Raw genomic sequence first — 72,089 nt, 5'->3', positions numbered from 1 at the left:
GGTGGGCTGGGCTTTCAGTCGTCTGAAGGAGCTGTTCACCAATGCGCCCGTGTTGGCGCATCCGGTTCCCTCTATAGCGTTCATAGTGGAGGTGGATGCGTCTGAGGCTGGGGTTGGAGCCGTGCTGTCCCAACGCTCGGGCGTGCCATCCAAACTCCGCCCCTGTGCTTTCTTTTCGAGCAAACTCAGCCCAGCGGAGCGAAACTATGATGTGGGGGACTGGGAGTTGTTAGCTGTAGTCAAGGCTCTGAAGGTGTGGAGACATTGGCTTGAGGGGGCTAAATACCCTTTTCTCATCTGGACTGACCATCGTAATCTCGAGTACATCCGGGAAGCTAAGAGACTAAATCCACGTCAGGCTAGATGGGCCATGTTTTTTACTAGGTTCCAGTTTACCCTCACATATCACGGTCAGTAGAGCCAACTCCCATCATTCCACCGTCATGTCTTGTGGCACCGGTGGTATGGAAGGTAGATGCTGAGATAGAGAGGGCCTCACGGTCAGAGCCGGGTCCTCCTAACTGTCCAGTAGGGACCAAGTATGTGCCGAGGGTGGTCCGGGACAAGCTGATTAGGTGGGCTCATACTCTTCCCTCCTCGGGTCATCCTGGTATCAAGAGGACAGTGCAGAGTCTGAGAGGGAAATACTGGTGGCCCACACTGGCTAAAGACGTGAGATTTTATGTCTCCTCCTGCTCAGTGTGTGCTCAGAGCAAGGCTCCTCGGCACCTACCTAGAGGGAAATTACAACCCCTCCCCGTTCCACAACGGCCGTGGACACATTTATCCGTGGATTTTCTTACCGACCTTCCCCCGTCCCAGGGAAGTACTACGATCCTGGTCGTTGTGGATCGGTTTTCTAAGTCCTGTCGTCTTATTCCGTTGCCCGGTCTTCCTACGGCCCTGCAGACTGCTGAGGCTTTGTTTACCCATGTCTTCCGGCACTATGGGGTGCCTGAGGACATCGTCTCTGATCGGGGTCCCCAATTCACATCCAGAGTGTGGAGGGCGTTTATGGAGAGACTGGGGGTCTCGGTTAGCTTAACCTCAGGTTTTCACCCCGAGAGTAATGGGCAGGTGGAGCACGTTAACCAGGATGTGGGCAGGTTTCTGCCGTCCTACTGTCGGGACCGGCCTGGTGAGTGGGCAAGGTATGTTCCATGGGCCGAACTAGCCCAGAACTCCTTACGCCACTCCTCTACTAACTTGTCTCCTTTTGAGTGTGTGTTAGGTTACCAGCCGGTCCTGGCTCCATGGCATCAGGGTCAGACCGAGGCTCCTGCAGTGGAGGAATGGGTACAGCGCTCCAAGGACACCTGGAAAGCCGTTCAGGACTTATTACGGTTAGCGGGAGAACGGCAGAAGAGGAGCGCTGACCAGCACCACAGTGAGACCCCCGTGTTTGCACCGGGGGACAGGGTCTGGCTCTCGACCCGAAACCTGTCCCTCCGCCTGCCCTGCCGGAAGCTGGGGCCGCAGTGTGTGGGGCCGTTCAAAGTCCTGAGGAGAATAAACAAGGTGTGTTATAGGTTACAACTTCCTAGGTATTACTGTATTAACCCCTCATTTCATGTGTCTCTCCTCAGGCCGGTGGTGGCTGGTCCCCTGCAAGAAGGTGAGGTGTCTGAGGTCCCTCCACCCCCTCTGGACATCGATGGGCCCCCGCGTATACTGTTTGAGGCATTCTGGATTCTAGACGCCGGGTGGGGGGCCTACAGTACCTCGAGGACTGGGAGGGGTACGGCCCGGAGGAGAGATGCTGGGTTCCGGTGAGGGACATTTTGGGCCCTTCTCTCCTGATAGAATTCCACCGCCTCCACCCGGATCGCCCAGCACCTCGTCCTCCGGGTCGTCCTCGAGGACGGTGGTGGCGCGCTGAGGGAGCCGCGCGTCGGGGGGAAGGGGGGTACTGTCACGACTTCCGCCGAGGTTGGCTCTCCTGCCCGTTCGGGCTGTGCTCGGCAGTCGTCGTCACCGTCCTATTAGCCACTACCGATCCCTTTTCGGTTATCTGTTGGTTTTGTCTGATTGTTTTCACCTGTGTGTTAGTTAATTAGTATCTGTATATAATGTAGGTTGTCCCGCCCTTGTTTTGTGCGGGATTGTTTTTTTTGTCATTTCGTTTCAGCTGTTGGTGTTTTTGTGTTTTCTCCGGTTGGTCTGTTATTTCCTGTTTTGGATATTTTTCACCCTGTTTGTATTTTGGTTTGTCCGTGTTTATTGTTCACCGGAGAATAAACCTCTATTCATTATTTGCTCTCTGCGCCTGATTCCACCCACCTTGACTAGTCGTGACAGAATTAGAGAGAGCCCAATATTATCATAATCTCAAATGCAACACTCTAAAAAATGCTGGGTTAAAAACAATCCAATTCGGGTTCTTTGGTTACCCAGCACTGGGTAAATATTGGACAGAACACAAGCTGATTCATTTTGACCCAGCCAGTGGGGTTGCATGAATAACCCAACATGTTGGGTGGTTGGGATTACCCAAACATGGTTTTATTTAACCTTCAGTTTGGTATTTTTTACTTTCATGCTGGGTTGACCCATCAGCTGGGTCTTTTTGAATGTAATCCTTAGGGTTATTTTCAGGAGACGTGGCTTATTAGGGAATGGCTTTCAGATAGATCTTATTGGACACCCGTGAGAGTAAATGTCATTCCTGTTCATGTTAAGTTTACATACTGCACATTTCATCTTAGTTTTTTGCATGTTACACATTCTTCTAGAATATTAATTCATTATTTATTAGATATTATAATAAGGTGGTATCCATCCCAACAATGGGATTTGCAGAGGCTTTTAAGGAACTCATACACTTATGTAAGCCTCAATGAAGTCAGTGTTCAACCTTAACACGTGATAACTATACAACAGAACAGATTGACAGGAATGATATTTACTCTCACGGGTGTCTAAAATGAACTATCTGAAAGCCACTCTCTTATTAAACTATGCCTTCAGTCTCAATTACCCAGAACAAATAACCCAGCATCAACAACCCAAACAACCCAGAATATGTTCGTGTATGACGGCAATGCAGTTTTCAATAGAGTTCACTTTACTTGCCAAATTATAGTTGTTACAGTTTATTCAACAATTAAGGAGACAGCATTAATGATGCACATAGATCAACTTCCTGTTATTGAACAGTCTGTGTCATTATTTGACCTGTGCTTTTCCACAGAACCAACAACACAACTGGTGAGAATCAGTATCCAAGCACTGGAATTCTGATCTATTTTGTCCGGAAACAAAGCACATCCATGTCCTTTTTATATTAGGTGTACCCAATCAGTTAAAGCTGTAAACATATCATTTTTACTTCACTTTATTCACTCTAACTAAGCAGAGGGAAGCACAAAGGCTATATATGATTTGATCTTCTATGTAATTTCTTCTACAATCCAGCAAGTGTCAGTAATGGGGAACAGCCAACACTCCGTTCCTTTCTTCATCCTTTTTGACCAACTTCACACTGCACAAAGCAGATAGTGGTCATATAACCATGTGCTTTGACTGAAAATATAATTTCCTCTCTGTGGACTTTATCCTTCCCATATCCAGGTCAGGTTACTCAGGATACCCCACACTTAACAATTTCATACTTGTCTAATCCTAATTCAATCAATCCTTTGTCAACAACCTGTGGATAATAGCCACTGATTTAATTTAGGTACAGGTAGGCTACACTATCCATTTCACCTTAAGTAGTCCCATGTTACACAGAAATAGCACTACAGTGCGTTGAGCCACGGGAATAATCTCCGAGCTGCAGAGTCATGTTTGGCTATTGCTATAGGACTCCTTCAAGGAGGCTAACGTCGCACACAACACCCTGAGCCAGAGCTACTCAAGGATCATAACTTTACCATGTGTCTGTAATATCATGTTATTACATGGTAGTTACATAGGCAAGTAAAGTGTAATTACAGTGTAGGGAGGTTGAAATACTAGTAAGATGCCCATTGAAACCATTCAATGTGAGAGAACTGGTAGGTCTTCAACTGTTTTCAACTAAACAAAGAAAAGGTAGAGTGTAGGTTTGGAACATATAGCGGTGTGTTGTCAACGTTTCACTAAAATATCTTGCACAGTTGCACACACAGTTTCCACCCATCACCCACTTCCTCCTCTCTCACTTGACTTGACTCTGAGGTTTAGGTTGTCTTGACCACATCGGGCATATCTCACTTAAACGTCATCTCACGTGTTTCAGTTGCGCCTATTGCATATAGCACTTCTTCTGTTGCTGTAAACTGGATAGAGGTATGGGTTCCTGTCTGTTAGCAAAGTGCATTAGAAGACAAGAGAACAAGCAACAGTGTAACCTATCCTATCAAATCTTTTAATGCAATGAAGCTGATATCTGCACAAAACAGGTTATGAATTAGTTATAGCATGTCTGAGAAACGCTCATAAGACAGTTCTTTTACCTATACTTCACCCCTTTAATAGTGGATATATTCTATTATAAGCCGAAAACATCCTAAGCTGTTTTTAAAAAATAGATATTTTTAACCTTTATTTAACTAGGCAAGTCAGTTAAGAACAAATTCTTATTTTCAATGACGGCCAAGGAACAGTGGGTTAACTGCCTGTTCAGGGGTAGAACGACAGATTTGTACCTTGTCAGCTCGGGGGTTTGAACTTGCAACCTTCCAGTTCCTAGTCCAACACTCTAACCACTAGGCTATCCTTCCACCCTGTTGATCTCTCCTCTAGACTATAGTCAACATAGACACCACGTAAGTATGTTAAATCCATTTGAAAAGGGATCAATAAAATATGTATCAATTTCACAATATCTAAGTAGCTCATTTTTAATAGTTGATGTTATCGTCTGTTTGCATGTCCTTGAAAGGGGGAGACCACTGCCACTGCCTGTATCCCAAATGGTACCCTATTCCCTATATAGTGTACTACTTTTGGCCAGAGCACGATGGTATCTGTTCAAAAGTATTGCAATATAAAGGGAAAAGGGTGAAATATGGGACACATTCTCTGTCAGTAGTGAAGATGTCTGTCTATGTGGGCCGTATGGGCGTAGATTGGTTGGTGTATCTCAGAGACAGAAGGAGGTATCGCTGTAGAGAGACTGTTGAACCTCTTCCTGTGGTTTACACCACGTGACTACGAGGCTTAATAAGAACACCACTGTTAGTTGACACTCTGTTTCTGCTGGGATAGAGGAGAGAAAGATGGTAAGACCGTGTGATATACTGATTGATGTAGCTTAATATATTCATTGAATATAATTTTGTATAAAATGAGGAGAGTTTTACTGTATGGTGGCAGTAAAGACAATGTATTACAAAAATATTGTAATATTTTACTGGTTCTACTGGTTGAGATGATTTTAGTACACTTTTATAAATGATTAGATCATTTTGTTACACATCCGCAATGTATTACAAAAAACATGACTGTTTTTGTGACGATTTAGTTAATTCTTACCTGAATTGAATTTGCTCTGCTGATTGGACTGAGGAGGGGTTCTGAGCAGCACCAAACATGAAGCTGCCACAGCAACAAGAAGATACTGATGTACAGTGCAGTCATCCATAAAGTAGAGAGTACTACTAAACTCCTCTGCACAGTGTAGTGTTTCCTACTTTATGGATGAGTGTACTGTTGGCTACGGAGAAAAATACTACAGGGACTACAGGGACTCCAGTGATCAATGAAAGATTCTGAAAAGCTTGGAGACCTTGGTCTATGTTTAAGTTGTATTTAATTTATGTACTAGAAATGCAGTCCTCTGAATAAATCTTCCCGTTAAGTATTCAATCATGTTTCTCAAATAAAAGTAGATTTGATTGCAATATTGTACTTATGAAAATAAATAAATAGTGTTTCTTCAATGGTTTGCTTTCAATGGTTTATGGTCATTCAACAATTGTAGATTTTTGTATAACAGTCTGTCACGCCCTGACCTTAGTATTCTTTGTTTTCTTTATTATTTTGGTTAGGTCAGGGTGTAACATGGGTGATGTATGTGTTTTTGTACTGTCTAGGGGTTTAGTATGTTTATGGGGGTGTATACTATCTAGGTGTTTAAATATGTCTATGGTTGCCTAGATTGGTTCTCAAATAGAGGCAGCTGTTTATCGTTGTCTCTGATTGGGAACCATATTAAGGCAGCCATCTTCTTTGGGCATTTTGTGGGTTATTGTCTACGTCTAGTTGCATGTGTGTGCACATTTATAGTATAGCGGCATGTTCGTTTTGTTATTTTGTATTGTTTGTTTAAGTGTTCATCATCTTATTAAAGAAGATGTATTCATATCACGCTGCGCCTTGGTCTCCTCTTTACGACGAACGTGACATAATAACCCACCATAAAAGGACCAAGCAGCGTGATAAGGAGGAACAGCGCTTTGTGGAATCTAGGACTTGGGACTAAATACTGGACGGTAAAACATCCTGGACCTGGGAGGAGGTAATGGCAGGGGACAAGACCCTGCCATGGAAGCAGGTGGAGAGAGCACAGGAGGAACGGCGACAATATCTGGGTACAAGGCTAGCACGGAAGCCCGAGAGGCAGCCCCAATACATTTTTTTGGGGGAGGCACACAAGGAGTTTGGCTAAGTCAGGTAGGAGACCTAAGCCAACTCCTCATGCTTACCGTGCATCCCAGCTCCCCGCATCTGCCAAGCTAGGTTGAGGATCCAGCCAGGGCGGATGGTGCCAGCCCTTCTCTCCAGACAACCAGTGTGTCTCCTCGTGCCAGGATATCCTGCGCCGGCGCTGCGCACTTTGTCTCCCGTATGTCTGCACAGCCCAGTGCGTCCTGTGCCTGCGCCCCGCATGTGCCGGGCTAGAGTCACCATCCAGCCAGGACGGGTTGTGCAGGCCATTAGCTTAACTCGCCCTGAGGTGCGTGTCTCCAGCCCGGTACCACCAGTGCTGGCACCAAGCACCAGGCCACCAGTGCGCCTCCAGGGTCCAGTACTCCCTGTTCCTCCTCCCCGCACTCGCCCTGAGGTGCGTGTCCTCGGCCCAGTACCACCAGTACCGGCACCATGCACCAGGCCTGCAGTGCGCCTCACCAGTCCAGAGCGTCCGGCAACAGCACCCAGTCCAGAGCGTCCGGCAACAGTCTACAGACCGGAACCTACCAGTCCGGCTCCGCCAGAGTCTCCCTACCAGTCCGGCTCCGCCAGAGTCTCCCTACCAGTCCGGCTCCGCCAGAGTCTCCCTACCAGTCCGGCTCCGCCAGAGTCTCCCTACCAGTCCGGCTCCGCCAGAGTCTCCCTCCAGACTCTCCCTCTACCATCAGTCCAGTGGCGTCCTCTAATCTGTGGTCGGCGGTGAGGGTTCCCGCTCCAGAGACATTAAGTGTGACGAGTCCACGTCCTGAGGCAGAACCGCCACCTCGGAGTCATGCCCACCCAGACCCTTCCATATAGGTTTAGGTGTGCGAGCCCGGGAGTCCACATCTTTGGGGGGGGGGGTGTACTGTCATGCCCTGACCTTAGTATTCTTTGTTTTCTTTATTGTTTTGGTTAGGTCAGGGTGTGACATGGGTGATGTATGTGTTTTTGTACTGTCTAGGGGTTTTGTAGGTTTATGAGGTAGTAGGCTCCGGTAAATTCTGGCTGGCTGGCGGAACTGGAAGATTCAGGTTGACAAGCAGATCTGGAAGAGACTGGTTGTCTGTCAGATCTGGAAGAGACTGGTTGTCTGGCAGATCTGGAAGAGACTGGTTGTCTGGCAGATCTGGAAGAGACTGGTTGTCTGGCAGCGCTGGGCTGACTGGCGGCACTGGCGGCGCTGGGCAGACTGGGAGCACTGGCGGCGCTGGGCAGACTGGGAGCACTGGCGGCGCTGGGCAGACTGGGAGCACTTGCGGCGCTGGGCAGACTGGGAGCACTTGCGGCGCTGGGCAGACTGGGAGCACTGGCGGTGCTGGGCAGACTGGGAGCACTGGCGGCGCTGGGCAGACGGGAGACTCCGGCAGCGCAGGAGAGGAGAAAAGCTCTGGTTGCGCTAAACAGGCGGGAGACTCCGACAGCGCAGGAGAGGAGAAAAGCGCTGGCTGCGCTGAACAGGCGAGGCGCACTGGAGGCCTGGTGCGTGGTGCTGGAACTGGTGGTACTGGATCGAGGACACGCACAGGAAGCCTGGTGCGGGGAGCTGCTACCGGAGGACTGGTGTGTGGAGGTGGCTCTGGATAGACCGGACCGTGCAGGCGCACTGGAGCTCTTGAGCACCGAGCCTGCCTAAGCTTACCTGGCTCGATGCCCACTCTAGCTCGGCCAATAGGAAGGGCTGGTATGTGCCGCACCTGGCTCTGCACCCGCACTGGAAACACAGTGCGCTCCATAGCATAACACGGTGCCTGCGCGGTCTCTCTAGCCCAACGGTGAGCACAGGGAGTTTGCGCAGGTCTCCTACCTGGCATAACCATACTCCCTTCTAGCCACCCCCCAATAATTTTTTTGGGCTGCTTTTCCGGCTTCCAACCGCGGCGCCGTGCTGCCTCCTCATACCAGCGCCTCTCCGCTTTAGGCGCTTCTATTTATTCCTTGGGACGGCGATATTCTCCAGGCTGAGCCCAGGGTCCTTTACCGTCTAATTCCTTCTCCCATGTCCAATTCTTCAAGTGGTGCAGCCTCTCCCACTGCAACTGCTCTTCACGATTAACAGGGAGAGTTGGCTCAGGTCTGAACCATGACTCAGCCACTCTCTCTCTGCGCCCTCCCCCAATAAATAATTGGGGGTTACTTTTGGTTTTCGCTCTGCGTCGCTGTGTTTTCCTCTTTGACTCCATTCGCCTGTAGCCCTCTTCGCACTGCTGAAGCGAATCCCAGGCGGGCGCCTGCACTCTCTCTGGGTCGGCCGCCCACCTGTCGATTTCTTCCCACGTCGTATAATCCATGCCTCTACCGTCCATAACGTCCTCCTTTAGCTCCTGCCAGTTTACACACTGCTCGGTCCGTGAGTGGTGGGTGATTCTGTAACGGCGTTCGTCTGTTGAAAGAAGAGAGTCGGACCGAAATGCAGCGTGTTGGTTACTCATGACTTTAATGAATGAAAAACGCGGTACATGAAATAACTGAAACTAAATACAAAAACAACAGAACGGAACGTGAAAATAATTACAGCCTATCTGGTGACTACAACACAGAGACAGGTACAATCACCCACGAAATACAAAGCGAAACTCAGGCTGTCTAAATACGGTTCCCAATCAGAGACAACGATAAGCACCTGACTCTAATTGAGAATCGCCTCAGGCAGCCAAGCCTAACAACACCCCTAATCAGCCGCTATCCCAAATAATACAAACCCCAATGCGAAACACAACATATAAACCCATGTCACACCCTGGCCTACCCAAACATATAACAAAACCACAAAATACAATGACCAAGGCGTGACACAACGTCAACTCATCAACATTACGACCAGGAATACGACTTTCCCGAAGCGGATCCTCTCATTTGGTCATCACCCATGACAATGGATCGGATCCCAGCCGGCGACCCAAAACAACGGCGCCGCAGAAGGGGCAGACAGAGCGGTCTTCTGGTCAGGCGCCGTAGACGGGCACATCGCGCACCGCTCCCAAGCATACTACTCGCCAATGTTCAGTCTCTTAACAACAAGGTAAACGAAATCCGAGCAAGGGTTGCCTTCCAGAGAGACATCAGAAATTGTAACGTTCTTTGTTTCACGGAAACATGGCTCACTCGGGATACGTCATCAGAGTCGGTACAGCCACCTGGCTTCTTCACGCATCGCGCCGACAGAAATAAACATCTCTCTGGTAAAAAGAAGGGCGGGGGTGTATGCCTTATGATTAACGAGACGTGACATGATCAAAACAATATACAGGAACTCAAGTCCATTTGTTCACCTGACCTAGAATTCTTTACAATCAAATGCCGACCACATTATCTACCAAGAGAATTCTCTTTGATCATAATCACAGTCGTGTATATCGACGGCCCTGAAAGAACTTCATTTGACTCAATGCAAATTGGAAACCACATATCCTGAGGCTGCATTTACTGTATCTGGGAATTTTAACAAGGCTAATCTGAAAACAAGGCTCCCTAAATTTTATCAGCATATCAAATGCGCGACCCGGGCTGGCAAAACCTTGGATCATTGTTATTTTAAAGTCCGCGATGCATATAAAGCCCTTCCCCGCCCTCCTTCCGGAAAATCTGACCACGACTCCATTTTGTTGCTCCCAGCCTATAGTCAGAAACGAAAACAGGTAGTGCCCGTGCTCAGGTCTGTTCAACGCTGGTCCGACCAATCGGATTCCACGCTTCAAGATTACTTCGATCACGTGGACTGGGATATGTTCCGCATAGCGTCAGACAATAACATTGATGACACAGTGTCTATTAAAACATTCCCCAACCAGAAACCGTGGATTGATGCAGCATTTGCGCAAAACTGAAAGCGCGAACCACTGCTTTTAATCATGGCAAGGTGACCGGAAACATGACCGAATACAAACAGTGTAGCTATTCCCTCCATTAGGCAATCAAACAAGCTCAGCGTCAGTATAGAGACAAAGTAGAGTCGCAAATTCAATGGCTCAGACACGAGAGGTATGTGGCAGGGTCTACATTCAATCACGGACTACAAAAGGAAAACCAGCCCCGTCGCGGACCACGATGTCTTGCTCCCAGGCAAACTAAACAACTTCTTTGCTCGCTTTGAGGACAACACAGTGCCACTGACATGGCCCGCTACCGAAACCTGCGGGCTCTCCTTCACTGCAGCCAACACGAGTAAAACATTTAAACATGTTAACCCTCGCAAGCCTGTCGGCCCAGACGGCATCCCCAGCCACGTCCTCAGAGCATGCACAGACCGGCTTTCCTTTCTGCTTACTTAAAACCCACAATCCAGTCCTCCCCAACCGAGCTGGAATGGTATTTATTATGTTTAATTACCCACTGTTTCATCTACACAATCCCTTCCTTATGAATTAATTTTATTAATCAGATATAATAAAACAGAGTAGAGCGTAATTAGTTATAGTTCTATTTAAAATGTAGATATTGTTTAGTTATTATTCATAAAATTCCTAACAACTAAGGAGGTTCCTCGATGAACCCCACCTCCTATAGGGTTCTTGGAAGAACCTTTTGGGGGGCATTTTCAGTGCCCCCTAAGGTTCATCAAAGAACTTTGAGGATCTTAGAAGAATCGTTGTTGAACCCCTATTTAGAGTGTAAGCCAAACTTCTTTTCAGTATTTGTTTGCATGCATAAATAACTAAGCTACTACTTTTAGCTTTTGCATTATTTTGTTAAAACAGCTGTGTGTATGTGTGCATTCACATAGGGTAATTCACATATTAAAAACAGCCTATCTTGTAGCCTATTTTTATTTATTGTTTTATTTGACCTTTATTTAACCAGGTAGGCTAGTTGAGAACAAGTTCTCATTTGCAACTGCGACCTGGCCAAGATAAAGCATAGCAGTGTGAACAGACAACACAGAGTTACACATGGAGTAAACAATGAACAAGTCAATAACACAGTAGAAAAAAGGGGAGTCTATATACATTGTGTGCAAAAGGCATGAGGAGGTAGGGAGGAGGTAGGCGAATAATTACAATGTTGAGTGATAAATGATCAGATGGTCATGTACAGGTAGAGATATTGGTGTGCAAAAGAGCAGAAAAGTAAATAAATAAAAACTGTGGGGATGAGGTAGATGAAAATGGGTGGGCTATTTACCAATAGACTATGTACAGCTGCAGCGATCGGTTAGCTGCTCAGATAGCAGATGTTTGAAGTTGGTGAGGGAGATAAAAGTCCCCAACTTCAGCGATTTTTGCAATTCGTTCCAGTCACAGGCAGCAGAGAACTGGAACGAAAGGCGGCCAAATGAGGTGTTGGCTTTAGGGATGATCAGTGAGATACACCTGCTGGAGCGCGTGCTACGGATGGGTGTTGCCATCGTGACCAGTGAACTGAGATAAGGCGGAGCTTTACCAAGCATGGACTTGTAGATGACCTGGAGCCAGTGGGTCTGGCGACGAATATGTAGCGAGGGCCAGCCGACTAGAGCATACAAGTCGCAGTGGTGGGTGGTATAAGGTGCTTTAGTGACAAAACGGATGGCACTGTGATAAACTGCATCCAGTTTGCTGAGTAGAGTGTTAGAAGCAATTTTGTAGATGACATCGCCGAAGTCGAGGATCGGTAGGATAGTCAGTTTTACTAGGGTAAGTTTGGCGGCGTGAGTGAAGGAGGCTTTGTTGCGGAATAGAAAGCCGACTCTTGATTTGATTTTCGATTGGAGATGTTTGATATGAGTCTGGAAGGAGAGTTTACAGTCTAGCCAGACACCTAGGTACTTATAGATGTCCACATATTCAAGGTCGGAACCATCCAGGGTGGTGATGCTGGTCAGGCGTGCGGGTGGAGGCAGCGAACGGTTGAAAAGCATGCATTTGGTTTTACTAGCGTTTAAGAGCAGTTGGAGGCCACGGAAGGAGTGTTGTATGGCATTGAAGCTCGTTTGGAGGTTAGATAGCACAGTGTCCAAGGACGGGCCGGAAGTATATAGAATGGTGTCGTCTGTGTAGAGGTGGATCAGGGAATCGCCTGCAGCAAGAGCAACATCATTGATATATACAGAGAAAAGAGTCGGCCCGAGAATTGAACCCTGTGGCACCCCCATAGAGACTGCCAGAGGATCGGACAGCATGCCCTCCGATTTGACACACTGAACTCTGTCTGCAAAGTAATTGGTGAACCAGGCAAGGCAGTCGTCCGAAAAACCGAGGCTACTGAGTCTGCCGATAAGAATATGGTGATTGACAGAATCGAAAGCCTTGGCAAGGTCGATGAAGACGGCTGCATTACCAAAACGGCCCCATGTCGCAAGGATTTCTACATAATTCCTGGAAGCTGAAAATGCCCCAGTTCTTCCATGGCTTTCATACTCACCAGATATGTCACCCATTGAGCATGTTTGGGATGCTCTGGTTTGACGTGTACGACAGCGTCTTCCAGTTCCTACAAAATCCAGAAAATCTTCACAGCCATTGAAGAGGAGTGGGACAACATTCCACAGGCCACAATCAACTGCCTGATCAACTCTATGCGAAGGAGAGCGTCTGCTAAATGACTTAAATGTAAATGAGAGGCATGAGGCAAATAGTGGTCACACCAGATACTGACTGGTTTTCTGATCCATGCTCCTACCTTTTTTAAGGTATCTGTAACCAACAGATGCATATCTGTATTCCCAGTCATGTGAAATCCATGGATTAGGGCCTAATGAATTCCATTCAATTGACTCATGTCCTTATATGAACTGTAACTCACTAATATCCTTTAAATTGTTTCATGTTGCATTTATGTTTTTTTTGTTGTATTTGATTTTGAATTTTATCCCTTTAAGTATAAAAAAATCTATAGACAGAAATTATTTGATGAAACATTGAATTTGGCTTTACTGCTATTAGCCCATAGAAGGGAAAGAAAATGGAAAGGGAAACCTTAGAGGGGTCATATACACAGCCCATGCAAATAAACAGATATGTCTATCTTAAACAGACATGTTTTTATGGGGATTATTTTATTATGCTAATTCTGCAGAATGCATGTTCGCCATTCTCCCCAGAAACTTTTCACAGCCATTGAAGAGGAGTGGGACAACATTCCACAGGCCACAATCAACTGCCTGATCAACATCTATGCGAAGGAGAGGCAGGAGGCATATGGTGGTCACACCAGATACTGACTGGTTTTCTGATCCATGCTCATACCTTTTTCATGCTCCTATCTCTAAGAAGAAAGCAGGACTGCCTTCCAGCTAATATTGAGACTTGCGTGACTGACAAACACATACTACCTGCACCTACAGTGCTCTGAAACGATGTCAAAATGCATAATGTTTGGGGGTGAATACTAAACTTCCACTTAGGTTGAATTTTTCACTTAGTCATGCATTAATGTCAATGGGAAGTTAGGATTCACCCCTTAGTGATTCTCAAATGCAATGAGTTAGCACAGGCTGTGATGATTCATCCATCCTTTGCACTGAGTCATGATGTAATTCCATGCTGTATCAGCAGAGGGGGTTCTGAATGACTCATTGGATTGGTGCTACTGGACTAAATGTACAGAAAACAGTAGGTCCCTCTTCTCCATCACTCCATCTCCCTGCAGAAACGTGATTTTAATGCACTGACATTGTGTGTGATATAGTGCACTACTTGGTGTCCAAAACTGACCACTATATAGGGAAATAGGTCCCATTTGGGACTTCCAATACCCATTGAATGTGAATAAGGATATCTGACCTTTCAAAAATGTTTGGCAAGACTTCCAGTTGGGTTGCAAGGATAGAATCTGATTTTATCAGAGGAAACAGGCAGCACAATCAAGTTGTGGAACTAGCATATGATAAATAGTTGTATTAAGCTTATCTTGCCAGGAGAGGTCACCCTTTGCGTTGGTAACTGTGATTGGTTAGTTCAGTGACAGGTGTCAGGTAGAGGTAAGGTTGAGCTGGGGTGTGGACATGAAGTTAAGGTTAGGCTTAGGGTTATGGGTTAGGGTAAGGGTTAGGTTTAGAGTCACTAAGGATACATATTGGACTCATTTTCCCACATAGCCATTGCTTGCCTAGTGGGAATGAAACAGGAAATCTGATTCGCTCTCATCCCACATATGCAGGACCTCTGGATTCCCATATAAGGACTGTTTCATCAGTAGCAAGACACCCACCTTTCTGAGTGATGACGCAGTCCGGGGAAAGTGTGAGGAACGAGAAAGGGTGTCCCGTCCGCACTAGCACAGACTGCACTGAACAGCTGCAGCCTAGGTTCACATAGAGTTTCACAGCATTGCGAGTAGTACACATATAATTTCATCCCAAAACCTATAGAATAACGTTCACACTAACCAAATATTAAAATGGTTGATCGCGAGCAGCTGGTGCAGAAAGCCAGGCTGGCTGAACAGGCTGAAAGGTATGATGATATGGCAGCTGCCATGAAATCGGTAAGTCTCTCCTTCAAAATCATTGCATGTGAATTGACTACTGTATGAATAAGGTATGTGATATGGTGTTCAATGAAACATTGAATTCTCTCAATGAAATTCTAATAAATATGAATTCTCTATTTAGATATTTGATTGCATTCCTGGAGATTTTTCACGGATGTAATGTGTATAGATATACACCAATACTAGCCTAGACCATTCAGAATATCACGTCTGTTTCATAGGGCTCGATCACTGTTTATTTATAACGAATGAAATAGCCAAAATTTGGAGCTCAAACATTCAAGAAATGCAATCAATATTTGCTATCGAATGCTCCTTGGGCAGTGCTTGGGCGGTGCCTGTCTCGTGCCTTTACAAGAAATACAGTGGAGTAATATTACCACGAAATGTATTCGGAGGCACCAAAGAACATTGATTTCTCTGTCAAACATGTCCTCACATTACAACATTTGATAAATGTTCTATGCCACTGGGCACAGACGTCGATTCAACGTCTATTCCACGTTGGTTTTAACATAATTTCATAGAAATTACGTAGAAACAACTTTGATTCAACCAGTGTATGCCCAGTGGGATTTAATATCCCAATGTGATTTATTACATTCAGATCGTTTACAATTTGGTCTTTAGGATATTGCCACGTGAGGTTGCTCAACTATTGATTGATTCTTCCTGTAATATATAGATTTAATTAAATAATAGCCTAGTAATAATAGTCATATTTTAAAAATATTTTTGTAAATTAAATGTGTCCTCTATTGATTCATATACTTACATGCATACATGCATACATACATGCATACATGCATACATGCATACATACATACATACATACATACATACATACATACATACATACATACATACATACATACATACATACATACATACATACATACATACATACATACAGTACCAGTCAAAATTTTGGATACACCTACTCATTCCAGGGTTTTTCTTTATTTTTACTATTTTCTACATGGAATCATGTAGTAACCAAAAAAGTGTTAAACAAATGCATATATTTGAGATTATTCAAAGTAGCCACCCTTTGCCTTGATGACAGCTTTGCACACTCTTGGCATTCTCTCAACCAGCTTCATGAGGTAGTCACTTGGAATACATTTCAATGAACAGGTGTGCCTTGTTAAAAGGTCATTTGTGGAATTTCTTTCCTTCTTAATGTGTTTGAACCAATCAGTTGTGTTGTGACAAGGTAGGGGTGGTATACAGAAGATTTGCTAAAAGACCAAGTCCATATTATGGCAAAAACCACTCAAATAAGCAAAGAGAAACGACAGTCTATCATTACTTTAAGAAATGAAGGTCAGTCAATCCGGAATATTTCAGGAGCTTTGAAAGTTTCTTCAAGTGCAGTCGCAAAAACCATCAAGCGGTATGATGAAACTGGCTGTCATGAGGACCGCCACAGGAATGGAGGACCCAGAGTTACCTCTGCTGCAGAGGATACGTTCATTAGAGTTACCAGCCTCAGAAATTTCAGCACAAATAAATGCTTCACAGAGTTCACGTAACACACATCTCAACATCAACTGTTCAGAGGAGACTGTGTGAATCAGTCAGTCCTTCATGGTCCAATTGCTGCAAAGAAACCACTACTAAAGGAGATCACTAAGAAGAAGAGACTTGCTTGAGCCAATAAACACAAGCAATGGACATTACACCAGTGGAAATCTGTCATTTGGTCTGATGAGTCCAAATTTGAGATTTTTGGTTCCAACCGCCGTGTCTTTGTGAGACGCAGAGTAGGTGAACGGATGATCTCCGCATGTGGTTCCAACTGTGAAGCATGGAGGTGTGGGGGTGCTTTGCTGGTGATTTATTAAGAATTCAAGGCACACTTAACCAGCATGGCTACCACAGCATTCTGCAGCGATACACCATCCCATCTGGTTTGCACTTAGTCCCACTATCATTTGCATTTGCTTTTCAACAGAACAATGACCCAAAACACACCTCCAGGCTGTGAAAGAAGGAGAGTTATGGAGTGCTGCATCAGATTACCTGGCCTCCATAATCACCTGACCTCAACCCAATTGAGATGGCTTGGGATGAGTTGGACTGCGGAGTGAAGGAAAAGCAGCCAATAAGTAGTAAAAATACAGAAAACCCCTTAAATAAGTAGGTGTGTCCAAACTTTTGACTGGTACTGTATATCTGTTCATATAGGCTACAGATGTTCTCTGGATGAGAATCTATTCCTGCATACATGGTATTCAGTTTCCAGCTCTTTACACAAAACAAATGTAGGAGGCAGCATAATTCATCCTAGAATGTTCTGTATTTTGTCATATTGCAGTGATTGGATATTGATCATTTTGCGTTCAGTTGTCGAGCCACATTATCATTCTGCAATGCACCTGTCACATTGTGTGTCAATGTCAACGTGTGCAGTAGCCTCTAGACATACTGTATGTCTGGATATGGTTTTGCTGTGTGTTCTTTTAAAGCAATTTTAATGAAATGTAGGTTATTGTTTGGTTTATTGATACTGATCTCACTCTGTGAAAATGCATTGTCATTAGGCCCTAAACCTATATGCCCAGTCTCCTCCAATCATTATGTAGCCTAGTGCTTTAGTGTTAAACTGCTACTCAACAACTTTTTCTCATTGTAATGAAATTAAATCTTAACCATTTATTACTTTCTAGTAATACTTTGTCTCATCGCCTGCATAATTTAGATATCTTTCCCCTGCAGATTTCTTGTTGCAAGCGATAGCATTTTAGTGATGTCTGCCTGTAGGATTCCTTTCCCTTTAAGCAATCTGCTGGGTCAGAACTGGGCCTTTTGCAGTATAGTGGTGTGTACTCGTTCCCCTCTCCAATGGGAAATCCCCTGCCACTGCAGCCAGGGTTCTCTTGATGGCAGGAACAAGCAATGAGAAGTATACTTTTATGTTCAGATCTCACCTTGTACAGTACAATATTATCCTGCATACATGTTTGCATTGGTTCCTTAATGCATCAATGCAGTAAAGGCAACTATAAGCAGTGCTGCTTTGTCAGTGAATGCGTTGAATGCCATTGAAGACATTTCTTTATTTTTATTATGTCATGTATTTACAGTAGCATAATGTGTTCAGGATAGTCGTGACAGATTTTTACCCTGCCCATCAATAATTGTTCAGCTTGGCAATTAGGTATTCAGATCAGTATGGTAGGCTGCCTCTCTTCAGTTATATTCACTGACATCAGCATTTTGGTACAATGATGATTCACTGACAAGAAATGCATACGATGGGCTTTTCCAACATCACTTGTGGTCTTTTGCACTCTCTGTCCATTAGGTTTCTTACGGATCCATTACAATCAGATGGACTAACAATTAGTCATTTAACATTTGCTTAGTAATGCCATGGCATTTGAGCTGTGAATTGTATGTTCTTGCATTTCAAGCTGGGAAGGAAAAAGGCCTGTTTAGAAATATTCTGTCATCCATGCACACGATGGCTGTGATGTCACCTATTAGCCGCAATTCTTTATGCTCCTCTATCAGGCTGGGAGGGTAATGTCACATCAGCTCACCAGAAAGGAGCAACGTTAGCTTCTCAATGAGAGAGAGCACTTAGCTAGAATGGGCCACCCATTAAGCTACATTTCCTCTGTAGCCTTTTGCTGTCAGCATCTTCCCTCTCTATAGTTCTAATCTAGATAATCTAATTCTTTTTGCAGATATTGATTTACGTGGCTATAAATACGTGTGTTTTATCAATGTAAGGTTATCTGGAAGTGATATTGATTGTCTCCGGTCTTTTCAGTTGCGCTTAATGTGATTCAACACACATATGTGGGTTGTTCCATAACGTGTTTCTTTTGAATCCCTTTGATATTTTAATTATGAATGTTGCGCAAATATTGCATTTTAAAAGCAAGTTATATTAAATGAAATGCCCTTTTAATATAGACCACATGAATAATTCAATGAATCCGATTTTTAAGATGAATAAAGATTCAGCATTGTGACATGTCCCTCTGTGCACTGTCTGTGATTTTCAGGAATACTTGAACCTACTTAACCCCAGAATTGAATCGTTATTGTAAAGCCCTAGTTGTTTTGTTGTTTTGAAAATATCATTTCTGAATATTATTCTTTATTTCATGTGATTATTGATTCCTTTTAAGGTAAAAACAACATACTGCCCTTCATTTTAAGGTCTACCCTATTCCTTAAAAAACAATGTGATCAAAACAAACAAATATTGTTTGTCACATTCTTCATAGACAACATATGTAGACTAACAGTGAAATGCTTACTTAAGGGTCCTTTTCCAATAATGCAGAGTTAAATAGATTATAAAAAATAAACATTGAACATCTAATAGTCAAATCATAGTATAAAAGCAGATAAGCTGGTTCTACTCTTTTTGGCCATTTTCAGGTGTTTTGTGGTAAACTGAGTGGGTTGAGCGTAACACGACAACAGTGTTGCCCATAGACTGACTAGAAATGTTTTAACAATTTAATTTACTTTTTTGAACCTTTCATTCAATTGACCCTTCCTGTTGCACACAAACATCCATTTCCCCCTGTCAAAAGGGAATTTATGGCTGATTTAAGATGTCAGCTGTGTTACGGTCAACCCTGTTACTTTATTTGACTTTTTTATTTAGCCTCTTGAGATTTTAAAACATGTTTATTTTATTATGTTAAACATGTGATCTTTGACAATGTTAAAAGTAGGTGAAATCAAACCTTTTTTTCCCACCAAGTTACACGTCTCAAAAGGCACCGAATTGTTAGAATGACCCAGGTAAGATATTGTATATGTGACATTTGTGTGTGGGTTCATTATAATAAGTCTTGAGAATATTTATTGTTACTTATTGTAATTTGCTACGCAATGCCTTTAAGTCAGTAGGTTAGAACGAAGTGAAGCATTTAGACCAAGTCGTCAGGATATACAACGTTAAAAGTTCAAAGGTTACTGATCAGTTGTACTTTTTACTGTACACTATTTGACATTCCCAGGATTAACACATTACCTCCCACCTTGTACGTATAGAGTCAAGTAGTAGGTTCAAAGCATGTCCAGGGTGACAGCATTACATAGGGTTTTAGACAGGTGAAAAGGTCCGTTTAAAGCAGAGGAGAAGGTCAGGGAGACACGTGAACTGCCTGTGCGATGATCGACTGACCGTCTACACTTACACTGCAGCTGCCCCTGGATTCCTTGTGGGAACATAGCTACCTCCAACCCCTGCCCTCTCTCCAGTCCCAACCCCCACCCCCACTCTCTCACTATCTTCAATCTGGTTCTCCACTTGCGAGCATTAGCTGTCCACGTGGCAGTTTGATCTACTGGTGAGCTGATTGCCATGGAAACTAATTGAATCTTGCTAATTTCCAATGCAGTGCTGTATGTGCATCCAGTTTGAATTCTAACAGATCATACTGTACAGTAGATATGATAGGTGTGATACTATATAGGGTTGTGACATGTTCTGATATGATTTCATTTAAAACCATACCTTCTGTACGTGATATTGTTGAAAAATAACTGTTTACATTCATGAATGCATAAACTAGGGGGTTATTGGCTGTCTTACACAGTGCATTTATGACCACTGCTCTGTCCCCTCCCCAGGTAACAGAGCTGAATGAGGCGCTATCTAATGAGGAGAGGAACCTCCTGTCTGTGGCCTATAAGAATGTGGTCGGGGCCCGTCGTTCCTCTTGGAGGGTGATCTCTAGCATCGAGCAGAAGACTTCTTCAGATGGAAATGAAAAAAAGATTGAGATGGTTCGGGCCTACAGAGAGAAGATTGAGAAGGAGCTAGAGACTGTGTGTCAGGACGTGCTCAACCTGCTGGATAACTACCTGATCAAGAACTGCAACGAGACGCAGCACGAGAGCAAGGTGTTTTACCTGAAGATGAAAGGCGACTACTACCGCTACCTGGCTGAGGTGGCCACGGGCGAGAAGAGGGCCACCGTCATTGAGTCATCAGAGAAGGCTTACAACGAGGCCCATGAGATCAGCAAAGAGCACATGCAGCCCACCCACCCCATCCGCCTCGGCTTGGCTCTCAACTACTCTGTGTTTTACTACGAGATCCAGAATGCCCCTGAGCAGGCCTGTCATCTGGCCAAGACCGCCTTCGATGACGCTATTGCTGAGCTGGACACCCTGAACGAGGACTCCTACAAAGACTCAACTCTCATCATGCAGCTGCTCCGAGACAACTTAACACTGTGGACAAGTGACCAGCAGGATGATGAAGGAGGGGAGGGCAACAAAGATTAATAAACCACACTTAGAAAAAATATATAATGAAGGGCCGGTGTGCTTTGGCAGGCGCTTTTGCTGATGATCGTACCGCAGCAGCACTTCTTTATTTTTCCATGTGTTAAAAGAAAAGAATCAAAAGAAAGGGGAGGGGAGGTTACATCCTAGGCTAATATATATAGATATATATATATATGGTTGAATGGGCCTCCGTCTTCTTGATGTTTATCTTTGACATTTGCCAAAACCACTGAAATGTCAGTCAATCCTGAAGTGGTTGTTGTTGGATTGGTTTGGCAGGACTGGTGTCGTACCAAGGGAAGCTGCTTAGTTAGGTTTATGCATGATAGAGATGCAGACACTTGAGGAAGGGGGGAAGTTTGCAGATAGTTTGCAATGGTTCCAGTACTAGCAACTCAGCCACTTTTCAACCTCATATTCATTATCTCAGCACCAAACCAGTGTCTACTTATGTGAAAACATCGCGTTTCTATGATCTGTGGTTAAAAAGATAAGAAGAAAGGTCCTAAAAGGACAGCGGAGTCATTCACCACCTTCCGGAGACACCTGAAACCCCACCTCTTTAAGGAATACTTAGGATAGGATAAAGTAATCCTTCTCACCCCCCCTTCCCCCCTTAAAATATTTAGATGCACTATTGTAAAGTGGCTGTTCCACTGGATGTCATAAGGTGAATGCACCAATTTGTAAGTCGCTCTGGATAAGAGCGTCTGCTAAATGACTTAAATGTAAATGTAAATGTAAAAAATGATTCTGTGACATCACAGAATTTCTAGCCAGAGATGGGTTCTTGCTCCCCACATCACCGGAAATCTCAGTGTTTGAAAATCACTTTTTTTTATGTGAATTTGATCATGAATTATGCCCATATTTAAGATTGCTCTATTTTTTGTTGTTGTACCTAATGATCAATGAAAACTTGCTCGGTAGGTCTGTCCTCATTGTGGTTTTACAGACGTGTTTAATACGTCTTAATAACACACTTCATTCGAATATTTATGAAATGCGTATTTGGTAGCACTTATTTGTTTTTCCTTCACCTCCAACCCCTTTCGATGCGTGAAACGGATGTGGGTGGGGCCAGGTCTACATAAAGGTGCTAGTTTAAAAAACCTCCCAAAAGCTCTGACGAAGGCCGTGAGGCCGACACGTAAGCTTATTAAAGATCAGTGATACCATCAAGAGCAGTGTTTCCTTTTTCATTCAAAATCACTGTTTTTAAAATGTTGACACTTTTGATGTCATCGGGTGGAACATTAAATTTAAGTCAACAAAACATACAAATGCGCCATTTTCACATATGTAAACATTGGTTTAGTGCTGGAGATAATGAATATGAGGTTTGAAAAGTTGCGGAGTTGCCCTTTAAGATGTATCACTCACTCTTGAAGGGAGTGCAGGACAGCCAAGAAAATGCAAATGGTATTAATCTGACCAAATCAACTAGAAAAAGTCAAATGCAGATGTTTTGTTAAAATTTTGGATGTTTATTGTAAAGGATAATATACTGTTATCAATTTACTCTTTCACATGACTTCTAGTTTTAGGTATATTTGGCATTAAATCCAATGTGACTGTCCTCTGACAGCTCTAAATATGATACTGGAACCATGGCTTCAACTCCAATAGAGTCTATCTAAAGGCAGAGACAGTTTAAAACAGAAACATGATCTTAAAGCAGCTGCAGAGTTTGGTTTACTTCTGTGTTTGTTTTATGAAATGCACTTGCCTACTATACTGTTTCTTCAGTGTAAGATGATTACTACAATAATATCAATTATTCAGTATTGTGCATGCTGGTGAAGTATTTAAACATACAGTAGCTTGACTTTAACTTATACTGTGGGTGTTAAGTATTCAAATGATTGAGAAAACATAGGCTTTGTCTGATTATTTCTTATTTATAACTTATTCATATTTTGTTTTTATTTGCTATATCAAAATGTTGATCGTAAAAATGGACATGTTATGAGCATTGCTATAGTGTCATGCAATATGTATTTAATTTGTTAATGGCAGGGGGAAAAACACACCAGTGATTTGCTTCATCTTACCAACTGGTGTTTGTCATGTTAAATTATAATAATGGCTTTGTCACATTAAATTATAATAATGGCTTTGTCACATTAAATTATAATAATGGCATTGTAAAACAAATACTTTTCTTTGAACTATTTGATTACTTATTTTGTCATGTTATTAACCAGCTTGAACAATGGTGAAGTTTTCAGAATCTGTTTCTGTTATGAATTCACAACATGGACCACAATATATTTCTGACAGTATACATTTTTTTGGTTTGTTTTTATACCTTTTAGCTGTTTGAGTGACGAATATCTTGAATGTGAGTCCTTATGTAGCAGTTGCACAAGAAACGAGAACTATGATGCTAATTTTAAAAAACTATATGACAATTCTAAATGCACCATTTCCATGGCAGTCTGGTGTATTGTTGTGATGTCACTAAGTCGACGTGTGTTTTGTTGTAACCTCTTGTGTGCTGCTAGTATGCTATTCTTGAAATAGTTGATTCAGTATACTCCATAGGCATCCTCCATAACCATATATGGAAAAAGAGAATTATAACAACACAGTAAAAACCCACTTATGCTTTTAGATCTACACAAACTTGCATGACTCAGTGCAGTGAATGCACATTTATGCTCATGTAATATAATGCAAAAGCTAGTCAAATAATAGCTGGCTATTAGGACTTCAGGTTGAAGCAAACAGGGAGAGTCATTTGTCATACACTGTTAACATTATTTACCACCGAGGGCTGAATGTTCCAACTGAATGATTCCCACGAGGACAAAAGAACAGATCTAAATGATCTAGGACTTTAACAGTGTCAAAAAATGCCACCCTCTTCCCTATATAGTGCACTACTTTTGACCAGAGCCCTATGGGCTCTTGGCCAAAAGTAGTGCACTATAGGCAATAGAGTGCCATTTGGGACGCCATTTATTCTTTAACTCATTGTACATCTCTCATCCTCTGAGCTAACCATGTATCCGAATAGATATTTCTGAGGATGTTGTTTTCCATTTTGCTGCTATGTTCTAGATTTGATTAGATTTATAATCTTGATCATAATTGGCCAAAACTCAGCAATTTATTGATTTTTTTTATTTTATTTTATTTATTTTTTGGTCTACGACATTATCTGGCCATTATCTGCCCTGGACACACCTCAAGGTGTTTGGGTTTGCCGATTTAGATATTTATATTCATAAACCTAGGGTGTTACGTTATGCCATTCATCTAGTGCCATCAACAGAAAGACTGTGTTATACCTTCCATTTTTGCCATGCTAATCTAAGAACGGTTAACACATGTCATTTAGTAAGTACAGTTAACACATGTAATTGAACCTGGTACTTCATGCATTTACAGTCCCTTCTGGTATACAAGGCCACTTTGGAACCCTGTATGTTACTTTTCCCTCTGTATGTCAACAGATGGCGAGAGTTAACAATTCAGATTGCTTTTCCTCTGAAAGAAACTTTAAACTATCATTTGCTTGGTGTAGATTTTTGGACACATCAGAAGGGATGGTTCATTCATTAAGTACATGTTTGGTTTGTTTTATTTATTTTATTTTCAATTTGTTCACTCAGATCCTTGTCTGTAAGTTCAGGCAGAACACCACTGTAACATGTATGCTCTCTTTTCTCTGAAATTAAATTAAACTTCCATTGAATCAAGTAAAGGCCTGGGACCATGGCTATACAACAGAAAAAAATGTAGACTGTAGGCACATAATCTTGTCAACAAATCGACTACCATTAAAATGGAGGATGTTATTAAGAAACTTTGTTGCTATCTGTTGCTCATTCAAGTTAGTAGTTTGTCAGTATATAGATTTAATGTATTTATTAGTGTCATTACTAACCAGCTCATTCACCATACATCATCCTATGAGTCCAGTGCTACACTATTCCCTGTCCTTTCCAGTATTTTACTCAGTGCTACAATATTTCCTGTCCTTTCCAGTATTTTACTCAGTGCTACAATATTGCCTGTCCTCTCCAGTATTTTACTCAGTGCTACAATATTCCCTGTCCTTTCCAGTATTTTTCTCAGCTGTAACAGCGTTCGTCTGTAGAGAGTCGGACCAAAATGCGGCGTGGTGGTTACTCATGTTCTTTAATGAAATTGAACGATACATGAAATAACAAATAGCAAAACAAACGAAACACAACCTATACAGCCTATCTTGTGACAACAAACACAGAGACAGGAACAATCACCCACAAAACACACAGTGAAACCTATGCTACCTAAATATGGTTCCCAATCAGAGACAACGAGAATCACCTGACTTTGATTAAGAACCGCCTCAGGCAGCCAAGCCTATGCTAGACACCCCTACTCAGCCCCAATACAAAACACACCACAATAACCCATGTCACACCCTGGCCTGACCAAATAAATAAAGAAAACACAAAATACTAAGACCAAGGCGTGACATCAGCGCTACAATATTTCCTGTCCTTTCCAGTATTTTTCTCAGCGCTACAATGTTTCCTGTCCTCTCCAGTATTTTACTCAGTGCTACAATGTTCCCTGTCCTCTCCAGTATTTTACTCATAGACATTTAGAGAGTGTAGTGCACCATAGACATTTAAAAAAGAGTTTAGTGCACCATAGACAGTGTGACAGAGAAACTCATTTGGGACACTGTGCTCTTATTTGAAACATTCATGTGCTGTTCATGTTCTGGGTCAAAGATGCTGGGTCAGAGATTAAAGTTCAAACATGTTTGTAGGTGTCGGTAGAAACTGTGTATGTGTGCATGTGTGTGTGTGTGTGTGAGAGAGAGATAAGGTGCTTTGCTCATCATCTACAACATCACAGTATGGATCAAAGCATACTTCTAGGCTATAACAATAGAGACCACGTATACTGTACTCTTCCTATGGGTGAAATATAGTATTCTTTACTCAACACCTACATTTAATTTACATGACAATAAATCTCTGTCATGTGGATGCTATAAACCAATACTATTTGCCATTCCCTGACAGTAGTTTCTCTCTCACACACACACAGCAATTATTCATGCACATCTGTTTATTCCAATACGGAAACAGCACCCCAAACTGACTGATAAACTGAAGTGGCAAGTTGTTCGATCCCCCAATGCTATACTGCAGTCTTACTGCAGCCTGCTGTACTGAAGCTTTCATGAGATTAATTTCTGTGCTTGGAACTGTCTCCCTTGCCAGCCAATAACTGATAGGCTCACCCTGCGCAGCCACCAATCCCGTTCCTGTTGCTAGGGCTATAACAAGCCTCCCGTTATTAGCCCCAGTTCCTTGCTGCACTGTTCAGACACCTATAGCATCCTGCAAAAAAAAGATGAAAGCTCAAGCAGCAGAGGAAGCATTAGAATTCAGCAGCACCAACCTGTTCCCCAAGCGGCGTTGTACTGCACTACATTATCTGCACCAAGGATGACAAAACCAGCATTCATACAGTGAGTGGCCAAGAGATTGTGAAAGTATCCATGAAACTATCAAGGAAACACATTGTTGCAAAAATGATTTATCTGTTGATTATCTGATGATTTCCTGGATTGAGGCAACAGACTAGACAGCATAGTCAATTACAATACTAAAGTATAATCAAATTAACCAGGTAAGTTCTCTATGTACAAATCACTGATAAATCATGTCAAACCAATACCTATTCTATGAGCTCTATTTACATGGTAACACTTTCAAGGGTTTATATTGCATTTACAAATGATTAAATAACCGATAACATGCCATGCTTCCTCTGGAACACGACCCCACCAAGGCGCACTGCTTCTTGACACATTGCAACTGTTTGGCCATAATGACCATCGTTATGTTTGGAGGAAAAAGGGGGAGGGTGGCAGCATCATGTTGTGGGGGTGCTTTGTTGCAGGAGGGACTGGTGCACTTCACAAAATAGATGACATCACGGGGAAGGAAAAAGATGAGATGATGCTTCAATATACCCACAAGACATGAGTCAAGTTAAAGCTTGATCGCAAATGGGGTCTTCCAAATGGACAATGACCCCAAGCATACCTCCAAAGTTGTGGCAAAATGGCTTAAGGACAACAAAGTCAAGGTATTGGAGTGGCCATCACAAAGCCCTGACCTCAACCCTATCGAAAATTTGTGGGCAGAACTGAATAAGTGTGTGCGAGCAAGGAGGCCTACAAACCTGACTCAGTTACACCAGCTCCGTCAGGAGTTTGACCCAAGTTAAACAATTTAAATGCAATGCTACCAAATACCAATTGAGTGTATGTAAACCTCTGACCCACTGGGAATGTGATGAAGGAAACAAAAGCTGAAATAAATCATTCTCTCTATTATTCGGACATTTCACATTCTTTAAAAAAATGTGGTCCTAACTGACCTAAGACAGGGAATTTTTACTAGGATTAAATGGCAGGAATTGTGAAAAACGGAGTATAAATGTATTTGGCTAAGGTGTATGTAAACTTCCGACTTCAACTGTATAAACTTCATTCAAGACAATACATGTTTTGTGTTTTCATTCATTCCTGACAAAAGCTGTGTACAGTATATAGAGAGGAAACCTCATGGGCACCATCTGAACCGTACACTACATGTGTTAATAGTCTTTGACAGAATAAACTATGCTATTGTATTCTATTCTTACAGTAATGTTATTACATCATTTGCCTGCTATGTCCACTTTGGAATCTGAAGCTAGCCTGCTGTGCTACAAAGTATTTATTTACAGTGTAAATTACTATCATAACGTAGAGGGAGGTGCTGTGCTAAATTTGGCTCAGAGATTTTTGCTTGTTATACAATAGTATGTTGGTTTCTGATGGACTGACGACACAGTAGTCGTCTCTGTGGTGGACTGTCACATTGATGTACCCAGTCTACTCAGTGTCTACTGGGGAGTTTACTTATTGCTGATGGCCATAGAGCGGCCTTCTTCCTGTATGGATGGCAAGGGCAGTGGGGCCTCGGCGCTGAGCACACCCTCTGCAGAGAGAGAGGAGGTCACCTTCTCAGAGTCCACACCTGGGAGAAGGCTGCAGCCAGGAGACTGAAAATATTTGTATCAGAGGAGAGTACTCTCATGTAGCAGAAGTTATTGTCCATATCGGCATTCCAAATTGCACCCTATTCCTTCTATACTGTAGTGTACTTCTTTTGACCAAGGCCTAAAGGGCTCTGGTCAAAAGTTGTGCACCATATAAGGAATAGTGTGCCATTCAGGACATATCATTGCAATCATCACCCAAGAGATGTTAATTTAGATTTACAGTTTGATAACTATCCAAATGTTCTGCTTTGTACTCATGTCATTTTCCTGGTGAAGTGTCTTGGCACGTAACCATGTTCATTTCTTCTCTCCTTGTCAGGGTTTTCCTGTGGTGAAGTAGAGGAGGACCAAAACGCAGCGTGGTTATATAGACTCATGTTTAATAAAAACAGATAAACATGAACACTACAAAACAATAAACGTGGAAAACCGAAACCAGCCCTATCTGGTGCAAAACACAGAGACAGGAACAATCACCCACAAACACACAGTGAAACCCAGGCTACCTAAGTATGATTCTCAATCAGAGACAACTAATGACACCTGCCTCTGATTGAGAACCATACTAGGCCGAAACATAGAAATACCCAAAACCTAGAAAAACAAACATATACTGCCCACCCAACTCACGCCCTGACCATACTAAATAATGACAAAACAAAGGAAATAAAGGTCAGAACGTGACACTCCTCGTGCTTTCCTGTTGTTATGACAGACACATTGGGGTTTGAAGTGTATCTTCAGTGTGTACAGTATGTGTATGACTGTCGGTGCCCACATTGAGTTCCGTCTACAGTATATGCTTTAGAGTGCACCTGGCTGTAGTATATTGTATGTGTATTGGGCTGCTATATTAAAAGGCTTGTCTCCCTCCTGCAGCTGCTCTGGGATACCTTTTCCAACAAAGATTGACCCTTAACTATAGGCTGCAGTACTGTACATGACTAAGAAATGTAGCATATCTTCTAGCTTTGTCTGTCCAGTAGTTTTATGGGTTTTATGGGCTTTCAAAAACCATACATACAAAAACATGTATTGTACCAAACACTGAAAAATTGACAAGTAGCAGGACCATGGACGTTAGAGGTAATCTCCCTATGCTGGGTGTGACATGCTGTGGGCCCACACAGCAGGAACGTAAATAATACACAGTACCTACTGCACAGACCTCATGGTACAAAAGCAACAACAAACACACCCAAAGGATTACACTGTAAAACGCACTAGTAGCAACAAAGGCTTGGCTTGAGCATTGCAAATAGTCATTTTATTTCCTGTTGTTGCACTTTTTGATCATGTAAATCATGACCTTTTTGATTGAAACGTATAATTGTGCATTTCCTGTTTTGGTTTATAGTTGGTCTGAGGGAGAGACAGAGAGCAGACCCAACAGAGACAGTATACAGCAGTGGAGATTTGTCAAGACCTTGTAAATGAATACAAATACTTTGAGAAGACTGTATGTGTGATAAGCAATTATTTGCATTGAGTTTCAAAAACAATTCCATGAAACGTTTTGTTATTAAGAATCATGAACAGAAGGACTGTGAAAACAGTCTACCAAGGAGTATAGCCGAGAGATGAGCTCTCTGGCACATTGGCTGGTCTGAAAGTGATTGTTTAATTTGTGTGTTTAGGACTTGATAGCATGTCAGTGACACCAGCAGTGTCTTTGTGTGAAATTCAACTGGGACCTTAGTGTGTTTAGGCTGGGTTTTGCAAACCAGTCAGTTATATGAAGCTCAGAGAGAAAGAGACATGGGCAACATGACTGCTAGCATGTTGGAGTTGCGAGTGACTTGAAACAGACTGACAGAGTTGGGGATGCGAAATGGACTCTGAGAAACCCAAGCCCATGATGGAGCTGACTTGGGTTGTAACAGCTGTAATGGGTTTAGCTGGGCCGGGGGAGTCCCACTTGGCCTCTGCATTGGCCTGGCTGGCTCAGCCTGTTTCTGAGGCTGTCATGGCAGATGTCACTGGCAAGGGAGCTGAGTGTGATCAGCTATACACCATACAGTTCTCCCAAAGAAGACAGGCTGTGCTGAAGGTTTGGTGGTCTCCTGAGCACACAGGGGAGGTGTAACATAACAATCAATTATCAACTCAATTGTACCTCTATCAGTAGACCAATGGATTTTGATGTTTAATGTGGAGAAACAAGTCAGTTTTATGCATTCTATTATTAAGGTGTGGTCCGATCAAAAACAGAGAAACTATTGTGGTGTTGCTTGGCAACTGTTTCCACAGTAACCCTTGCTCAGAAACATTCCACTGTGGTTTTCGAGGAGTGCCATGTATAGCAATGGGAAAATAAACTGATCACAAAAATGGAACGAATGTAAAGAATGATTAAATATGGTCCAAAGTGATGGGCATGTTTCAATACATGAATGGACATATAATGAACATGCCTTTTTTATATGGTTACAGCTCACATGGAGGCTGTGCAGCATGTACCCCTGACACCTGTGCAGGAAGTCACACACTTCAGTATAGGGAAACTTAACTCCTGGAGTGGTTCTTTTAGATAAAGGGACTGTGTGTCATGCCAAATCCCCTGCCATAACACATATGACTAGTATGACAGCCCCTTGAGATAAATGGCCCATTAGTACTCAATCACAGGATAAACATACCTATTTGTACCTCTTCCTGCTGAGGAGTGCATGACAGAGACATAAGGACTTCATCTGCACACCTCTTATCAAGAGTGGGCACACCTTTACATGCATTGTGTTCCCTGACTGTTGACAGAAAAAAAGAATGGGACAAATGGCATGATGTTTCACTGTGGTCATTGGCAAGTGGTATTAGATCATTCTACAGAAGGAAGTTGGTGTCAAATACATTATGACATGTCTGTCTGAAGCAAGCCAAACATAGCCTCTGTATGAAGAACAATGAAGAAGAAAAAACTGACCCGAGACACAATAGATGATACAGTCAGACACAAGGTGCCATCTAGTGGTATATTTACAAAGAAACAGGGACATTGAACATAGGGACATTGAACATAAGGCCAATGACTATTTGTCTGTCAATTTTGAATAAAGAAACACTGATAATCAAAGTAAACACCAACCTTAGAGCAATTTACCACACCACAAATATTTATTAAAAACAACATTGTTCTCAAAATTGTTCTCAGACACATTTTCCACCAACTTCAAGTACAAAATCTCTTACCTAAACAAGTCACAGGGGCGCTTTGATACGTTTGATCTGTCCCATCCTAATTAAGGTAAGGTTCATACCCTGCCACAATAATACAAGTGTTATTCCAGTTAGTTTTTTTTCCAAAAGCATGTGGATGGTGTCAGAGAAACATACTTGAATAGCCTACTGGGCAGTGACATGAGGGAATATCAATATGAACTATTGAACAAATGGTGGTCATATTGTTGAAAATGATGTGGTATACTTCAGCATTTCAGAAATACCAATTTAAAAAAGTCTGACCGAAAACAAAAACAGGTGGATTTTTTTTATTCAAGTGTTTACATTATGATATTATATTACTTTCATGTCAGCTGAGATGATTCAGAATAAGCTGCACATTTTGTATCGACGTAACTTGTTTTTCCCTCTTAAATCCTAAAACCTATTCTGACACGTTCCAGAAGTCCATTTGACATCTAGATGTGATATCACTCACTTCAATTTGTAAAACAGTAAAAAAATATATATATATTAAAAATAAAGCCTTTAGTCCTACTCTTTCTTTTGAAACGGCCCCAGATGAAAGATTGCTTGCACTATAGGACATTAATAACACCTGCGTACAAGAGCCAGCACATCATGCTAGAGAGAGCCATCCAGAGAAAAAACAAGAATATTAATTTGCTACCTTTAATTATCTTCGACATCAACTGTATGCAAAAATGACTTCTTGAGAATGGTACATATTTACATTGTAACAACCACATTTCAGTTCAATACATAGGTGTAATATTTGGAAAACACAGAGCTAATAGTACAAAAGGCATTCAGACCATTATGAGTAATATAGTACAGTACATCATGAACAGACAATGAAACCCTATGTTAACAGCCGACACAAACATCACGCAGATGGAATAAGACAAAAGTTAAAAACCTAATACATGGTTTGTACTGTAGTTATCACAAATCTTTCTAAAAGACTGTAAGGGTGAGCTCTTTCATTTGGATCTCTCTTCAAATATATTACATTAATATTACATATTATATAAAGATACAGCAAAGAGTTTGCTTTGAACAGGTCTGTCCCCTAATTTAAACAGGTCGATCAGAAAAAAGGGTTTACCAGCAGCCCTCTGCAAGTGCACCATCATCTTCAGTAAGGTCCTCCAACTCTCCTTCTCCGTTTCCATCCAATTCTCCTTCTCTGCTTGATTTCCTGCGGGCAACACATGTTTTATTGTCCCCCAACACAGATTGGCCCAAGGGAGGCGCTATTGTAATCAACACAAATTCCAACATTTTAACAAGCATATCTCCTGTACCGTTTGAGCTACAGTCATGAGATTTTGTACATACAATGTCTTGCAAAAGTATTCAGATCCCTTTGGATTTCGTCACATTTTATTATGTTACAAAATGGGATAACAAATATATTTTTAAAGATGAATAAAAATTAAATAACTATGTTATTAAATAACATATTAGAAACATCTAGAAACACCTTTGGCATCACTTACGCCGGTGAGTCTTCTTCGGTAAGTCTATAAGAGCTTGGCACACCTGGTTTGTGCAAATTTTGCCCATTCTTTTTTCTTCTTCTTTAAAAAAAATATTTTTACATTGCAGCTAGATTTCAGCTTCCATCAGCGTAATTGTCAGCATCATTTTCAATGGTATGTATTTTTATTTTCAATATATTTCCCTTTATTATTTTCCCCTACCCCTACCACCCCTCCCCTAACCCTACCACCCCTCCCCTAACCCCCTTACCACCCCTCCCTAACCCTACCACCCCTCCCCTAACCCTAACCCTACCACCCCTCCCCTAACCCTACCACCCCTCCCCTAACCCTACCAACCCTAACCCTAACCCTACCCCCTCCCCTAACCCTACCACCCCTCCCCAAACCCTACCACCCTCCCCTAACTACCACCCCTCCCCTAACCCTACCACCCCTCCCCAAACCATACCACCCCTCCCTAACCCTACCACCCCTCCCCTAACCCTACCACCCCTCTCCAAATTGGAGTAAACTAATGGACAACAACACTTAGGCTTCTACTTCCAGCTTATACATACCATATACATTTTACAGACACAATGTGCTTTACAATAGTTAACTCTTGTTTGTTTTTAATCCCATCCTTCAGTTACCCTCAACCCCTCCCTTCTATCTCTGAAGACCATCCAGTTCTGTTAGACATATATTGTTAACTGTGCTGTTTCAAAAAAGTCTGCACCTATATACTGTACATTTTATGGACTCAGTATACTTTACATTAGTTATCTTGTTGTTTTTAGTCCCAACCTTCACCTCAACTCAACCCCTCCCATCTATCTAATTTTCTATTTGCCATATATTTTTTCAACTGTGCTGTGATGTTTCCCAAAAGTTCTGAACCTTTCTATTCTCATAGTTTCTACAGAATGTAAATTAAATATAAAAATGGTTACAAAAAGTATTACTACAGTTGAAGTCGAACGTTTACATACACCTTAGCCAAATACATTTAAACTCAGTTTTTCACAATTCCTGAGATTTAATTTGAGTAAAAATGCCCTGTTTTAGGTCAGTTAGGATCACCACTTTATTTTAAGAATGTGACATGTCAAAATAATAGCAAAAAGAAATACTTATTTGAGCTTTTATTTCTTTCAACACATTCCCACTGGGTCAGAAGTTTACTTACACTCAATTAGTATTTGGTAGCATTGCCTTTAAATTGTTTAACTTGGGTCAAACGTTTCGGGTAGCTTTCCACAAGCTTTCCACAATAAGTTAGGTGAATTTTGTCCCATTCCTCCTGACAGAGCTGGTGTAACTGAGTCAGGTTTGTAGGCCTCCTTGCTCGTACACGCTATATCCGTTCTGCCCACAAATGTTCTATAGGGTTGAGGTCAGGGCTTTGTGATGGCCACTCCAATACCTTGACTTTGTTGTCCTTAAGCCATTTTGCCACAACTTTGGAAATATGCTTGGGGTCATTGTCCATTTGGAAGACCCATTTACATTTACATTTACATTTAAGTCATTTAGCAGACGCTCTTATCCAGAGCGACTTACAAATTGGTGCATTCACCTTATGACATCCAGTGGGACAGTCACTTAACAATAGTGCATCTAAAACTTAGGGGGGGTGGGGTGAGAGGGATTACTTAACCTATCCTAGGTATTCCTTAAAGAGGTGGGGTTTCAGGTGTCTCCGGAAGGTGGTGATTGACTCCGCTGTCCTGGCGTCGTGAGGGAGTTTGTTCCACCATTGGGGGCCAGGGCAGCTGAACAGTTTTGACTGGGCTGAGCGGGAGCTGTACTTCCTCAGTGGTAGGGAGGCGAGCAGGCCAGAGGTGGATGAACGCAGTGCCCTTGTTTGGGTGTAGGGCCTGATCAGAGCCTGGAGGTACTGAGGTGCCGTTCCCCTCACAGCTCCGTAGGCAAGCACCATGGTCTTGTAGCGGATGCGAGCTTCAACTGGAAGCCAGTGGAGAGAACGGAGGAGTTGGGGTGACGTGAGAGAACTTGGGAAGGTTGAACACCAGACGGGCTGCGGCGTTCTGGATGAGTTGAAGGGGTTTAATGGCACAGGCAGGGAGCCCAGCCAACAGCGAGTTGCAGTAATCCAGACGGGAGATGACAAGTGCCTGGATTAGGACCTGCGCCGCTTCCTGTGTGAGGCAGGGTCTCTTCGGATGTTGTAGAGCATGAACCCAGGAACGGGCCACCGCCTTGATGTTAGTTGAGAAGACAGGGTGTTGTCCAGGATCACGCCAAGGTTCTTGGCGCTCTGGGAGGAGGACACAATGGAGTTGTCAACCGTGATGGCGAGATCATGGAACGGGCAGTCCTTCCCCGGGAGGAAGAGCAGCTCCGTCTTGCCGAGGTTCAGCTTGAGGTGGTGATCCGTCATCCACACTGATATGTCTGCCAGACATGCAGAGATGCGATTCGCCACCTGGTCATCAGAAGGGGGAAAGGAGAAGATTAATTGTGTGTCGTCTGCATAGCAATGATAAGAGAGACCATGTGAGGTTTGACAGAGCCAAGTGACTTGGTGTATAGCGAGAATAGGAGAGGGCCAAGAACAGAGCCCTGGGGGACACCAGTGGTGAGAGCGCTGGTGAGGAGACAGATTCTCGCCACGCCACCTGGTAGGAGCGACCCATTTCCAGCGTGGGCCGCGCCGGAGATGCCCAACTCGGAGAGGGTGGAAGGAGGATCTGATGGTTCACAGTATCGAAGGCAGCCGATAGATCTAGAAGGATGAGAGCAGAGGAGAGAGAGTTAGCTTTAGCATTGCTGGAGCGCCTCCGTGATACAGAGGAGAGCAGTCTCAGTTGAATGACTAGTCTTGAAACCTGACTGATTTGGATCAAGAAGGTCATTCAGAGAGAGATAGCGGGAGAGCTGGCCTTGTAAAGTAACAAGGACAGCACGTTCAAGAGTTTTGGAGAGAAAAGAAAGAAGGGATACTGGTCTGTAATTGTTGACATCGGAGGGATCGAGTGTAGGTTTTTTCAGAAGGGGTGCAACTCTCGCTCTCTTGAAGACGGAAGGGACGTAGCCAACGGTCAGGGATGAGTTGATGAGCGAGGTGAGGTAAGGGAGAAGGTCTCCGGAAATGGTCTGGAGAAGAGAGGAGGGGAAGGGTCAAGCGGGCAGGTTGTTGGGCGGCCGGCCGTCACAAGACGCGAGATTTCATCTGGAGAGAGAGGGGAGAAAGAGGTCAGAGCACAGGGTAGGGCAGTGTGAGCAGAACCAGCAGTGTCGTTTGACTTAGCAAACGAGGATCGGATGTCGTCGACCTTCTTTTCAAAATGGTTGACGAAGTCATCTGCAGAGAGGGAGGAGGGGGGAGGGGGCGGAGGATTCAGGAGGGAGGAGAAGGTGGCAAAGAGCTTCCTAGGGTTAGAGGCAGCAGCTTGGAATTTAGCATGGTAGAAAGTGGCTTTAGCAGCAGAGACAGAGGAGGAAAATGTAGAGAGGAGGGAGTGAAAGGATGCCAGGTCCGCAGGGAGGCGAGTTTTCCTCCATTTCCGCTCGGCTGCCCGGAGCCCTGTTCTGTGAGCTCGCAATGAGTCATCGAGCCACGGAGCGGGAGGGGAGGACCGAGCCGGCCTGGAGGATAGGGGACATAGAGAGTCAAGGGATGCAGAGAGAGGGAGGAGAGGAGGGTTGAGGAGGCAGAATCAGGAGATAGGTGGGAGAAGGTTTGAGCGGAGGGAAGAGATGATAGGATGGAAGAGGAGAGAGTAGCGGGGGAGAGAGAGCGAAGGTTGGGACGGGCGATACCATCCGAGTAGGGGCAGTGTGGGAGGTGTTGGATGAGAGCGAGAGGGAAAAGGATACAAGGCAGTGGTCGGAGACTTGGAGGGGAGTTGCAATGAGGTTAGTGGAAGAACAGCATCTAGTAAAGATGAGGTCGAGCGTATTGCCTGCCTTGTGAGTAGGGGGAAGGTGAGAGGGTGAGGTCAAAAGAGGAGAGGAGTGGAAAGAAGGAGGCAGAGAGGAAAGAGTCAAAGGTAGACGTGGGGAGGTTAAAGTCGCCCAGAACTGTGAGAGGTGAGCCGTCCTCAGGAAAGGAGCTTATCAAGGCATCAAGCTCATTGATGAACTCTCCGAGGGAACCTGGAGGGCGATAAATGATAAGGATGTTAAGCTTGAAAGGGCTAGTAACTGTGACAGCATGGAATTCAAAGGAGGCGATAGACAGATGGGTAAGGGGAGAAAGAGAGAATGACCACTTGGGAGAGATGAGGATCCCGGTGCCACCACCCCGCTGACCAGACGCTCTCGGGGTGTGCGAGAACACGTGGGCGGACGAAGAGAGAGCAGTAGGAGTAGCAGTGTTGTCTGTGGTGATCCATGTTTCCGTCAGGGCCAAGAAGTCGAGGGACTGGAGGGAGGCATGGGCTGAGATGAACTTTTAAAGTGCATTCGCCTTGTTGACCGCAGATTGGCAGTTCCAGAGGCTACCGGAGACCTGAACTCCACGTGGGTCGTGCGCGCTGGGACCACCAGAGTAGGGTGGCACGCGGCCACGCGGTGAGGAGCGTTTGTATGGTCTGTGCAGAGAGGAGAGAACAGGGATAAACCGACACATAGTTGACAGGCTACAGAAGAGGCTACGCTAATGCAAAGGAGATTGAATGACAAGTGGACTACACGTCTCGAATGTTCAGAAAGTTAAGCTACGTAGCAAGAATCTTATTGACTAAAATGATTAAAATGATACAGTACTGCTGAAGTAGGCTAGCTGGCAGTGGCTGCGTTGTTGACACTACACTAATCAAGTCGTTCCGTTGAGTGTAATAGTTTCTGCAGTGTTGCTATTCGGGGCTAGCAGGCTAGCTAGCAGTGTTGTTTACGTTACGTTGCTAAAAGAACGACAATAGATGGCTAGCGAACCTAGAAAATCGCTCTAGACTACACAATTTTTGATACAAAGACGGCTATGTAGCTAGCTAAGTAGCTAGCTACGATCAAACAAATCAAACCGTTGTACTGTAATGAAAATGAAGTGAAAATGTGATACAACCTGTGAATGCGACCGGGTAGTTGAGTTCTATACAGAAGACGTTGGCTAGCGTTGGCTAGCTGTTGGCTAGCTAGCAGAGTCACCTACGTTAAGGACGACAAATAGCTGGCTAGCTAACCTCGGTAAATTAAGATAATCACTCTAAGACTACACACTCTAAACCTAAACAACACAATTATCTTGGATACGATGATACGATGATACGAAGACAGCAAAGACAGCTATGTAGCTAGCTAACACTAAACTAATCAAGTCGTTCAGTTGAGTGTAACAGTTTCTCCAGTGCAGCTAATCAGTGGACGTTAGCTAGCTGGCTAGTGAAGACTACGTTAGGACGGCGAAATACGATAATTACGCAATTATCTTTGATACAAAGACGGCTATGTAGCTAGCTGAGAAGAAATTGCTAAGATAAGACAAATCAAACCGTTGTGATATAATGAAATATAATGAAAAAGTTATACTACCCGTTGGAGCGACGTGCAGATGCGACCACTCGCCTCGCTCCAACCGGAACCGGAACGACCAAGCTTTAACTTCCTGACTGATGTCTTGAGATGTTGCTTCAATATATCCACATAATTGTCCTATCTCATGATGCCATCTAGTCATGATGCCAGTCCCTCCTGCAGCAAAGCAACCCCACTGTCAGGATTTGGCCAGGGTTGTTCCGGTTTTTGGTCACTAGATGCCCCCATTGTGCCTTTTGACCTTTTGTTTTCCCCTGATCCCCATTATTATTTGCACCTGTGCCTCGTTTCCCCTGATTGTATTTAAACCCTTTGTTTTACTCAGTTCTTTGCTCTGTGTTTGTATGTTAGCACCCAGCCCTAGTACTTTGTGAGTGCTTGTTGATCCCGGTGGACTCTCTTGTGGAGTTCTGTTTTTTGTTCTTGTTTTTGAGTAGCTTTTGAGGCTTTTTGTGCTGTGCCTTCCACCTTGTGGATTTGCCTTTTTGTCTTGGAGGATTGCCTTTGTTCTTGTGGAATTCCTTTTGAGGTTGTGGAGTTACATGTTTTCCTGAAGAACTTCACTTTTTACTTATTAAATACACCGTCTCAAGTACTGCTGTGTCTGCCTCATCTTCTGGGTTCTGCTGACTATTCGTGGCTCAGTTGGTTTAGTGACTGTTTCTCACTCCGGAGACCCGGGTTCGTAACCGGGTCCTGACACCCCACAACATGATGCTGCCACCCCCGTAATTCACGGTTGGGATGGTGTTCTTCGGCTTGCAAGTGTTTCTTGCAAACTTAACAATGGCCATTATGGCCAAACAGTTCTATTTTTGTTTCATCAGACCAGAGGACATTTCTCCAAAAAGTATGATCTTTGTCCCCATGTGTAGTTGCAAACCGTAGTCTGGCTTTTTTAAATTGCGGTTTTAGAGCAGTGGTTTCTTCCTTGCGGAGCGGCCTTTCAGGTTATGTCGATATGGGACTCGTTTTACTATGGATATAGATACTTTTGTACCTGTTTCCTCCAGCATCTTCACAAGGTCCTTTGCTGTTGTTCTGGGATTGATTTGCACTTTTCGCACCAAGTACGTTCATCTCTAGGAGACAGGCAGAGCTGTCAATTTTTTGTGTACTTAAATTAAATTGGTATATCTTTTTATTGATCACAATTTTCTTTAACCAATTCTAGACTTTAATGGAGGGCCGACAATCAAGTTCCTTACTTTTTCCTTCTTTCACTGGCGTCTTCCATTTTTGCCGTAATGCTGCAATTAGTTGGTTGTAATTTGGGTCAGAGCAAACATTTCCATATATTTTCTTTATCTGCATGTGTGATGTAACTCCACCAGTCCTATTTGTGATCTAATTTACAAAGATGATACCTTATTTATATTAGTATTTTTGAGTTTAACCATATTTTTTGTTGCATTATTTGTTCTGTCTTTTCTGGTGGATTAAACAGAAATTGCAACCAACTTTCTATGGCTTGTTTTAAAAATAGCGATATTTTGGAGATTATTTAATTTTCAAATAACCAGAAGTGAGATGTTGTAATGGGGAAAGGGACATTCTTGAACATGGCGTGAGACATTCTTACTACATTCTGCTAGAGAACCAGTTCGGATTTAAGTATAACTTTTGTATTACTGAAGCCTTTAGTGAGAGGTCTAATGGCTTAATGGTTACCCCTGTATATAGCCTCGTTATTGTTATTTTATTGTGTTACCTTTTTTACTTTAGTTTATTTAGTCAATATTTTCTTAACTGCATGGTTGGGCTTGTAAAGTAACCATTTCACAGTAAGGTCTGTTGTATTCATCGCATGTGACAAATAAAAATGGATTTGATTTTAGTTTATTTGATTTGCCCTTTTTCTTGTCAAGCTCTGCCAAGATGTTGGATCATGGCTAGACAGCAATTCAAGTCTTCCATAGATTTTCAAGCAGATTTAAGTCAAAACTGTAACTTGGCCACTCAGGAACATTCACTGTCTTCTTGGTAACGCCAGTGTAGATTTGGCCTTGTGTTATTGTCCTACTGAAATGTGAATTCCTCTTCCAGTCTCTGGTGTAAAGCAGACTGAAGCATGTTTTCTTCTAGGATTTGCTTGTGCTTAGCTCTAAACCGATTATTTTTGTCCTGAAAATCTCCCCGGCATTTGCTGATGTCATACCATGATGCAGCCACCACCATGCATAAACACAAGGCAGCTACTCAGTGATGTGTTGTGTTGGATTTGATACATTAATACCTTGTTAAAACCAAGATGTATGTTTTTGTCATTTAGGTCATTATTGTTGAGTACTATAACAGTATTGAGCCATCCTCTGTTTTCTACCATCAAAGACATTGAATTCTGTAGCTGTTTTAAAACCACCAATGGCATCACCAATTTTGTATTTAAGTGGGCAAGTCGGTTAAGCACAAATTCTTATGTACAATGACAGCCTAGGAACAGTGGGTTAACTGCCTTGTTCAAGGGCCGAGTGAGAGATTTTCAACTTGTCAGTGCAGGGATTCGATCCACCAACCATTCGGTTACTGACCCAATGCTCTAACCACTAGGCTACCCGCCACCCGTACATCACTGAGCAGTTTCATTCCTGTCCTAAAGCTCAGTTTAGATGGACGACTGTATCTTTGATGTGTCTGTGTGGTTTAATATATAATCCACATCATAGTTATTAACTTGACCATAGTGAAAGAGATATTCTATGTATGATGTTGTTACCCATCTACCAGTCACTGCCATTCTTTATGAGGCTTTCGAAAAGCTCCCTGGTCTTTATAGTTTTGTCTGTGCTTGAAATTCAATACTTAACTGAGGGACCTTACAGATGTTGTATATATGAGGAACAGAGGAAGGTTTAGTCATTCAAATATCATGTCAATCTGTATTATTTCACACAGAGTGAGTCCATGTAACTTATGTGATTTGTTAAGCAATATTTTACTCCTGAACTAATTTAGGCTTGCCTAAAAAAGGGTCGGAAAACTTATGCAATGACTATATTTTAGTTATGTAATATATACAGAATATATATTTTTTTGCCCCCTCTGACATTACATAGTAGTTTGTGTAGATTGTTGACCAAAAATTACTATTAAATCCATCCTCCACTTTGTAACACAACATGTGAAGAACTCAAAGGGGTCTGAATACTTTTGCAACTTGCAAAACATCTCCTCATGAGCAACACGTGTCCCATAAGGACCTACTATCTCGACCTATTACAATTTTCAGAAACTATACTTTTTGTCCCCCCGCAAATGTTTTACAAGCATATATCCAATCCCTTTTGAGCTACAGTCATGACATTTTATACCGACAGTGCATTCAGAAAGTATTCAGACCCCTTGACTTTTCCATTTTTTTAACGTTACAGCCTGTTTTTAAAATCAATCAATTAATCATCAATCTACACACAATACCCCACAATGACAAAGCTTGTGTCACGTTCTGACCATAGTTCTTTGTGTTTTCTTTGTTTTAGTGTTGGTCAGGATGTGAGCTAAGTGGGCATTCTATGTTGTGTGTCTAGTTTTCCCGTTTCTATGTTTGGCCTGATATCGTTCTCAATCAGAGGCAGGTGTTAGTCATTGTCTCTGATTGGGAACCAGATTTAGGTAGCCTGTTTTGTGTTGGGTTTTTGTGGGTGGTTGTCTTCTGTCTTCGTGTGTCTGCACCAGACAGAACTGTTTCGGTTTTTCACATTTGTTGTTTTGTATTTTGTAGTGTTCACGTTTATCATCTTTATTAAACATGATGAACACTAACCACGCTGCGCTTTGGTCCTCCCCTTCGTCCACAGAAGAAAGCCGTTACAGCTCGAAAAAAAATGTATGCATCTCCTCATGATAAGTCCTGTTTTATATCAATGCATCTCCCTAACAGGCAGTGGAGTCTGGTCTCTAACATCCCGTCCAATGTGAGCTATCAAGTTTTGATTTCCAGCAAGGGAAAAAATATGTTTAAAAAAATCTTTCTCATTAATCCACGTGACATACATTTGTATAATTGTCACTAAATGTCACTAATTGGCCCAATGGGGGGGGGGGCTCTGCATCATTCGTAGGGGACAACTTGTTTATTGTTGCCTTGTTACTGTGTGTTGTTTAAGGCAACTAGAAGGGGGGAAGGGTCATGACAAGAAGAACTTTGCATTAAATGCCATGCATGTCAGGAACAACATTACCAATCAGGTCCAATACACATCAACTCTCAGCAGTGCATAAAAAGACAGTACTGAGACCATAGAAATAGAATCACATAGAGTAGAATGATAGTGATCAAACCCCAGAAGAAAACCTGTTAGCACAAGACTGGCGTTGCGTCCAAATTGCAAAATATTCCCTATATAGTATGCATTACTTTTAACCAGGGCTCTTACCTCAATGAAGGATGAACCTCGGTTTCCAGTCGCCCCCAAGAGTCCCTGCAATGGGTAAGAGATAGACAAGAAAAGGACAATATCAGCAAATATGTGCTTGTTAAAGACTGCACGTCAATGGTAAATAAGCAATGTAATCATAAAGTTACATTACATGATGGAGATAGATACTGTAGAAAAAAAATCTGAACATTTATGATGGACTAATTAATATTAGCATATTTCGTTAAGGCACAATCTAATAAACCACTTAGCAATGTCATCAAAGCTATTGTGTGCCCTGATGTAGTTGACTGAGCTGAACTGCAAGTGTGTGAGAAGAAGACAGCTGTGTGTGACATCAGAGTCATCATGCTCATAGAGGGCACAGGGGCATGTGCCCCCTCAGATTTGTCATATTTTGTTGTTTTGTTTTGTTGTTTCTCTGTAATACTACTAGCCACTTTGACATTTTATGACGTTGGCATTAGCTAACCAAGATAGGTTCCTAATCTCCCAACCTCGTAACTAGCTACCAAGAAGCCATTTCAGGCTATCAATCAAGTTAGTTGTGCAACCATAGACGACGTGTCCAGCTTCCATTAAAGTAAATTGAATTGCCAAAATTATCGAGACATAAATACAGGAAGTTGTTCAAAAGAGGCTACTACACCAGAAAGCATGATTTGGCCACAGAGGATCATTCGCTTCTTTAAAAAAAAATAAGCTGTCGATTTTAAATCACATTGCCTACAGTCGGAATTTGGGCAGCGCACGCGGCAAATGCCAAATATATGAGTGTTGAGTTGCAACTGTCAATGAAAAGTAGGGTCCAGTCAGGTACAGTGCCTTCGGAAAATATTCAGACCCCTTGACTTGGACTTTTTTGTGACGTTGCAGCCTAATTTTAAAATGGATGAAAAAAAAAAATCCTCTTGTCACGAATATTACCGAAGGTGACTCCCCTTCTTGTTCGGGTGGCGCTCGGCGGTCGTCGTCGCCGGTCTACTAGCTATCACCGATCCGTTGTTCTGTGTTCCTTTGGTTTTGTCTGATTGGTATCACCTGTTTCTTTTTTGGTTGTTAGGGTGGGGTTATATATAGTTTGTTCAGCCCGCTTTTGTTTCGTGCGGGCTTGTTCGTCTGCTCTGTGTTTGAGTGTATTTTGTTTGTATTTTGGGTTTCGCGCTGTCCATTTATATTTCTGTTCATTTGTTTTCCTACTTTTGTTCATGTTATTTTTCCTGGACATTAAAGCGTGTTTTTTCCCACATCTTTTGTTCTCTGCGCCTGACTCCACACCTCCTCACTCATTTGTCGTAACACCTCTGCAATCTACTAAAAATACCCCATAACACCAAAGCAAAAACAGATTTTCCATTCTTTTGCACATTTATTCAAAATAAAACAAAAAACATATTTACATAAGTCTTCAGCCCCTTTTCTATGAGACTCGAAATTGCGCTCAGGTGCATCCTGTTTCTCTTGATTCGGAGTTCACCTTTGGTAAATTCAATTGATTGGACAAGATTTGGATAGGCACACACCTGTCTACATATGGTCCCACAGTTGACAGTGCATGTCAGAGCAAAAACCAAGCCATGAGGTCGAGGGAATTGTCCGTAGAGCTCCGAGACAGGATGGTGTTGAGGCACAGATCTGGGGAAGGGTACCAAAAAATGTCTGCAGCATTGAAGGTCCCCAAAAACACAGTGGCCTCCAAAAGTCTTAAAAGGAAGATGTTTGGAACCACCAAGACACTTCCTATAGCTGGCTGCCCAGCCAAACTGAGCAGTCGGGGGAGAACGGCCTTGGTCAAGGAGGTAACCAAAAACCAAAAACCTGATGGCCACCCTGACAGAGCTCCAGAGTTTCTCTGTTGACATGGGAGAATCTTCCAGAAGGACACCCATCTCTGCAGCACTCCACCAATCAGGCCTTTATGGTAAAGTGGCCAGACGGAAGCCACTCCTCAGTAAAAGGCACATGACAGCCCGCTTGGAGTTTGCCAAAAGACACCTAAAGACTCTCAGCAACAAGATGCTCTGGTCTGATGAAACAAAGATTGAACTCTTTGTTTTGAATGCCAAGCAGCATGTCTGGAGGAAACCTGGCACCATCCCTACGGTGAGTTATGGTGGTGGCAGCATCATGCTGTGGGGATGTTTTTCAATGGCAGGGACTTGGAGATTAGTCAAGATCGAGGGAAAGATGATCAGAGCAACATATAGAGAGATCCTTGATGGAAACCTGCTCTAGAGTGCTCAGGACCTCAGACTGGGGAGAAGGTTCACCTTCCAACAGGACAACGACCCTAAGCACACAGCCAAGACAATGCAGGAATGGCTTCGGGACAAGTCTCTGAATGTCCAGAGCCCGGACTTGAACCCCATCGAACATCTCTGGAGAGACCTGAAAACAGCTGTGCAGCGACACTTCCCATCCAAGCTGACAGAGCTTGAGAGGATCTGCAGAGAAGAATGGGAGAAACTCCCCAAATACAGGTGTGCTAAGCTTTGTAGCGCCGTACCTAAGAAGACTAGAGGCTGTCACCGCTGCCAAAGGTGCTTCGACAAAGTACTGAGTAAAGGGTTTCAATACGTATGTAAATGTAATATTTCTGTTTTTTAAATATAAATTAGCAAAATAAAAACTTGGCATTATGGGGTATTGTGTGTAGATTGATAAGGAAAAAAACTATTTAATCAATTTTAGAATAAGGCTGTAACTAAATTTAGAAAAAGTCATGGGGTCTGAATACTTTCTGAAGGCGCTGTATATTGCAATATTTCAAAATACAATTACAGGAAAAAAGTTTGGAAAGCAAATGTTTATTACTGTAAAGAGAAGACAAAGAAAATACTCTTGTTTTTTAGTTATCAAAATTATCATCTTAATTTAGCGAACAGTGTAGCCTTGGTGCGAGTGGAGAGCATTGGCCATGTCCACAGTGAGTGTGTATATTCACTCTTTATCATTGTTGGATCAGTGCCACTTGAAAGTTTGTTTTTGACAATAATTTCTTCCCCCAGGTTAGATGGACGTCCTATTGTATTTGTGTCTCCTCTTCTCATAGCCATATTAGATGGATCAATGTAGTTTTTATTGATCTGTTTGTTCTTTTCAGTCATAAGAGACGGTAGCAGCAACATTATGTACACAATAAGTTCAACAAAAAAAAGTAAGTTACACAAAATGCAAAAACATCTAACAAAATACCCTCAAATTAAAGCTGACAGTCTGCACTTTAACCTCCTAGTCATTGTATAATTGCAAAACCAAAGTGCTGGAGTACAGAGTCAAAACAACAGAAAATGTGTCACTGTCTCAATACTTTTGGAACTCACTATATGTCATGTTTGTCATTGTAGCTTCAGTCTTCTGCCATACACCTGTCCTTACAGTATTCTGTATTTGTACGCTTCTTTTGTGTTAAGCCCATTTACAGTAGCCTATATATCTAACCGACTCTGTGTATTTCTGTCACTTTGTTTTGTTTGTTTCCTAATCCCAAAATCGGCAGATAAAGAAAGCAGATAAGGAGGATTTATAGGGGACTTACGCAAGAAGACCTCCTGGAGCAGACATAGACCTCTCTGCCCTCCTGTTGTGACACTCAAAGGGGTTACTAAAAGACCTCTTCCTCAGCATGGACTTCACCAGGATCTAACGTGGGGAGAGTGAGTGTCAGAGGTCCATCCCAAATGGCAACCTATTCTCTATAGTGCACTACTTTTGACCAGAGCCCTATAGACCCTGGTCAAAAGTAGTGTACTATATTGTGAAAAGGGTGCCATTTGGGAAACATATTCACTGTAGCAATCTGCTTTATGACAAAAATGTTCCCTGACCATGTGTATTGACCTGGAAAAACTCTGGGCCCTGATGTAGGTCCCAAACTTTTTCCCTTGTTAAAACACAAAAACTCCTGGCCCTACTTGTGATAGATGGGTAAGTAAGTTAGTAAGTAAGTGAACTGACTCACCACAGCAGACAGACTGGGGATGAGTTTGATGGAGTTTTGGACCTCCTCCTCAGTCACCTCCACCACGGTGCAGTGTTCTTCCTCCAGGGGTAGAAGGTCTGTGCCATCCTCCGTCACCCACGGATGCTCCTGGCAACAAACAGGAGGGGAACCACAATCGTCCCACAACTCATATAAGACAGCTCTACCAGGACAGTAAAACATTCATTTGAAGTGTCATAGATGGTTTCATGAAGGATTTGCTTTATATAGGCACTATTGAAGGTCTAGATCTGTCCCCTTGTACCTTGATTTCAGGAATGGTGATCCTTGAATCAGGATTTTTATCCAGCATCCTTATAATAAGCTCCTTCAACTCCTTGCATACTTCAGGCCTGTGGTACCAAAGAGTGACTGAGATGACCACCCACCAAATAGAATAGAACCATCTACAGTACAGTAACTACAGTAGCAGTGAATGGCCAGGAACGTTAAAACAATACTATTACTATGCTATTATCAAGTTATTACATGCTATAATGTGAAGTTCTACCCATATTTTAGAATGGTGCATAGAGAGCAGACTAAATTGTTTTTGCATGGTAAATAGTGTCCCTTAGTGGAACTCACATGTTTGGGAACTCCACAGGCCTGTTCCTGATCTTATTGTGCAGGCCGATGATGTATTCATCAATGAAAGGGCACTGATATAGGAAGATAGTGATGAAGAAAAGGCATTAAAATGCTGCTCTTAAAGGATAGGCTACATGCATACACATGCTGTCTGTTTCCCACATAAACCATTAAATGTATTTATTTTAAAAGCATTATTAAGTGGGATGCAACGGTTGATCAAAATATAGTTGTAGTCCTCAGCATAATGGACACAGTAAATCAGAAACTAGTGGGCCAAAATAATCCATGGCAGAATACCGTACATTATGATAATAACAGAACCTACCTTCCCATAGACAAAGCAGTACAGGGTGACTCCCATGGCCCACACATCCAAGGCCTAACAAACATGAACATTGACCATTACTTTACAAAGAGAGCTTGCTGTATATTTTACAGCGCCATAAAATGTTGACGTTTGATACCAAGTCAATTTAAATAATAAGTATTTTTGATACCAGTCAATGCAATACATTTTCATGGGGTAAATATTATTATTGGATACAATCAAAGATGAGTGACCTGATTAGATAAATTAGCAATTAGTGTCTAACCTTGCCAGTAAAGCTCTGCTCATGATCAGTCATCATCTCTGGGGCCATGAAGGCTGGAGTCCCTGCTGAGCTGGACAGGAGAGCATCACTCCCCTCAAACTGGTTACTGACACCAAAGTCTGCAATCTTCACATGCCCATTGTCTCCCAGTAACAGGTTGGAAGGCTTGATGTCTCTGTGGATGATCTTCTGGTAGTGCACTGAGAAGGAGGAAGAGAGAATAGGACCAGGGAAAAAGGACAGGAAACACTGATTTAGTTCTCTTTTTTTTAGATAAACTTTTATAAGTATACAAACAGCATTGCCCATTTGATTTAGGTCTTGACATTCAGCTGTCAAAGCACCAACTGATCCTGTATTTTCAGAAAGTATCTGACGAGTGACTTCCAAACCAATGTCTTGCTAAAACATGAGCAGGGTTAGTAGTATGCTGCAGGTCTCTGAGCAGAATGCTATTAGGCCATACGTCCCAAATGGCACTCTATTCCCTATTTAGTGCACTATTTTTGACCATGGCCCTTAGGGTTCAGGTCAAAAGTAGTGCACTACTGTATATAGGGAACACGGTGCCATTTGAGACGAAATCCAGGTGGAGGACTTACAGTATTCAATCCCCAGAATTATGTCTCTGAAGTAAAAGCGGGCTTGTTCCTCTGTGAAGGGAGTGTCTGAGGGCACCTCCATCACTGGGCTAGGGCCCCAGGAAAAGCAACAGAGACAGAGAAAGGTAAGTAAGCATCACCACCATAATCTTCCAAACAGTGGTCTTCCTACCACTAACAATGCCTGAACCTTGTCATTGGTATCTTATATTCCTTAAAACTGGATACCTTATATTCACCAAATTTAGTAACTGGAAGGATTATATATAAATAACAAAATTCATAATTTAAGTGTTATATACAGTATAATAATATAATAATAAGAATATAAGACATTTAGCAGATGCTTTTATTCAAAGTGACTTACAGTCATGCATATTTGGGTGGTCCCAAGAATCAAACCCACTACCCTGGCATTACAAGCGCCATTACAAGCGCCATGCTCTACCAACTGAGCTACAAAGGACCAGTGTTATAATGTAATGTAATACAGTATATTTCAGAAAGGAGTAAAACGTACCCTTTTGGCATTAACTCAAAGGCTAGAAAATAAACAAACAGAGAATAAAATGACTAGTCATATTAGTTTCTATGTAATAATCAAACTGGACAGACTATGATAATATACAAACTATGGACCTAGTACAAGGAGAAACAACAGAAAACATAGTTTATCATGTAACACCTTGTATCACCATTCAGTGCACTGACATGATGAATGCATACTTACCCATGTGGAGATTGTCTTCAGCAGGATCATCAAGAACCTACAATTGGAAGGTGTAAATCTCTGAAATTAATAAAACTAAATGTAAATGAACTAAATGAACCTTTTAAATCTTCCACTTATGTATGTCAGTGTGTTCACCTCCACCAGATGGACAATGTTAAGGTGGTCTAGTTTCTTCAGGATGGCGATCTCCTGGTAGACTCTCTCCAGTGGCCCCAGGGGTTTGGGTGGCAGTCCCTGTTCTGTGCTGGCTCCTCGGGGAGGGGGGCGTCCTATAACCAACCGCCATTATATATAGTGGTGATCATCACCAGTTCATGTTCATACCAGTACCAAAGCACATACTAGACTTAAAAGGAACATTTTCACCTACGAGGAAATCCACACATCTTCATCAGCTTCTTTTTTGAAAAAACTTTCATTGCCTATGCAAGGAAAGACATGATCAGTTTGCTCCTATAGTATAATCGTCAAAAAGGCCAAAACAGAGAGTTGAGGAAATGTACATTTCTCTGCTCCCAGAAAGGAGATGATAAAGAACGAAATGTGCAGAGAATCTTAATATAATAATAATAATAATAATATATGCCATTTAGCAGACGCTTTTATCCAAAGCGACTTACAGTCATGTGTGCATACATTCTACGTATGGGTGGTCCCAGGGATCGAACCCACTACCCTGGCATTACAAGCGCCATGCTCTACCAACTGAGCTACAGAAGGACCATCTTACATAGTATTGTTCATCATCTTCATTGTAAGCTAATCTCACCACACCATATGAGCCCTAGAATAGAAAAAGAAGAAAGTCTGACAGAATCATTTTGACTTATTACACAAGAGTTCTTTTTGATATAATGTTTTCTCTTGTCAGACAAATTCAGCATCTATTCTAACTTTTCCTTTCTTACCTTTCCAATCTCATCCTTCAACTTGTATTGGTTGAGCTGGATACAATCCTAGGGAGAGACAAAGTGAAGGGTATTTGGTGGTGGGATAATGCACATTGACTACACATTATTTAGGCTCATGCCTATTTCTTTTGAGACTTCATGGATGGGTCCTAAATGGCACCCTATCCCCCATATACTGCGTCTCGAATGGCACCCTATTCCCCTATGGGCCCTTGTCAAAAGTAGTACACTATATAAGGAATAGGGTGCCATTCAGGACAGAAACCCTGACCTCCATTTGGGACACAGGCATGACCTCTGACCTGGGAATCTGAAATGGACACCCGCTTGGACTCGATGGTGGGCTGTCGAGCCTCTCGCTGCTGGGTTGATCGCTCCTGCAATGATAGCTTCCTGTCTGACAATGACAGCTTCCGGCGTGCTGGTGCAAGGGGCCTTCGGTGGCCGTTGGGAGGGGTCATCCGGTTGGATGACACGTTCATGGCGGCCACCATGTCAGCCAGCTCTGCATTGTGCTCAGAGTCCAGCTCTGCCAGCTCTGCCAGTCCATCAGTGTCTTCACTCATGGTTATCCCTGACCCTGTTCCTTTCCCGGTTCAATCACGGAGAAAGGTCAGAGATGTCATAGGGGCCAGCTAATTAGATAATTAACATTAAATCGTATTTTAACCGACATTCACTAACGTTCTGTACTTGTTCATCAAGCTGCTTCTTGCTACAGAAACAGGAGATTCTGCCTTAGAGATTCCTCAGTCAAGGCTTACTTAACCAAGATTCAACTGTATGTAACATCTCCCCCGATATGGGAGATGACACTAAACTTGCTTTCCAATTTTGAATATCGAAAATGTTTTCCAAATGCAATTTTGTAGAATTAAGGCATGCACATGAACTAGAAATAGCTTATTATTTAACAGGGTAAGTAAGCAAAAGAACAGTATGTCAATTGAATTAACTGTAATTGGCTTGTACATTTCTACATGTACAATACAAAACTAAATGACTATGACTTTTCATGGAAATAATATGTCTAAATGCATCATAGATGACAACCACCTGAGCTCTGCTGCCTACCGATTCCTGTCAACACAAATAGCACTAACTGCAAATCCCTTCCAAATCCACCACTAAAACGTTCACATCCACACAAATCAGATTTTCTGCAAATGACATAAAGGAAGCATATTCATATTACGGCTGTTTTACTTACACACAGCTTGAGGATCCTACATTGCTTCTCAGTGTGTATAAGCTGCAGGGTCTGTCCTGCTGATGTTTAAGTGAGGAAAACCCCTTTGTGTCTCAGGTCAGGACTTTCACTGCTGAGCCAAGGACTACAGGATTACTCCAGCCTTAACGATAAACCCTGGCCGTATTTAGCCTCGTTAAGGTTATTCTGAGGGTGGCAGTCAGTGTATACATTGATCAACTCCACCCCTGGGCCAAAGCATCGGGACATTAGGTCTGTGGGCCAAAGCATCGGGACATTAGGTCTGTGTCCCAAATGGCACTATTCCCTACAAAGTGCATTACTTTTGACCAAATACCTATGGGCTCTGGTTAAAAGTAGTGTACTATATAGAGAATATGGTCCCATTTGGGACACATACTGGGAGTTACGGCCAGGAAACAGTTAAATCAGCCATAATGGAGATGAGATTGCTGTTAGGAAAACCACTGGAAGGGAAGGATTGATGGTGGAACATCCTTCTAATCTGTATGTGATTTCTAGCTGAGTTGAGTGCACCAGGAAGTTCTTAAGCTTGCTGTTTACCTCAGAACAAATTGGCTCAAGTGTTACATAAAACCCCTGGAGAAAAGTTTCCAACACTGAACAGAGAATACCAATCAACCAACCAGAAATGATTGAAGATAGTGTTTGTTTGGATGACTTCTAATACAAAACAATAACATTGTATCAAACAATTTGAAATACATGATATGTATTAATTTGTGGATGTTCATCATTCATTTCATGTATTTTTGTATTTGTATGTATTATGGATCCCCATTAGCTGCTGCCAACACATCAGCTACTCTTCCTGGGGTCCAGCAAAATACAGGCAATTTTAAAACATTACAATACATTCACAGATTCCACAACACACTATGTGCACTCAGGCCCCTACTTCACCACTACCACATATCTACATGACTAAATCCATGTGTATGTGTGTGTGTGTGTGTGTGTGTGTGTGTGTGTGTGTGTGTGTGTGTGTGTGTGTGTGTGTGTGTGTGTGTGTGTGTGTGTGTGTGTGTGTGTGTGTGTGTGTGTGTGTGTGTGTGTGTGTGTGTGTGTGTGTGTGTGTGTGTGTGTGTGTGTGTGTGTGCCAATGTTTGTGATATGGTACGAATTACAATTAGTATGATTCGTTACGAATTACAGTTCGTACAAATCCGTACAATATGTTACGAATTTGCTAAATGTATGATATGTTGTGAATTACAATTTGTTGTGGCTTCTGTTAGCTAGATGGCTAGGTGGCTAACGCTAATGTTAGCTACAGTAGATGACTAATGTTAGCTAGGTTAGGGGTTAAGGTTAGGGTTAAGATTAGGAGTTAGGTTAAAGGGTTAAGGTTAGGGTTAGGGGATGAGTTTGCTAACATGCTAAATAGTTGCAAAGTAGCTAAAAAGTAGTAAGTAGTTGCAAAGTTGCTAATTATAGCTCAAATGCTAAAGTTCTCCATGATGAGATTCAAACACGCAACTGTTGGGTTGTCAGACGTTCGTGTTATACGCCTATCCATCCACCCCGACCAACCATCCTATTTTTGTTATTGCCTGTCTTATGTAACCATACCAAACATATCATACTACTTTGAGTGTCTTGGAGTTGTGTTTACTATGTTACGTCTAGTCTATGAGACCAGGCTGCAAAAGACCCTTCCATTGCATTTGTCTCACAGTGGTACAGTATGTCATTAATCCAGAGACCGATGTGGATGCATTCTCCTGTAACCTCTTCTCTGATCGATACTGCCTGATCGGTAAGGTTTGCAATAATCAGATTTAATAACTTGTTGTGACAGCAACATATCAAACTAGAATAGACATGATGTAAAGTTAATTTACAACAAGCCCAGTCACATTTTGTAGCAATTTAAGATATAGCTATTTACTTGTATTATTATTAGTTATCTTATTCTTAACTGCTTTAGGCAATACTGTGTACTGTTTTGCTGCAGTAGGTAGACTGACCTGATTAACAACATTAAGCACACCAGTCAACCTGCTATATGTATATTATATCATATTGAGTAGGGTGATACCCCATTTCATGGACCCAAGATCCATAGGTAAGGCTGTACATTGCAATATGATTGTTCAATATACGTGGAATAGGTTGACTGGTGAGCTTAATTAATGTGCAATATGAATGTCAATACGCACAATAGGCTTTATTAGTGAGGTGATTTCCCACAGCTCAAGCTCCCTAATATGACCTGCTAGGCTAATATTTGTGTAAACTCTTCAGAATTGTAATCTGTGGGTGTCATTGAGTATGTTGATACCCCAATTCATGGACCCAAGGTCCATAAGTAAGGCTGTACAGTGCATATACTGTAAGTATGCCCCCAATGCAATTCTAATGACTGCCACCCTCAGCCACAGAGCGATTTCAACAGATTTGTACTTTTTTGTGCCAAATTAACTAATTTATATAACAACATTCCAACTAATGTTCACTCTAAATTATTTCAGGCACTGAGCAAATTTCAGGTCTGCTGAGCACAAACTTCTGTGCAAATTCCAGTGCGTGTTTACTGTGAACACTGACGCTCTACCCACTTTAAGTTACAGTTTTAGGTCAGTTTTAACAGAGGCCTCAGTGGCCTACCATCAAAAACAATGGAGAAAATGCATCCCATAACATTTTAACATGTGGCTATTTGACGGTGTTCATAATGCCTACATTCCATGGCTTTTGAAAAAAACTACCATTGACAGTGGCCTTTTGACCATCATGCAAGAAAATCACAAAATAAAATGCATTATTATTCTCATACCATTATTACAGAGAATCAGACAAATTATACTATCCTCTGTCTATTAGCTACTTAGTTTATTAAAGCCTGTCTCAAAATACAACACTGCCCCTTTAAGACAAAATAAAGCTCTTTACCTTACTCGCTTTTCAAAGATGTCAAAAATGTATACCTTTTGTGCTCCTGTAGAAAGCAATTACTCCCCTATTTTTGACTACAAATGATCTATACCTGTGCTAATAATTCACTAACTAGCAAAGGATATGAACAAAATGTGCACGTGGCTACATGCAGCTCTCGCTTTGATCTTAAAACAAGTGCATCTACTCATGACCACTCATGCTGTAAACACAATCCAGTTGAAAGTAAATGGCACAAATCCATATATGGCAATGGTTTATTTGCATATAGGTCTACTTCAGCTCTGATTGTTTATGCCACACCGGCCTGTGTAGAGTGTGGGCTGAGTCATGCGTGTCAATGTAATAGAATCCTACTCAGATGAGGTCCGCCTACAACAAACTATTATTGCATTGATTCGATCGCAATTGCCACAGTAAAGGGAAACATTGATAGTGTTAAGATCACTGAGTCAAGATCACTTTCTGAGACAAAATGCAACCCGAGATCTACCACTAAAAAAATGTTTAACATAACGTAAGCATACGCAACATTAACCAATTAAAAACAGTACTGTAGAGATTAGTTTTCTGCAGTAAGCTATAGGCCCAATACATTATCATTGCATATTAGCTTTGCTTGAATTTCCCTGCCAATGCATTGTTGTTCGGGCCATTTTTTTACATTATATTTCAAAATTTGAGGTAAGCTATATGATCACACTGGTAGTAGATCCATTGTTGTATTACAGTACTTGTGAGGCACAGCTGAGTGAGCATACATTTCAATATTTTATTTTACTGGGCTGATGGTGCTTGTATCTGATGGTCAGTCTCAGCGGAGGGAGAGAGCAGCAGATTGAGGGTCTGCCTCTCAACATCCCTCTCCTCTCCCTTTCCTCCACTGACACTGACCAAAAAGGGGCACCATCTTCCAACTGATGGCGAATCTCGAGTCGCACCACATTATTTTTGCCTCATCCACACATTCATGTTGTTACTCCTATGAACAGAAAAAGAGAAATATTCGTTGATATTAAAAAAGACCCAAGCTGCTAATAATAACAACAACAACGCAAGCCTATAGATACACTTTCCTACTCATTCATTAATGCTGCAGTGCTTGTTGTTGCGCTGAGTGGTGTGACAGAAAAAATATGTATTTACCTGGTGGATATTTAACAACTATTTACTTAACAAACAAAGATATTTATGTTCTGCTAATGCTGTGTTAAAGAGATGGTTTCCACTCTAGCTTCCTGCAGTTAGTCTGGGCGTCTGATCAAGGAAATGGGGTTTGCTAGGGATAGCTTGAGCTGACAATGACTTGGTGATAAAAACCTAAAAGCTGTCATTCTATAGACAAGATGTGGTGTATGTGACCCGAGATAGAGAGAGCCTGGAAGAACCATTCCTCATTGTCTCATCTTCCTGGCATCTGGGAAACTAAGCGGAGTTGGAAGTAAAACAACATCCCATGCAGATAACCAGGAGATGGACCATGGTGGCTTATGGGAAGGGTCAAAATCACTGACTAAGTGTTTAGGGCCTATATAAGATCTCTGTTTTTTCATTATCAGTTAAGCTCTCGGCAACACAACTTATGCGGTCGACGGTTTCATTATTTCAATAATTAATCGATGTTGAATCACGATCAACCGGTGGGTGACCAATCTCGTCCTTCTCTCTGTAGGCTGATATTTCTAAGTTGCAGTCTCAAAATTGATTCCAACCTTGATTAGCGTTATCTAGTTCAAATATGGCAATATTCCACCATTTGTATCGCTTTCAATGGGGGACTTTTATTTTAAAGGCAAACTGCAAATTCCACTAATGTGGCTAATCCTTATTGTGGCTAGCTTCACACAGCTACCCCAAACCCTAACCATTTACATTTTATTTTGGTAAATTGACTGAGAACACATTCTCCTTTACAGCAAAGACCTGGGGAATGAGCCAATTGGAAGCTGTGGATGATTAGGTGGCCATGATGGTCAGATTGGGAATTTGGCCTGAACACCAGGGTTAACAACCCTACTCTTACGATAAATGCAATGGGATATTCTTGTCCACAGAGGACACCTGTTCAGTGTCCCCTCTGAAAGACCCTACACAGAGCAATGTCCCCGCTCACTGCCCTGGGGCGATGGGATATAAAAATATAAAAAAACAGGAAAAAGTGCATCCCACTGGCATTCCAACTCCACTTCCAGCAGCATCTGGTCTCCCATCCAGGGAACGACCAGGACCCACCCTGTTTTGCTTCAGAAGTAAGCCAGCAGGGGGAAGCAGGGTGGTACTAACTTCAATGTAGTGACGTCCCAAGGATACGTGATAGCAATGACCGTATAGGAAACGGAGTGTTCTGATTGGCCCTGATGTCTTTAGAGTGAGCCTGAACGCTACCCCTACAAATAGGCGGGGTTTATGACTTTGTGGCTGGGGTAACTAGTTACGACCCTCCCGCGATGTACTGGTAATACAGTACTCATATCAGAAACGCGTGTGCTTCTCAAAACCTACAGCAGAGGACGACACTTTACATCTTTATTTTAGAGCGCGTTCTATGTTGCTCTTCATTGGACGTGTAAACTGCAGTTTGATGGTGAAGCTAATGTCACTGTCATGACATTACGGGTTACTTGGGTGATGTTCGTGCGTAATTAAGCATCTGGTGTGCATCATGGGGTCCAAATAAAGGAACATTTCCATATCAAAGGTCTGTTGCGTGGACATGATGCCTTGGCATTTCGACTCAAAGTCAGTAACTGACCAATTAAGGGTTTTGAGGACTGTTGAATTGCGGGAGCTTCTGCGGGATGAAGAAAAAATTAGCCAGATCATCAGATTCAGCCAAAAGGTATTTCCCGTTTATTTACCGAAAATCTTACAAACAGTTTGATGTGGTTACTGTGTGTGTATAAAGAGTGTTTTCTCTCTTGTTTTTTAATGATGAAACTTTTTATTTACATTAGAATGTGCATATTTTTTAAGGTCAGCAAATACTGCAATATAGTTATTCGCTCCTGTAAAATATGACCAAATACAGGATATAATTAGTATCATTAGTAAGATATGACAAAATATACTCCTTTACTTTTACCAAATGTTTTTGTTACATTACAGCCTTATTGTAAAATGGATGAAATTGTTGTTGTTTTTTACCCCTCATCAATGTTAACAAAATACACCATAATGACAAAGCAAAAACAGGTTTGTAGAAATTTTACATTTACATAAGTATTCAGACCCTTAACTTAGTACTTTGTTGAAGCACGTTTGGCAGCGAAGCTAGGCACACCTGCATTTGGGTAGTTTCTCCCATTCGTCTCTGCAGATCGTCTCAAGTTCTGTCAGCCTGGTTGTAGAGTGTCCCTGCACAGCTATTTTCAGGTCTCTCCAGAGATGTTCGATCAGGTTCAAGTCCGGGCTCTGGCTGGGCCCCTCAAGAACATTCAGAGACTTATCCCAAAGCCACTCCTGCATTGTCTTGGCTGTGTGTTTAGGGTCATTGTCCTGTTGGAAGGTGAACCTTCACCCCAGTCTGAGGTCCTGAGCGCTCTGGAGCAGGTTTTCATCAAGGATCTCTCTATACTTTGCTCCTTTCATCTTTCCCTCAATCTTGACTAGTCTCCCAGTCCCTGCCGCTGAAAAACATCCCCACAGCTTGATGCTGCCACCACCATGTTTCACTGTAAGGAAGGTGCCAGATTTCCTCCAGACATGCCGCTTGGCATTCAGGCCAAATAGTTCAATCTTGGTTTCATCAGACCAGATAATCTTGTTTCTCATGGTCTGAGAGTCCTTTAGGGGCCTTTATGCAAACTCCAAGCGGGCTGTCATGTGCCTTTTACTGAGGAGTGGCTCCCGTCTGGCCACTACCATAAAGGCCTGATTGGTGGAGTGCTGCAGAAATGGTTGTCCTTCTGGATAGTTCTCCCATCTCCACAGAGGAACTCTGGAGGTCTGTCAGAGTGACCATTGAGTTCTTGGTCAACTCCCTGACCAAGGCCCTCCCCCAATTGCTCAGTTTGGCCAGCTATAGGAAGAGTCTTGGTGGTTCCAGACTTCTTCCATTTAAGAATGATGTTTGCCACTGTGTTCTGGGGGACCTTCAATTACATTTGTTGTACCCTTCCCCTGTACCTCGACACAATCCTGTCTCAGAGCTCTATGGACAATTCCTTCAACCTCATGACTTGGTTTTTGCTCTGACATGCCCTTTCAACTGTGGGACCTCATGCCTTTCCAAATCATGTCCAATCAATTTAATTTACCACAGGTGGACTCCAATCAAGTTGTAGAAACTTCTCAAGGATGATCAATGGAAACAGGATGCACCTGAGCTCAATTTTGAGTCTCATAGCAAAGGTCCAAATAGTTATGTAAATAAGGTACTTCTGTTTTTTATTTTTTATAATTTTGCAAACAAATCTAAAAACCTGTTTTCGCTTTGTCATTATGGGGTATTGTGTGTAGATTGATGAGGAGCATGTTTTATTTAATCAATTTTAGAATAAAATGTGTAAAAAGTGAAGGGGTCTGAATATTTTCCGAATGTACTGTATGTTTTTTGAATGTCATTATCCTGTCCAGTTTCAGGGGCTTCAGGGAGCAAAGGAGACTGTGTTGGTCTCCAACAGTAGATTGGCAGAGACCAGTCTCTCTCATGAGCCAGAGCTCAATACTGGTAAGCTATGGTTAGCCAAGAAGTACCAGGAACTGGAGAAATTCACCAATATCATCCAAGCCAAACAGAACCAACTTGGTGAGTCAAATTGTTTTGTATTATTTTTGGGAACATCAAAGTTTCAGAATACTTGCCATTTTCACTAACTACTTCTGCAATTTTGTCAGTTAGTCACAACTGTGTTTATGCCCCTTTCATTATACAAATCTACTGTTGCCTTTCTGGTAGTTTTACTGGAGAAACGTAGCCTTCACATGGTCCAGTGGCTTCTCCTGAACAATCTGGCCCACTCTGAGGAAGAATGTGATGTAAGGCTGGATTAATTGTGTAACACAAACGATCAATTAAGCAATCATATTAATATCCTATTTGAGTGTAATAGTAGACTATACCAAACATTGTGTCTTTCTATCTTATAGGCTCTCTCACAGAAATTCACAGATGGGAAAATATCCCTGGAGCATTTTGTGGAGTCATGTCAAAGATCTTGTAAGCTCTACCATATTCGTCTGGTTCAGGCAGAGAAAATCCAAGAGTTTATCAAGCCTGAACACAAACCCCAAAGGCCCACTGAGAATCACAATAGTAGGGAGCCATCAGTTGACTTCCCCCTGAGCCCCCATCCCAATATCTGCCATGTTTTCTATGGCCTCACCCTGCTATTATTCTGCCTAACGTCTACCACTCTGTCAGCTCTGCTCCAGTCCACTTCCGGATGGGTCCATATCTACCGCCCCTGAGTGACCACATCATCAACAGTGCTCAACTTATGAGGCCTGTAGCCTCACTTTTTGACACATGTCAACCTGTGGGCCTTAGAGTGTATGGAAAGGGACATGCTCCCAGGTGGCCAGCCAGGCCTGTACGTCTGCAGCGACTCAACAACATACAGTGCAGACATCTTCAGCAGGACCCACCACCACATTGACACTGTTGGGTAAAAAAGGCATCAACTGTTACTCTCTGGACTATAATGAATTTGTGTACTTTATGATTGTGTCTGTAAAACAGCACCCCACATGTGAAACAAGTTCATTGAGAATTGATTGACAAAATTAACAAGTTGATTAAGAGCGTTGAATAAACACATTGTGGGTTTTGTTTTATACCCAGGCTCCCCTCATGTCATTGGAACATCATACTGTAGGCATCAATGCTTTCTTGGGTTAGGAAAACCCTGAACTCACTGTGCCTCAGTGCAGTAGGTCACAAGGTGAACTTGAACGCTTCACCTAGCTATACTTGATAGCTCAGATCATCCTCTCTCCACAGAGACTCTTGCTAAGGTCAGCCAAGGACCACATCTAGAACTGTCAAACTGACAGTTTCTTCAAGCCTCAGAATTACACATGTTCACTATACTTTTTATTACATCCAAACCTAATGTTGAATCATTGTTCCGAAAATCCAGGTTAGTTGAGGTAATTTGTAAAGTGACTATGCAGAGATAATAAACAGCGAGTAGCAGCAGTATAAAAACAAAGGGGGGGTCAATGTAAATAGTCCAGGTAGCCATTTGATTAGATGTTCCGCAGCCTTAGGGCTTGGGGGTAGAAGCTGTTAAGGAGCCTTTTGGTCCTAGACTTGGCGCTAGGACCGTGCGGTAACAGAGAGAACAGTCTATGACTTGGGTGAGTGGAGTCTTTGACATTTTTTAATGAAAGCACAGTTGCCTGATTCCATTGAATTACTAACACTGTCTACAGTACTGAGTGGCTGTCATTTGTTCCCCCAGTTATGTGGATCACCAGACCAAGGATTCGCCTGATCAGCCATAGGGTTAGCCAGACTGCCATCTAGCCTAATCAAGCTCACTGCACTAATTAGCTGTCAGAGAGAGGCCAGTGAGTTTACAGGGGCTGATTAGTGATGCGGAGGATGTGAAGGCCTTTGTCAGACAGCTTACTTCTGTTACAGCTATGTCAGCAGCCCCTATTGTCCTAAGCGGCTCAAATTGGGCAATTTTCTCATCTGTCATCTAATCGTCATGCGCCTGTCAACTCCACATCTCTGTGTCTCTCCTTTCTTGGTTGAAGTTAATGGGCTCAAGTTATTTTATTTCAATAGGTGAGCACTAGATACAATTTGCATGCCACAAATGATGCTACAAAGGATCACAATTACTAAAGGAGTTTAGATTTAATGACACTATCCCATCATTGAAAAGTTGGAAGGAACCTCTTCAATGCACAGCAGTACCAAATAAGGCTATCACTCAGGCATACATCTTCATGAGGGTGTTTATATTTCCTTCCTAGAACAACTAGCTGTGTGTATAGGGATTATGGGATATCTGTGTCACTATCCGTTGGTATAGTAGGTATTGGGTGACTCTTAGAGGGGTTTAATAGTGTAAGAATACATGTGGGGCAGCTTTGGCTGACCTAGTTCTGTGAATGTTATCTAACTAACAAGCACCTGTGTTCTGCATTCCAAATGGCACACTATTCCCCATGGGCCCTGTCAAATGTAGTGCACCCCTGCACATCGAGTCAGTACAGGTACTCCCTGTAATTAGCTTAATTTCTTTTGACTTAGTTATTCACTGTGTATTTATTCCTCGTGTCACTATTTAATTTTTAAAAACATTTATACTTTATCTTTAACTCTGCATTGTTGGAAAAGGCCCCATAAGTAAGCGTTTCACCGTTAGTCTACACCTGTTGTTTACCAAGTATGGGACAAATACATGTGATTTCAATAGAGAATACGAAGTCATTTGGCACTCAACTCTGAACACTAAGCAGAAAAAGGCTACCACAGACAACCAAATAACCATGTAGTTATATTACTAATAATAAATAATATTTTACTCCTAAAATAGCACAACATGACATAATAAATAACGTATTTAGGACATCCAACATTCATAATTATTTTGGACTCTTCAAGACTTGTTCCAAAATTGCAGTTACTGTATACCAGCAGTAATAAAGTAATATAAAACAACTTCATGTGCAGTGGTAATATGAACAGTACCACCTCCTTATCTAAAAGTTAATGGTTATGGCATTGGATTGCTTACTCGAATGTTGGATTATTTGTTATGAATAGAAAACCACCAGGATTAGGCATTAAACAAAACATAAATGATCATGGATGTTTTGAGGAAAAGTTCTCATGTTACAAATAGGCATAATACATAACACAACTTAAATAACATTTGATGGTCACATTATGAACCTTATAGACCAGCGATGAAGCATAATATATCATCCCTAACCTACTGTAAACACAAGCTACTTAAACCGCCGCTAGTCTGTCGGGCCATTAATTCCATTATTGAGTCACAAAGTTGTATCAATAGTCTATGTGTGGCCCATAGTCTCTGGTACAAGGCATCATGGATACACGTGGGGTCACACATCCCTGCAGGGGGTGTATGTTCCTGTACAGAAGTCAGACTCGTAGCCTGAGTGCCAGTCTGTTTGTGCCATCATGCCAACTCCTTGGCAATCATTGCCAAGGCTTGACAAGGACATCAATGGAGTTGGCAAGAGCACAAACAGATTTGGGACCAGGCTAATACTTGTGTGGTTCCTCCTTTTAAATGAAGATGTGCTCTGCCTGTACAAGCGGTCATAGTGTTGAACATCATAGTCAGTAGGAGAAATCCACACAGCAGTCCGTCAGGATGATACAGGTTAGATAAAGAGACTCCCAGGACTGCTGAGATCTCATCACATGCATCTTGATTTGCTCATATGTGACAAACATTACAATGTGAAGGGATGAACCTGAAGGGGAAGGAGAATCAGATTATTTAACCAAGCAGAACAATTTGCTTAATTCACTGTTCATATCTTGGAATTGTCTTGATTCACCTAAAGATTATTTGAAAGCAATTTGGCTTTTGATCACTACACACCCTTTATAGAAGGCTTTGGGTCCCTTGTTTCTCATCATTGTAACAGCGCAGTTAATAGCACTGTTGTATTTTCCAGCTGAACAGTTCGCGAACCGGGTCTTTACTACATCTACAGGAGACGCCACAATAGTGGTGATGAGTCCAGAACTGAAGGCTGCCGTGAAATGGCAGGGCAGGTTATCTGTAAAAAAATATATAAAACATAAAAATTATATTACTTAATATACCCTTTGAAGTAATTGTAACTATTCAAATGTAAACGTGTAAAACAAATTACATGCCTGCCTACCAGTCATGATGTTATACTTCAGGATAAGTTCCTTGATGATGTCATAAGTCACCAGCTCCGAACAGTTCACTATGTCGTTACGAGTTATGTTTGGGCCACAACCTGGAAGATACATTTTTAATGAAACTGTCAATTATAACTTCAGAATCTGTTTTTATGCATGTAAAACAAAAGTAGTGTTTCTAATTGCAGTAGGCCTACCTTTCCATAGTCCTCTGATGCTCTCAGTCCTGGCGATGGTTCTGTAGGCATCCATGATGCCGCTATCTCTTTACCCCCTCGGCTCCCCTTACTTGAGCCTGGAACTGCACTTTCACCATGTCTGTTGGCTGAGCAAAGGCTACTGCCATGGCCCCGGTCGTACAGCCTGCCACCAGCTGACTCTCAATGCCTGCATCTGTGAGTAAAGAGGAGTAGCGAGGATGAGAGATGCAGTCATAAAACACCAAGCCATATTCTTTCAGCCACATTCCTTATCTTCTACTTCCACCAACTCAGATACAAATGTGATTGAGAGATCAATAAACTGGTATTTTATACTGAAAATGTCTGTTTCGTACTGTCTGTTCCCTGTGTGTAGAACTGCTTCATGGAGTCAGAGACCGATGCGGAAAGCAAAGCTCATCTGTCTCCGGAGACCCGCCACCAGGCCGTTGTAGAGACTCCTGGGCCCCTCCGTCTTCACCATGGTGTTGATGGTGCCAAACCACACCTCTGTACTTCACCATGGTGTTGATGGTGCCAAACCACACCTCTGTACTTCACCATGGTGTTGATGGTGCCAAACCACACCTCTGTACTTCATCATGGTGTTGATGGTGCCAATCCACACCTCTGTACTTCACCATGGTGTTGATGGTGCCAAACCACACCTCTGTACTTCATCATGGTGTTGATGGTGCCAAACCACACCTCTGTACTTCACCATGGTGTTGATGGTGCCAAACCACACCTCTGTACTTCATCATGGTGTTGATGGTGCCAAACCACACCTCTGTACTTCACCATGGTGTTGATGGTGCCAAACCACACCTCTGTACTTCACCATGGTGTTGATGGTGCCAAACCACACCTCTGTACTTCACCATGGTGTTGATGGTGCCAAACCACACCTCTGTACTTCACCATGGTGTTGATGGTGCCAAACCACACCTCTGTACTTCACCATGGTGTTGATGGTGCCAAACCACACCGCTGTACTTCACCATGGTGTTGATGGTGCCAAACCACACCTCTGTACTTCACCATCTTCCCTTCAGAGGACTTGGACTCGCCTTGGATCTAAGAAAGACAAACGAGTGTTAAGTCATCTGTCTTGAAAGTAATCCTAGTGACTATTTAATCAAGACAGAATACTTTTACGCAATCATTATGTAAAGCATGGCTACATTGCAATGTAGCATAGCTGAATGGCGCAGCGGTCTAAGGCAGAATACATTATGCTAAATTATGTCAGTTTTACAGCTCATATCAGTCAATGTTCTGTTGAACCTTGTAACTAAATGCATGTTTTTATCTGTCAAAAATTGGTAACCTTCAGTAATACTGAACAAACCGATTTGCAAGATACCGTAGGTCTTACAATTAATTTAATTTGCAGCAGGGAGCCAAGGCAATAAGACTAGTTGAAATAGCATAGACCCAACTTAGACTTTATAATAATTATGTAACACTCCATAATAATGGTGTGGCCACCCATCTACTCAGCCAATGCATACATGTCCCTAATAGGCTGTGTGTCTGAGCAGTCTCTGGTATCAGGAACAGAAGTGGCTCTTGAATAGTGTGTGACTGCCTTGGGACACAGAGAATAGAACACTAGCCCACTATCCTGGACACCTGCAGAAATCCAAACAAAGGTGACATCACTTTAAGAACAAACTGTTCATCACTTTGTTTGAAAAACAAGAAGAACTAGACAGGTTTGTCAATCCTGTTGACTAATTGAATTGTTTTTCTTCCCCTGTGACAATCCTTGAAAGGCTATGGGAGTCTCCCACGTCCTTGATCATGGGTGCACACAGCAATAATAAATACACAGAAAAACAGTTACACTGGCAAACCATTTAATTAATAAAAATTATTTACATAATTAGAAAGCACTGTACATGAGCAGCCACTTATGTAAACAAGATGTGTGGACATTCATAAACCTTTAGAAAATATACACCCAACCGTATATACATCACGACACACAATATCAAATAGTATTTAGAGAAAGTGCTAATGTTAATCCTTAAAATGAGATGCAAATCTTTGCTGTTCTCTTGGTCTCTTCTGTCTTCACGGACGATGATGGTATATTTGGCCTGGGATGAGGAACACGCCGGGAGAGAATCTCATGTCTAAGAGAGCTCTATATCTGGGGGAAAGAAAAAGAGATTCAATCAATTGTTTAGCATCGAACCTGGCCTATTGTTTTTAGTTTTGTAAGCAAACAGCATTCATCATTAAGCTTTAAATGTGAATACCGGGAGATAAAAAAACATAATGCAAATATTTAAATGTCAACCATTGTGTTCATTTTATTTTCACCTTTATTTAACCAGGTAGGTTAGTTGAGAACAAGTTCTCATTTGCAACTGCGACCTGGCCAAGATAAAGCATAGCAATTTGACACATACAACAACAGAGAGTTACACATGGAATAAAGAAAACATACAGTCAATAATACAGTAGAACAAAAGAAAACAAAGTCTATATACAGTGAGTGCAAATAAGGTAAGTTAAGGAAATAAAACATTTTGCTCACTCTCCTCTAGTGTACTGCCTATGGGCTCACCAGAGCTCCAAGCCTCCAGGGTGTCGGTCTGTAGACCCAACTCCCCCCCCCAGAGGCCAGGTCTGGCTCTGACAGCAGGCTGGACAAGGGTCTGTTTCTGTCTGTTAGAGATGTAACCTCATTCAGAGGCCTGGGCTACACCACTGTCTCCTCATCTGTAATGAACATGATGGGAGACAGGGAGCTGGTTTCAAGCGCAGGGCGCAGCAGGTGTTAATTGTAAAAAAAACACAGGAGGAGGCAGGTAGCTGGGTCCAGGGGCAGGCAGAAGGTCATACACAGGAGGAGGCAGATAGCTGGGTCCAGGGGCAGGCAGAAGGTCATACACAGGAGGTGGCAGGTAGCTGGGTCCAGGGGAAGGCAGAAGGTCATACACAGGAGGAGGCAGGTAGCTGGGTCCAGGGGCAGGCAGAAGGTCATACACAGGAGGAGACAGGTAGCTGGGTCCAGGGGCAGGCAGAAGGTCATACACAGGGGGTCCAAAAGTGCAACAGTACAGGCAGGGAAATGGCTAGTAACATCGTCCGGGAGATCAGGCATTAGGGAGATAACAGGAAATCCGATAGGCTAAAGTACAGGCAGGGAATAGGCAAAAGGCGTCGTTAGTGAGGCAGGCCAAAACTATCATACACAGGAGAATTAATTTACGGGAAAAACAGAGCTCACAAAAAAAAAACAATACCTCACAATAAAAGGGTGCAAAGAACTGAACTAAATAGTGTGCGATGACATACAGGTGTGTGAACAGGTGATCAGAAGTCAAGGGATTGGGATCTGGAGAGTGAGCTGCATTCAGGGGATCTATGTGTTTGACAGTGTGAGCTGGAAAGTGAGCTGCGTTCAGGGGATCTACGTGTTTGACAGTGTGAGCTGGAAAGTGGGCTGGAAAGTGAGCTGTGTTCAGGGGATCTACATGTTTGAGAGTGTGAGTTGGGAAGCAGACGTTACAGTATCGTCTCCATGCAATTATGTTCCTGTAGACCTTTTAGAAAAGAGAGGGAAGTGTTGAGTGGCCTGACTGTAATAAGTAATAATAATGTAATCAACAAGGAAATCCCCAAGGCTTACACATTAAGTAACATATTTGGGACACCCCTTGGATAGGTTGTAGCAGTATTTATTAGAGAGGGGTAAATATAAAGATTTTATTCGAGCGCCGGGCAGGTATTAACCATGCCGAAAGGAAAAGAGTAGAATAGAGAGAGTACCACTATCAGACCCACACACATCAGCAGAAGAGACTGCCTAGAGTGTAGCCTGTTTGCCAGATAGCCAGTGGAGAGAGAATAGAACACACTTCACAGCACAGGGTAACCTCATCAATAATGCCTCATACAATAATAATGGCAAATCAATTGAACGGCAACTTCATTAGAAACAATTTACAAGAACCAAGTCATCAACAGAAGATTTACAATAATCTGTATTAACTTCCAGTGGAGGAGTGCAGAATGTATGAATGTGGGGGGTGTTCATAGACAAAACAAAGGCCTTAAAATGTCCACAATCTTCTCCGCCACATGTCATTAGTACACACCAACTCAATAGTTAAAATAACAATACACAACTTGCAAGCAAACTCCCTTTTCACTCAAATGTCCACCCAAATACTTCTGGCAGGGCAATAATAGTCCAGCTTTAATGAACTTCAATGGGGAGTGCATTTGAAAAATAGAAAGTCTGCTGCAGGGTAAAGCACTGGAACGATAGAGGGAAGAACAAGAGATCTTAGCTGTGGTCTTCAGGCGTGCCGGTGTACTGTCTGACGGTTTGTATGTCAAAGCTTCGCAACAAAGTTGCTACTAATCCATGCGATCCATAACCGGCTGCGGTCCCAAACGATAACAACAACGACCTAGAGCGGTCACACCGATGACTGAGTTAAATACTTCATAAACTACACACGCTGAAAATGAACAAGGACATATGCAGCATAGCACACCCAATCAAACTGTCGCGCCAACCAAGAGCTCCCTCCCAGAGCGCTGAAAGAGCTGTCTTTAATTCCTCCTTCCTTACTGCTGATGCGCTCTTAAAGTGGCAGCGCATAGTGAAGGTTCCGTGCAGGATTTCGCCACAAGGTTTCTGTCCCAAATCACACCCTAATCCCTATATAGTGCACTACTTTTGAACAGAGCCCTATGGGAATAAGGTGCCATCTAGGAGATGTGAAAGCATCTCACCACTGATATTAACATCCCCAACCAGGTGGGTGGACTTGAGGAGGAGCTGAGAGGAGTCTGTCCCTGTGCTCATCCAGTCTGGAGAGAGGAAGGTAGGGGTGGACAACTCACAGCTGAAGTACCTCTGGATGTCATCCAGAAACACAACAAGCACATTCCTGACTTAAAAGTTACATTGGTGAAACTTTCTGTGTGGGTATACAGTAAACACAGTCCTGCTCTGTGGGCCCTGGTCAAATGTAGTGCACTACATAGGGAATATGATTACATTTGGGACACAACCTGTGTGTGAGGTGTGGAAGGAGGTACAGTATTTGAGTGCTGAGAACAGAACTGAGCTGGAGGGATGGGTGTCCCTCGCAGCAGCACTGGTGTAACCATTACATTTGTTTAAGTGGTTCTCCAAAGTGAATTTCAGGCAGGTGTGTATGATACCATACACTTTATATTGCTTCCCATTGAAAAGCATTTCTTACATGTTAAAGAAAGAATTGTGAGAGACAGAGCTAGAGAGACGAGCCCTACAGTACCTTTCTGACAGCAGCCTGTCGAGATTGTTGGGGTGTGGAGTTGATCCTCTGCTCTGTGTAGTGGCTGATGTGGGAGGGGAAGCTGCTGTATGTGGGTGGCTGTGGTGTGGTACTAGAGGAGGAGTGTCTGGAACAGAGCCTGACAAATAAACACACACACCACGGCTGTTAAACCCACACAGATCTTCAAGTAGAACAAAACACTGATGCACTCAAATCCTTTTGTGATTATTATGAGCCGTTCTGGCTCAGACAAGGCTACTTACTAAATGCTAAGATGCTTTAGGAAGAACCTAATACCGTTTCTCCCATCTCACGGTCAGACTAACAGGGAAAGCCACTGCTGTACTCACTGAGGTGTCTTTGTTGCAGTCGTCACACACTGCCTGTCTCTGACCCCGCAGCTCCTGGACTCCCTTCAGGGGGGAGACAGACATTTTGAGCTGTCACTGGCTATTGAAGACAGTGATGTTGTACCAGCCACACACTGACTGGAAGCCTGACAGGAGAGGGGACAGGTCCACTGAGGCAAACCCAATCACCCACTCCACATCTAAAAAGGCAAGACACAGCACCAATGAAGAAGGGCATTCCACATATGCCAGACTTTGAACACAAGGGATTGTTGTGGATCTGGAAGAAGTAGCCTGTGTTTATCAAACAGTAGATCAGTTCATCATGACATGGTCTGACAGAGGGCATTCTCAACTAAGCTAGTTCCAATAATCTCATCAGCACATTTGTTCATAATCATCCAAACAATCAATAATATGAATTGTTAACCATTGAATCTTTGGGCCCATTAACATTGAATATTAAATAAACAGTATGTGTTGTCTTAACCTTTGGAGTAAGCTACGTATATAGATGGTACAAAGGTAGTCTACCTGTACTCATGCTGGCGGTCCCAGATGGGGCAGTGACTGTCTGCTATGGGAGCTGTGGTGACTGGTTCAGCAGAGTCCTCCATTACGTAGGACACACAACATCTAGGCAGCCCTCCACTACGCTCAGCTAGAGGACAGCCTGCCAAGGAGACAACACAGGACTCACAACCATCAATCATCAACAAGGTGTTAAAGGACACAATCAAAATCGATAAACCGATAAAAGTATACATCCCAAATGGCACCCTATTCCCTATATAGTGCACTACTTTTGACCCGAGCCCTATGGGCCCTGAAATCCTGGACTTGTATGAATAACATTGAGCAGCGAAATTTTGAAACAACTTGATAAACAAATACCACAAATCTAATTACTAATTTGAACGTGCATCATCCACAGACGTTTAGTGACTACTTAGAACAAAAGCAGAAAAAACTAAGCACACAATTCCAACAACTAAACAAGTTCAAGCCGAGAAGTCATTTGAAAGAGTTAGAACATTTCTGTGAGACAATTTAAAGAAGAAATCCATTAAAGCCAAGATAATGGAATTCATTGCCCTTGACAATCAATCGTTCTCTGTAGTGGATGATGTTGGCTTTCGCCGACTGGTCGAGCACCTCGAGCACCAGTGTAACAGTATAATTTTAAACCATTCCCTCGCCCATACCCGGGCATGAACCAGGGACCTTCTGCACACATCAACAACAGTCACCCACGAAGCATCGTTACCCATCGCTCCACAAAAGCCATGGCCCTTGCAGAGCAAGGGGAACTACTACTTCAAGGTCTCAGAGCAAGTGATGTAACCGATTGAAACGCTATTTAGCGCGCACCGCTAACTAAGCTAGCCGTTTCACATCCGTTACACCAGGACACACTTCCAAGTAGGCGCTATTTTTCAGATGTTGCCCTAGCGGAGTTACACAGTATTGTTGAAGCGCACATCCATGAGCTACTTGCTATGGGCATCACTGCTATTAGCTTCACGACTGACATTTGGACCAGCGATGTCGGCCCCATGAGCATGCTGAGTCTGACAGCACAGTGGGTCGACTAGGATTTTGTACTGAGGAAAGCCGTATCGCATGCTCAAGAATGTGCTGGTTCTCATGCTGTGAAGATGCGATTCGATGGAATTCTCTCTGAGCCTCTTTACTGCGTCGCCACCATGCTCGATGCTAGGTACAAGGACCGCTACTTCGATGCAGACAAGAAACAGGGTTTACGTGAAATGTTACAGACACAGCTGGACAAGATAGAAGCAGACACAATGACAGTGTGCACCGAGGAAGAGAACCCACGACAGGAGGCCTGTCAGAGCTGAAACTTCACTGCTTGACATGTATGATGAAATCCTGGTTGAGAATGAAATGACTGAACAAATGAACAACGAAACAACACAGGAAGTAAGTGAAAGAAATACGTTTTGATTATGTTTCACTGGGAATGGGGACATACGTAAATGCCAACAAAATTACTTTTTGGGAAGTGTGTGTATTTCAACTATCTGTACTAGAATACTTAAAAGGCTGCAATTCAAAAAAATATTGGTTATTGTATCGGTATCTGTTTTTTTGTCAAGTAAAATATTGGTTATCGGTATCGGCCAAAAATGTAATATCGGTGCATCCCTAATTGAAAGATTTCACTTTATCCTCTGGAAATAATAGCAGCACAAACGGCCTTTTTGTTATCTTCCTTTGAAACTTCAAAATAGATCCACACAGCAGACATTGTGGGCTAGGTTAGGAATGCACGTGTAGCGCTGCATTTTTCGTGGCGTCATTACGTCATCTACCTACGTTATATAGGTATGCACGTCATCTACCTATGTTATATAGGTATGCACGTCAGCTTTGACAGTTGGTAAAGGGTATGTAACAATTTAAGTGGCAGGGTAGCCTAGTGGTTAGAGCGTTGGACTAGTAACCAGAAGGTTGCAAGTTCAAATCCCTGAGCTGACAAGGTACAAATGTGCCCTTCTGCCCTTGAACAGGCAGTTAACGCACAAATAATAATTTGTTCTTAACTGACTTGCCTGGTTAAATAAATAAAGTAAAATAATAAAGGTCTACACGTGTTGTATTAGAGCATGTGACAAATACGCTTTATTTTGACCGATGTCTGGTAAAAGGTTGTCACTCACGTGACTCGGCTGCCTCCTGCAGCGCTCAGTCTCAACGCGCACACACACCCCTCCAGCCCCCTCCCCTCCCTTAGTAACAGACTGCCTCTTACTGATAGTCAACAGCAGCAAGTCAAAGTGAAAATAATACCATGGTGGCCGCGGTGCAATTTAGATGTAGCTCAAAAAACTGTAATCCGCGATCAATACATTTCACCCACGACGTTGTTTTCAAAGTACACAATTTTGTCAGAAAACAGCACCCCAACTCATTACCAGCACCAGTTACCACCAGAGAGCAGCAGTGCAGCACTGT

General features: G+C 42.6%; 3 protein-coding genes and 1 pseudogene across 5 annotated transcripts; 2 read left to right on the top strand and 2 right to left on the bottom strand.

The window, feature by feature from the left end:
• Positions 1–14,751: 14,751 nt before the first annotated feature.
• On the top strand, positions 14,752–24,983 carry LOC124005799 (14-3-3 protein gamma-2-like). The gene is made up of 2 exons (XM_046315357.1): positions 14,752–15,000; positions 20,614–24,983. The coding sequence occupies exons 1-2, from the start codon at positions 14,914–14,916 to the stop codon at positions 21,271–21,273; spliced, it is 747 nt and encodes a 248-aa protein (XP_046171313.1). The 5' UTR covers positions 14,752–14,913; the 3' UTR covers positions 21,274–24,983.
• Positions 24,984–25,641: 658 nt separating this feature from the next.
• LOC124004812 (calcium/calmodulin-dependent protein kinase kinase 1-like) lies at positions 25,642–51,620 on the bottom strand. 3 transcript variants are annotated; one of them, XM_046313623.1, is made up of 17 exons: positions 51,518–51,607; positions 50,610–50,893; positions 50,305–50,352; positions 50,127–50,180; positions 49,767–49,818; positions 49,532–49,665; positions 49,394–49,430; positions 49,184–49,205; positions 48,664–48,752; positions 48,062–48,261; positions 47,794–47,847; positions 47,463–47,536; positions 47,140–47,227; positions 46,854–46,982; positions 46,431–46,534; positions 42,890–42,934; positions 25,642–26,627 (listed from the first exon to the last, which is right to left on the bottom strand). In XM_046313623.1, the coding sequence occupies exons 2-17, from the start codon at positions 50,871–50,873 to the stop codon at positions 26,618–26,620; spliced, it is 1,404 nt and encodes a 467-aa protein (XP_046169579.1). In that variant the 5' UTR covers positions 50,874–50,893; positions 51,518–51,607; the 3' UTR covers positions 25,642–26,617. The 3 variants fall into 3 exon arrangements, with proteins under 3 accessions (XP_046169579.1, XP_046169578.1, XP_046169577.1); XM_046313622.1 differs by lacking the exon at positions 25,642–26,627 and adding an exon at positions 31,430–32,725 and having other exon boundaries at positions 50,610–50,887; positions 51,518–51,620; XM_046313621.1 differs by lacking the exon at positions 25,642–26,627 and adding an exon at positions 31,430–32,725.
• A 5,369-nt stretch (positions 51,621–56,989) lies between these two features.
• On the top strand, positions 56,990–60,154 carry LOC124004836 (vacuolar protein sorting-associated protein 37D-like). Its single transcript, XM_046313662.1, has 4 exons — positions 56,990–57,275; positions 59,012–59,183; positions 59,334–59,413; positions 59,525–60,154. Exons 1-4 carry the CDS (start codon positions 57,150–57,152, stop codon positions 59,843–59,845), a joined length of 699 nt encoding a protein of 232 aa, XP_046169618.1. The 5' UTR covers positions 56,990–57,149; the 3' UTR covers positions 59,846–60,154.
• A 2,016-nt stretch (positions 60,155–62,170) lies between these two features.
• Positions 62,171–64,110, bottom strand: LOC124004924 (annotated as a pseudogene).
• Between the last annotated feature and the right edge of the window lie 7,979 nt (positions 64,111–72,089).

This window comes from Oncorhynchus gorbuscha, linkage group LG19, assembly GCF_021184085.1.
Source record: "Oncorhynchus gorbuscha isolate QuinsamMale2020 ecotype Even-year linkage group LG19, OgorEven_v1.0, whole genome shotgun sequence".
In the NCBI taxonomy this organism is placed as follows: domain Eukaryota; kingdom Metazoa; phylum Chordata; class Actinopteri; order Salmoniformes; family Salmonidae; genus Oncorhynchus; species Oncorhynchus gorbuscha.
The sequence above is the reverse complement of the archived record's forward strand: the minus strand, read 5'-3'. Positions and strand labels throughout refer to the sequence as shown.

Excerpts from the sequence above, each read along its gene's own strand:
- LOC124005799 (XM_046315357.1), top strand. The coding sequence starts at position 14,914 with ATGGTTGATCGCGAGCAGCTGGTGCAGAAAGCCAGGCTGGCTGAACAG. Across the intron at positions 15,001-20,613 it reads TGGCAGCTGCCATGAAATCG|GTAACAGAGCTGAATGAGGC; the intron begins GTAAGTCTCTCC and ends TCCCCTCCCCAG.
- LOC124004836 (XM_046313662.1), top strand. The coding sequence starts at position 57,150 with ATGATGCCTTGGCATTTCGACTCAAAGTCAGTAACTGACCAATTAAGG. Across the intron at positions 57,276-59,011 it reads TCATCAGATTCAGCCAAAAG|TTTCAGGGGCTTCAGGGAGC; the intron begins GTATTTCCCGTT and ends TATCCTGTCCAG. Across the intron at positions 59,184-59,333 it reads AGCCAAACAGAACCAACTTG|TTTTACTGGAGAAACGTAGC; the intron begins GTGAGTCAAATT and ends CCTTTCTGGTAG.
- LOC124004812 (XM_046313622.1), bottom strand. The coding sequence starts at position 50,873 with ATGAGTGAAGACACTGATGGACTGGCAGAGCTGGCAGAGCTGGACTCT. Across the intron at positions 50,353-50,609 it reads TGTCCATTTCAGATTCCCAG|GATTGTATCCAGCTCAACCA; the intron begins GTCAGAGGTCAT and ends GTCTCTCCCTAG. Across the intron at positions 46,983-47,139 it reads TCACCATTCCTGAAATCAAG|GAGCATCCGTGGGTGACGGA; the intron begins GTACAAGGGGAC and ends GTTTGTTGCCAG.